The sequence below is a fragment of the Amblyraja radiata genome, chromosome 22, assembly GCF_010909765.2.
Source record: "Amblyraja radiata isolate CabotCenter1 chromosome 22, sAmbRad1.1.pri, whole genome shotgun sequence".
Taxonomy (NCBI): domain Eukaryota; kingdom Metazoa; phylum Chordata; class Chondrichthyes; order Rajiformes; family Rajidae; genus Amblyraja; species Amblyraja radiata.
The window spans coordinates 30,465,820-30,537,908 of record NC_045977.1 but is presented as its reverse complement, the minus strand read 5'-3'; positions in this window follow the sequence as shown (position 1 = coordinate 30,537,908).

Below are 72,089 nucleotides of genomic sequence, written 5' to 3'. Positions count from 1 at the left end.
TTCACCCCGTGACCTGCACGGGTTTTCTTCGGCTGCTCCAGTTTCCTCCCACACTCCAAAGACGTGCGATGTGGCGGGTTAATTGGCTTCAGTAAAATTGTAATTTGTCCCCTCTGTGTGTAGGATAGTGCTAGTGTATGGAGATCGCTGGGTCAGAGTGGACTCGTAGTGCCGAAGGGCATGTTTCCATGCTGTATCTCTAAACTAAACTAAACTAAACTAAACTGACCTCCTTCCCTCCTCTCTCTTTGCAAGGAAAAGTGCAATGCATATAAATAATAATGAACATATGCTGTTATTTCCAATATTGAATGATTGCCAATAAGACCATTTGCTATCCTGTTTGATGCAAACATGTATGGGTTCCTTCATGTCCTCAACCCTTCATTTCTGCCTGAAAAAGGATATAGGAGGAACACAGAGAATAGATGGATAGCCATCATAGAAAGAGAGTTTGATGAAGACAAGTGTGAGGTATTGCACTTTGGGAGGTCAAATGGAAGGGGTAAGTATGCAGTTAGTGATGGACCCTTTACAGCGTTGATGTATGGAGGGATCTTGGGATCTTGGGGTCCACGTCCATAGTTCCCTGAAAGTAGCATCACAAACAGTATACGATACGATATGATACGACAAAACTTCATTCGTCACCGGAGGGAAATTGGTCTGCCGACAGTCACAACACATAAGGTGCACAAAAACTTGAAATTAAAAGTGAAAACAAAAAGAAAAAGCGGCCTTTGTCTGGCTGCCGTGTGCATAGTAGGGATAAACTGATCCCTTTGAGAATGGCAGGAAGTGACTAGTGGGGTACCGCAAGGCTCAGTGCTGGGACCGCAGCTATTTACAATATATATTAATGATTTAGATGAAGGGATTCAAAGTAACATTAGCTAATTTGCAGATGACACAAAGCTGGGTGGCAGTGTGAACTGTGAGGAGGATGCTATGAGGATGCAGGGTGACTTGGGAAGGTAGGGTGAGTGGGCAGATGCATGGCAGATGCAGTTTAATGTGGATAAATGTGAGGTTATCCACTTTAGTGGCAAGAACAGGAAGGCAGATTATTATCTGAATGGTGTCAGGTTAGGAAAAGGGGAAGTACGAGATATTTTTCATCAGTCACTGAAAGTAAGCATGCAGGTACAGCAGGCAGTGAAGAAAGCTGGTGGCATGTTGGCCTTCATAATAAGAGGAGTTGCGTAGAGGAGCAAATAGATCCGTCTGCAGTTGTACAGGGCTATAGTGAGACCACACCTGGAGTATTGTGTGCAGTTTTGGTCATAAATTTGAGGAAGGGCATTCTTGCCATTGAGTGCAGCGTAGGTTCACAAGATTAATTCCCGGGGTGGCGGGACTGTCATATGCTGAGAAAATGGAGCGACTGGCCTTCTATACACTGGAATTTAGAAGGATGAGAGGATATCTTATTGAAACATATAAGATGATTAAGGGATTGGACACACTAGTGGCAGGAAACATGTTCCCGGTGTTGGGGGAGTCCAGAACCAGGGGCCACAGTTTAAGAATATGGGGTAGGCCATTTAGAACGGAGATGAGGAAAAACTTTTTCACATAGAAAGTTGAGGCCAATTCACTAGATGCTTTCAAGAGAGAGTTAGGTAGAACTCTTAAAGATAGTGACATTAAGGGATATGGGGAGAAGGCAGGAATGGGGTACTGATTGTGGATGATCAGCCATGATCACAGTGAATGGTGGTGCTGGCTCGAAGGGCCGAATGGCCTACTCCTGCACCTATTGTCTATTGCCTTCACCGGAACAAATGAACAAACAAACAAACACAGACTTATCCCCTGGGCAGAAGATTCTAAACTAGAGTGCACCCCCCCCCCCCTCCCCCCCCCCCCCCCCACACCGGGTCTCCCTTTGTTCTCCCACCATCCCTCACATCGATCCCCCCATGCCGGGCTGGTCCCCATTGTTCTTCACAGCAGTCCCGCCACGACGGGTCCCCATTGTCTTTCCCTCTCCCCTCACGCTCATCGACCACGAGGCCTCACCGCCACAGAGGCGCACGTTGCCGCTGAAGCTCCCGCCGTCCAAGGCTCCCATCGTCCCCACCGCTGATGCTCCCATTGCTGCCACCTGACTGAGGCTCTTTCGGCCCAGACAGGCCTCGCCGCTCGGCTTCCCCGCTGTTCCCTGGAAGGCCTGTGGGGTGAGTCGGGCCTACCGGGGCGCGTTCCGGTCTTCAGTCGTCGGCGGCGCGTTTGTTCGCCGGGTGGGTCAGGCCCGCGCGCCCCCCAGGACATTCCCGTCGAGCGGGCAGCTCTCCGTGACATTCCCGCAGAGCGCACTTATGGTGAAGAAGGCATATGCTATGCTTGCTGTCATCAGTCGGGGATATAGGAACAAGAGACAACAAGTAAGTCAAAGAAGTTTTATAAAATTTTGGTTAGGCGGTATCTGGACTGAATCTGCATTATGTACGATTTAGGTCTCCTATAGAAAGGATGTGGAGGCTCTGGAGAGGGCACAGAAGAGATTTACCTGAATACTGCCTAGATTAGAGGGTGTTAGTTATAAAGAGAGGTCAGATTGTCTCCTCAAGGTGTTGGAGGCCGAAGAGAGACCTGCTAGAAGTTCATGAGATTATGAGAGACATGGATAGTAAAGCCAATCAGAACCTTTCCCCCAGGATAGAAATATCAAATATTAGCGGGGCATATCTTTAAGGTCTGAGGGGGAAAGGTTAAAGGGTATTGGTTAAAGGTTAAAGGGTAGTGCAAGATTTTTTTTTCGTTTACACATGTGCGCACACACACACACACACACACACACACACACACACACACACACACACACACACACACACACACACACACACACACACACACACACACAGTGGTGGGTGCCTGAAGCACACTAATAGGATGGTGTTGGCGGAGGCAGTTACGATGGGGGCATTTAAGCAGCTTTTAGATAGGTACATGAATATGCATGGGTATATGATCACGTGCGGACAGAAGGGATCAGTTTAATTTACATTGTGTTCGTCACAGACATCATAGGACATTATTGATAACAGGATAGATTACCGAAGCAGCTAATAGGTTATATAGGATTACAAGGTCTTTATATTGAGAGAGTGTAAAAGGCCAGGAAGTCAGCAAAAGCACTTTTACAAAAGTATTGGCTCAGCTGTAGCTGGACTTCTGGGCCTGATCCTGGCCGTGCATTTCTTTCAGCAAGGATGTGGCTCGAGAGGTTACTGAAGTCATTTGCTGCAATGGCTCACCGAAGAGGAATTGTAGTTTTGTGAATGAGCTGCAGAAGCTGGGATTAAGAGGATATTTAATAGACATGCTTAAAATCACAAAGGGTGCAGGCAGCGTAGATAAAATAAAACTTCACGAGTTATTAAAGAGTCACCAGCTAGCCAGTATTGCTTGTTTTTGGAAACGTGCCAGACATACAAGTCACAGTGGCCGAGCTGATAGAGCTGCTGCCTCATAGAAGTAAGCCATGCGGCACGGTGGCGCAGCGGTAGAGTTGCTGCCTCACAGCGCCAGACACCCGGGTTCGATGCTGACCTCGTCTGCTGTCTGTGAGGAGTTTTCACGTTCTCCCTGTGACCACATGGGCCTTCTCCGTGTGTTCCGGTTTCCTCCCGCATCCCAAAGACGTGCGGGTTTCTAGGTTAGAAACAAAGAGATGGTTTATACCAAAGATAGACACACAGTGCTGGAGTAACTCAGTGGGTCAGGCAGCATCTCCGGTGAGAGAGGATGGGGGACATTTCGGGTCGGGACCTTTGTTCAGTTTGTAGGGTAATTGGCTCTGTAAATTGCCCCTAGTGTGTAGGGTGCAGATACAAACGTGGGACAACATAGAACTAGTGTGAATGGGTGATCAATGATCTGTGGACTCGGTGGGCCGAATGGCCTGTTTCCATGCTGTATCTCTAAACTAATCTACAACAAACATCAAACATTTATTGAAGGTACACAAAAATGCTGGAGAAACTCAGCGGGTGCAGCAGCATCTATGGAGCGAAGGAAATAGGCAACGTTTCGGCCCGAAACGTTGCCTATTTCCTTCGCTCCATAGATGCTGCTGCGCCCGCTGAGCTTCTCCAGCATTTTTGTGTACCTTTGATTTTCCAGCATCTGCAGTTCCTATCAAACATTTATTGTTATGCAATGTGTGATTAGGATTTGGAATGCACTGCACTGACAAGTTAGTGGATACCAGTACATATGCTGTGATGGGTCGTGCTGAATGAATGAATGAATGAATGAATGAATGAATGAATGAATGAATGAATGAATGAATGAATGAATGAATGAATGAATGAAAACTTTATTGTCATTCAGATATACACCTAGACACAGTGCACCTTGAACGAAATTTCGTTGCATTTGACTCTCCAATCAGGTAAATAGTAAAAGTAAAAGTGTTAGGTGCGTCCATAAAAATGCCTCATGTGCATGGTTCTGTAAAATAAATATATATAAAAAGTTTTTAAAAAGTGTCGATATTTAAAAAGTTCTAGCCTCGGTTTTGTTGATTGTTCAGTAATCTTATGGCCTGGGGGATGAAGCTGTTGCAGAACCTGGTTGTCCCGCTCTTCATGCTGCGGTACCTCCTCCCAGAGTTAAGCAGTATAAACAGTCCAAATTGTGGGTGTGTGGGGGCTCTGGTAATGCCCTTAGCTCTAATCAGACAGCGCTTGTACCCCATGCCCATGATGGAAGGAAGAGAAGTCCCAATGATTTTTTCCGCTGTCCTCACCACTCTCTGAAGGCACTTCCAGTCCGCAGCTGTACAGTCTGGTATGGCAGACTGACACCTCCAGATATTTAAATAACTTTTTAAACTTTTAGAATTGTTATTATTACATAAATTTTAATATAAAATTTAAAGCAAACGGAGAGAAAGTCAGAGATATAGTTTAATTTAGTTTAGTTTAGAGAAACAGCGAGGAAACAGGCCCACCGCGTCTACGCCGGCCAGCGATCCCCGCACACTAACACTATCACACACTAGGGACAATTTTTCCAATTTTACCAAGCCAATTAGCCTACAAACCTGTATGTCTTTGGAATGTGGGAGGAAACCGGCGCCCCCAGAGAAAACCCACGAGAGTCACAGGGAGAACATCCAAATTCCGTAAAAACAGCACCCGTAGTCAGGATCGAACCCGGGTCTCTGGCCCTGTTATGCCCCTGTCCCACTTAGGAAACCTGAACGGAAACCTCTGGAGACTTTGTACCCCACCCAATGTTTCTGTGCGGTTCCCGGAGGTTGCAGGTGGTTGCCGGGGGTTGCAGGTAGTGGAAGCAGGTAGGGAGACTGACAAAAACCTCAGGGAACCGCACGGAAACCTTGGGGGGTGGGGCGCAAAGTCTCCAAAGGTGTCCGTTCAGGTTTCCTAAGTGGGACAGGGGCATAAGGCTTGTTGTGGCTGCTCAAAGATTGTAAGTTGCATCGATAAGCTTTACTTTACGTTGGTAAGGGCAGAAATGTGTAGCATGAACAATAGTACTGTTAGCAATCTGCCAGCCATCAGGTGCATGAACGCAAAGTACATCATCCAATTGTCTAATGGATTTGATCTCACACAGAAATGATCACTGATATGGTCAGACCCATTTGTATGCAGAACCTGTGCAAAAATAATGCTAAGTAATCCATTTTATAGAAGTCTTTGAGCTCTGGTTACTGCTGCAAAAGACTATCTTATTACAATATGATTCTGATCCAATCAATGTTTGAGAAAAAGAACGGCTACACAATTTCTAACTAAGAGAAAACAGTTAGCCCTGTAAAGACACATCTTATAACCTTTTGGCAGTGGAAGGCACCCAGCAAAAACACATGTAAGAGACATCAATATCCTTAATACCACTCGTGGCCACAGTTCAAAAGGGAAGTCTGAGCAATTAATCCAAAAAACAAACAGTTCTCAAGCAAAAGCATTCTCATATTTCCTTCGAAGATAGACACAAAAAGCTGGAGTAACTCAGCGGGTCAGACAGCAACTCTGGAGAAAAGGAATTTGTGACAATTCGGGTCGAGACTAAAGATGGGTCACCTATTCCTTTTCTCCAGAGATAGTGGCTGACCCGCTGAGTTACTCCAGCTTTTTGTGGGGGAGGACCACAGTCTAGGGTCCTTCTGCTGCTTGACATTGGGGGCCAGAGTTTGGTGGAGACACCCCTCAAACAAGGGAACAACCTTTGGTTTAAACCAGCGTCTGCAGTTCCTTCCGACTCATATTTCCTTCCACTGTTCTGGACGCAGAAATAGCAGATGTAAGAATACCATCTTCATTCGCGGTTCGTAGCATCGCTCACAAACTCAGCCCAAAGGTGAAGTCCTTTCTTTTGATTCAAAACTTCCTATCATATATGTGATCAAATAATTTCCAATCACGTGACATCCTGTGTAGGAAGGAACTGCAGATGCTGGTTTAAATCGAAGGTACGCACAAAATGCTGGAGTAACTCAGCGGGACAGGCAGCATCTCAGGAGAGAAGGAAATGGGTGACGTTTCAGGTCAATACGGTCTTGAGCCGAAATGTCGCCCATTCCTTCTCTCCAGAGATGCTGCCTTCCCCACGTGACATCCTTCCTGGATTTGCGAAGAGAGTCTGGAGAAGGGTCCTTGTCACGGTTTATCCCGAACAGCTCCGTAAGAGAGGCCTCTCGGATTTTTACGGACTGTTCCCAGGGACAGATTCGGAGACGGAAGTCAAGTGCTGCTGGAAGGTCATCAACTCCGGTGAAAGATGCCCTTTGGTCGGCCCGAGCTTTGTTGACCTCCCAGCAGAGCGAGGTGTCCCTCGGGGAATGTTGCCGACTGGCCCGCTCCAGACTGCAGGAGTACGTGCTGAGGTACGCACTGAAGCTCGGTGCAGCCAACGCCAAGGCTCTGTGGGGTAGGACCACAGTCTAGGGTCCTTCCGCTGCTGGACATTGGGGGCCAGAGTGTGGTGGAGATGCCCCTCAAACAACGGAAGGGATATCACCCCTGGGGGCCACATGAGTGGTAAGAATGCTGGGTATAATGATAGTTCTATGAACACGACCTAACACAACGCTAATGAATGTATGTGTAGCCTCTGAAAATGTCATCATCATTTTTGCAGAGTTCTTCTGTATATATTCTGGATTCTTTTAGAGATTACTGCGCGGAAACAGGCCCACCGAGTGTACGCCGACCAGCGATCCCCGCACACTAACACTATCACACACACTCTAGGGACAATTTTTCCAATTTTGATGTTTTAAAAAGTCACAGATCATTATTTGAGGTGTCAGAGGTTATCGGGAGAAGGCGGGTACGGAGGGAGAGATAGATCAGCCATGATTGAATGGCAGAGTAGACTTGATGGGCCGAATGGCCTAAATATGCTCCTATCACTAATGATCTTATGATCTCATGATACGTTGTCCAAAGCTTTAACTAAGCTGTTTGACACATTGACTATCACCACACCATTTTCATATGTTAGTTTCAAATATCACAAAGCGTTAAAAAATAAATAGAGTGTATAATATTACAATTCTAATCTGATTGTAAAGATCTTGCTGCCTTCCACATACACTGCAGTTACTGAGGTGTGTAGGAAGGAACTGCAGATGCTGGTTTACACCGAAGAAAGACCCACAATGCTGGAGTAACTCAGCGGGACAAGGCAGCATCTCTGTTTAGAAGGAATGGCTGACATTTTGGGACGAGGCCCTTCTTCAGACTGAGAGTCAGGTGAGAGGGGGACACAGAGATAAGGCAGGGTAATGCGTGAAGGCGGGACATCAAAAGAGATAGAGTTCAAGGAAAATGCAGAGTCGATCATTGTTAGCTAGGCGAAATGTGTAGGAGGGAACTGCAGATGCTGGTTTATACCGAAGATGGGCACAAAAAGCTGGAGTAATTCAGCCAGACAGGCAGCATCTCTGGAGAGAAGGAATGGGTGACGTTTCGGGACGAGACCCTACTTCAGCTAGGAGAAGGTGACAACAAAGCAAACAGAGATAAAATATAATCAGGGACATTCAGACTGGTCTGAGAACTGTGAAGGAGGAGGGATGGAGCGAGAGAGAAACCCAAGGGTTACTTGAGGTTACCTGAGGTGTTGTATTTCGATACCGTTTCACTTCTGTGTAACAATGTCACTATTAATTGAGTGTACATTTCAGTACATGGATTTAAATTAAAAAGGTGATTTGTCAAAAGGTCCAGGCCAAACCAGAGATATATATTCAGTGCCAAATCTATTTAGAATTGATTTTAATCATAATATTTTCCATTTGACAATGAGCTTAATATTTCAACTGAGTTACATCACTCATTATTCTTTATTGGCTGATGACGTGGCCTCCACAGCTGTCAGTGGCAATGAATCCCACAGCTTCACCACACTCTGGCTCAAGAATATACCCCTTCATCTCCTTTGCAAAGGTACGTCCTGTTATTCTCAGGCTGTGCCCTCTGGTCCTAAACTCTCCCACTAGTGGAAACATCGTCTCCACATCCGCTCTGTTAGTTTAGTTTATTGACACTTGTACCGAGGTACAGTGAAAAGCTTTTTGTTGCATGCTAACCAGTCAGCAGAAAGACAATACGTTATTACAACCGATCCATTTACAGTGTATATAGATACATGATATGGGAATAACATTTAGTGCAAGGTAAAGTCAGCAAAGTCCGGTCAACGATAGTCTGTGGGTCACCAAAGAGGAAGATAGTTGTTCAGCACTGCTCTCTGGTTGTGGCAGCTTTCGTTAACTGGATTTCACAACATATGAATCTCGCATGGCATTGTGAACTTCACCGCCTACTTTCACTCTGAAGAAGGGTCCCGACCTGAAACGTCACCTATCCTTTTTTCTCCATAGATGCTGTTTGACCCGCCGAGTTACTCCAGCACCCTGTGTCAATCTTCGGTATAAACCAGCATCTGCAGTTCTTTGTTTCTACTCAGGAAGTTATTGTTGATTGAGTGCTCCACGTATTCCTGCAATGTCACCTTCAATGGGTAGGATTCAAAGATATTAGTTTAGTACACTTCCATATCTCTAGTTTCTCCCTCCCCTGACTCTCAGTCTGAAGACGGATCTCGGTCGGAAAGTCACCCAGTTCCTTCCCACACAGTTTAGTTTAGAGATACAGCACGAAAACAGGCCCTTCAGCCCATCGTGTCCATGCCGACCTGCTACTCCCGCACATTAACACTATCCTACACACACTAGGGGCAATTTACAATCAGACAAAGCCAATTAGCTTCCAAACCTGTACGTCTTTGGAGTGTGGGAGGGAAACCGAGCTCCTGGAGAAAACCCACGCAGATCACAGAGAGAATGTACAAACTCTGTACAGACAAGCACCCGTAGTCAGGATCGAATCCAGGTCTCTGGCATTGTTATACCCCTGTCCCACTTAGGAAACCTGAACAGAAACCTCTGGAGATTTAGCGCCCCACCCAATGTTTCCGTGCGGTTCCCGGAGGTTTATGTCAAACTACCTACCTGCTTCCACTACCTGCAACCTCCGGCAACCACCTGCAACCTCCTGGAACCGCACGGAAACCTTGGGTGGGGCGCAAAGTCTCCAGAGGTTTCCGTTCAGGTTTCCTAAGTGGGACAGGGGCATAAGGCAGCAACTCTAACGCTGCACCACCGTGCCGCCTCTAAATATCCCCAGGCAGCATCTATGGAGAGAAGGAATTGGTGACGTTTCGGATGGAGACCCTTCTTCAGACTGATGTCAGGGGAGGGGGCAGGACAAAGAAAGAATGTAGGCGGAGACAGTTGGACTAGGGGGGCATGGGCGGGTGTTTGGGTTGGGGAATGGAATGTGGTAAAGGGAGCTGAGTTAACGTGGTCGCCACTGATAAATGCACACAATTTGGACAAATGGCAGTTGAAATTATTTCATGATTTAATGTCATTCCCAAGGTTTCACACATCTTTTCCTTTGGGATAAAGAAAAATTAAATATCATCAGCAATGTGCTCAGTGGTATAGGAATGTGTAATCAATCACAGTACTAACGGCACCGAGAAAGTGCCCGGTCTCATCCAATCTGGTAAATAACTCATAGCTATGAAATCCTCGGGAGATTTTCATTAGGTCAGATAGTGGTCTTCGAGTTCTGTTCTATTTATTTATTGCTCATGTTTATTGCACACACATCGCCGGCCGTAGTCTGAAGAAGGGTCGCAACCCAAAACGTCACCCATTCCTCTGCCCCAGAGATGCTGCCTGACCCGCTGAGTTACTCCGGCACTTTTGTGCCCGCCTTCAGTGACGGCAATGTTGAGGGTCGGTTCCGCTCACCCAGGGAGGTGGTTGAGGCACCAGTGGCTGCCAGCGCCCCTGAACATGGGAGGAGGGGACGTGCAAGGCTCCGATACGATACAATACGATACAATAGACAATAGGTGCAGGAGTAGGCCATTCAGCCCTTCAAGCCAGCACCGCCATTCAATGTGATCAAGTGGTCTACAAGTGCCGCTGCATCAAAAGGGCAGCCAGCATCATCAGAGACCCACACCACCCTCTCATTTCACCCCTGCCATCAGGAAGTAGGTATAGGAGCCTGAAAACTGTTACATCCAGGTGCAGGAGCAGATTCTTCTCTTCCACCATCAGTCTTTGGAGTGTGGGAGGAAACTGGAGATCCCGGAGAAAACCCAGGCAGGTCACAGGGAGAACGTATAGACTCCCTACAGAGCATAGTCAGGAATGAACCTGGGTCTCTGGCACTACAAGGCAGCAACTTGACCTCTGCACCACTGGCTCGACCCACCTTCAATCCAAAGACGTGCAGGTTTGCAGATTAATTGGCTCTGTAATTGTCCCCAGTGTGTAGGATAAAACAGGTGTACGGATGGTTCGTCAGCATGAACTCAGTGGGTTGTTTCTTGGTTCTTGGTTTCTTGGTCCTCCAAAATATTCCAAATGGAATTTAAACTGGAGGTGGTGGAGGGAGGGCTTAAGCCAGAAAGGATTATTGGGAAGAAAGAGCTACTTTAAATTTAGTTGCATCTGGTTGGGCAACTATAGTTGGGTGGAGATTATTCCATGCTTTAATTGTGCGGGGGAAGAACGAATTGCTGTACACATCTGTCTTTGTAGCTGGGATCACAAATTGGATCGGTGTATTTCTAAAGTCTCAAGTAAAGTCTAGTGTATGGGTGATTGATGGTCAGCGTAGACTCGGTGGGCCGAAGGGCCTGTTTTCCACGCTGCATCTCTAACGTCTAAAGTAAAGTCTACACTAGTGCATGGGTGATTGATGGTCGGCACGCTCACTCGGCGGGCCGAAGGGCCAGTGTCCACGTTGTATCTCTAAACTAAACCAAATCATGAAAGAATCCCTGGGGCTGCCCAAAGTTGGTTGTCCAGTGCAAGGAGCTGTCAACAATCACAAGGTGTGGCGCGGCGTGTTCCACAGTCAGCTGAGCGATTCCACTGAAGCTCAGTGCCACCACCTGTGGGGAAGGAGTGCAGTTCAAGGCCTTGCTCACTTTATGCAGAAAACTCTTGGATGGGCGACACGGTGGCGCAGCGGTAGAGTTGTTGCCTTACAGCGCTGGCAGCACCAGAGACCCGGGTTCGATCCCAACTACGGGTGCTACCTGCACGGATTTTGTATGTTATCCCCGCATGGGTTTTCTCTGAGGTCTTCGGTTTCCTCCCACACTCCAAAGACGTACAGGTATGTAGTTAAATTGGCTTGGTATAAATGTAAAAAAATGGTCCCCAGTGGGTATAGTATAGTGTTAATGTACGGGGATCGCTGGTCGGCGCGGACTCTGGGCCGAAGGGCCTGTTTCCGCGCTGTTTCTCTAAACTAAACTAAACCAAACTATCACTCATGAAATGCAAGTGAAAGAAAAATTTATGCCATGCTGATATAATATAAATCTTGCCAGCAAATGGGATGATGTGACTTGTACTTTGACAGTTGACATATGAATGTCTTAAACAAAGTATTTGCACATTTTATGAATATATTTTTTGGAAGAAAAAATGCCACTGACTCATTGCTTTTCTGTAGACACAAAGGTGCCGGTCTGCATATCAATTAAAACGTAAGCTACATTTATCAACAATTTTTTTCCATCAATACTTCTTCAAATTTTATTCAATATTCATCCAAAATGTTTGGATATTTTAACTTGCAATATAATACATGAACTCTAAATCTAAGCAAATGAATGTCTTAATTCATTCGCATGTGTTATCCATCAGGTAAACACGATTAATAAGCTGGCATTTCACGCTAGGGGTGGCGATATGTTGTGCCAGTGCATACCTTCACAAGGAAAGCATTGCTCTGAACTACCTACCCATCTGTTCTACTTCCTAATGATCCCAGGAATGTGTGGGTCAACTTATGATGAACGTTTGTCGGCACTGGGCCTGTACTCACTGGAGTTTAGAAGAATGAGGGGGGGGGGGAGCTAATTGAAATGTACCGAACAGTGAAAAGCTTGGATGTGGAGAGGATGTTTCCACTAGTGGGAGAGTCTAGAACTAGAGGTCATAGCCCCAGACTTAAAGGACGTTTCTTTAGGAAGGAGATGAGAAATAATGTCTTTAATCAGAGGGTGGTGAATCTGTGGAATTCTTTGCCACAGAAGGCTGTGGAGGCCAAGTCCATGGATACTTTTAAGGCAGAGATAGATAGATTCTTGATCAGTACATGTGTCAGGTGTTTTGGGGAGAAGGCAGGAGAATGGGGTTAGAAGGAAGAGATAGATCAGCCATGATTTCTTGGTTTGGATATGTCCAGCTGGGTGTATTGAACAACTCTGACGAAGGTAATAGTCCTTATGTGTTTGTGTCAGGGGTAATCTCTCCACCCCCATCCTTCTCAACCTGCCAGCTGTCTTTGTCCAGCAAATACTCCTGCAAGTGTCCGGTTTTCTTCGCATCCAACCTGGTTATTACCTGGGGGTCGCCTACAATGTATTTTCTAACAGCTCCTGGGTATTCTCCAAGGATATACGCCCCTCCTATTGACTGACAGAGAGTTAGACTACAGACTTTAGGCTATAGACATACAGCCTGGAAACAGGCCCTTCACCCCACCGAGTCTGCGCTGCCCAGCAACCACCCCGTACACTAGCATTATCCTACACACTATGGACAGTTTACAATCTTACCAAAGCCGATTAATCTACAAATCTGTACGTCTTTGGGAAGTGGGAGAAACCCAGAGCACCCGGAAAAAACCCACGCGACCATAGGGAGAATGTACAAATTCCGGATAGACAGCACCAGCAGTCAAGATCGAACCCGGGTCTCTGGCGCTGTAAGGCAGCAACTCTACCGCTGCGCCACTGTGCCACCCTAAACCTCTGAGTGACAACTTAAAGATATTACTAAAAAAAAAACATTAGGAGTAGGAATTGGAAGCAGGAGCAGATCACTAAGGCCCTCAAGCCCGATCATCCGTTCAATACAATCATGGCTGATCTGTCCCGTAACGTCTATTCTCTGCCAGTTCCTCATAGCTCTCATATACCCCATCTTTTGAAAGTTTTACTTATATTTGAATATCCCCGTTGATCCAGCATCCACAACACTCTGGAGTAGAGAAATCAGGAGATCTCACCCTCCGTGTGAGAAAATTCCCACACACTTCAGTTTTAAATGTCCGATCCTTTACATTCGCCAACACAACAACCTGGCTCTCAACACCAGCAAAACCGTTTACATCAACAGGACGATGGCGGAAAGGGTCAAGAACTTCAAATTCCTGGGTGTGCATAGTTCCAAAGTTCTTTCCTGGTCCCAGCACACGGATGCAGTTACAAAGAAAGCACATCAGCGCCTCTACCTCCTGAGAAGATTACGGAGAGTCGGTATGTCAAGGAGGACTCTCTCGAACTTCTACAGGTGCACAGTAGAGAGCATGCTGACCGGTTGCATCGTGGCTTGGTTCAGCAACTTGAGCGTCCAGGAGCGGAAAAGAATGCAGAAAGTTGTGACCGCTGCCCCAGTCCATCATCGGCTCTGACCTCCCCACCATCGAAGGGACCTATCGCAGTTGCTGCCTCAAAAAGGAAGCCAGCACCATCAAAGACCCACACCATCCTGGCCACACACTCATCTCTCCATCGGGAAGAAGATACAGGAGCTTGAAATCTGGAACATCCAGGTTCAAGAACGGCTTCCTCCCCACAGCCATCAGGCTTCTAAATACGACATCAAACAAACTCTGAATAATAACAGTCTATTGCACTTTATCTGTTTATTTATTGTGTACATAAATGGTCTATGGTATATAGACACACTGAACTTTTATTTCCTGTTCTGTATTATGTTTACATATTCTGTTGTGCTGCAGCAAGCAAGAATTACATTGTCCTATCTGGGACACATGACAATAAAACTCTCTTGACTCTCTCCTGATATTCCCATGTTTAAGATTCTCCCTTGCGTACAGATCTCAAAATCTACCCCAAAAATAGGCACAAAATGCTGGAGTAACACGGAGGGTCAGGCAGCATCTCTGGAGAAAAAGAATAGGTGACGTTTCGGGTCGAGACCCTTCTTCAGACTGAGAGTCGGGGAGAGGAAAACTAGAGATATGAAAAGGCACAAAACAAATCAGAGCCGGCACCGAATGCCAAGGAAAAGTGGAGCCCACAATGGTCCATTGTTGGCTGTGGAAGAGGTGATAGCGAAGGGATATATGGATGCGAACAGTGGAACTAGTAGGATGACTAGGGTGGTGGAGGGGTGGAGAGAGAGGGGATGCATGGGTTCCTTGAAATTAGAGAAATCAATATTCATACCGTTGGGTTGTAAGCTGCCCAAGGGAAAATATGAGGTGATGTTTCTCCAATTTTAGATTCAAACATCACCTCATATTTCCCTTGGGCAGCTTACAACCCAACGGTATGAATATTGATTTCTCTAATTTGCGTGTGGCCTCACTCTGACAGTGGAGGAGGCCCAGGACATAAAGGTGTATATATAAAGGACATATCTACCCTATCATGACACTTCAGGATACTTCAGGACTTAATATGTTTCAGTAAGATCATCTGTTATCTTCCTAAACTTCAATGAATACAGATCCAACCTCTCTACCTGTTCATGGCAGGACCGCCATCTAATCCCAGGAACCAGCCTGGCGAGTCTCTGTTGAACTGCCTCCAATATGAGTGTTTCAAGGTTCAAGGTTTCAAGGTCAGTTTATTGTCACATGCACCAGTTAAGATACAGTGAATTTTGTTTGACCTTGCAGCCGTACTAAGTGAAAAGCAAGAAGATTATTATTATTTCGTGTCACCACACAACTGTTTGCCAATAGTGACCAAATTTTAGAGCCACTTCCTTGGCCTCTGCAAGGCCCTTGACAGTGCATGTGTCATGCAGCACGTCACAGCTCAGGAGATGTTCCATAGTCTGGAGGCCCCGTCCGCACTCATAGTCTGCCACATCTTCAGTACACCCCCACTTCAGCGTGTTCGATTTGCTCCTTCCCATGCCTGTACGCAGTCTGTTGAGACTGAGCCAGGTTATCCATGGTTGCTCGGAACCTGGTGGGAGTTTCTCGGAGGGATCGATTGCCACGTGACAAAGCAACGAGACAACACAGCCACATAAAATAAAAGTGAACATAAACGCCCACCACAGCCGCTCCCCACATTCCTCACTGTTCCCGCCTTCAATAAGAAGGCTGAACCACTGCACAGAACACTGGCCCCTCCACCACGCTAAACAAACGTATACAATACCTCCCTATCTCAGAACGCTTCCTCATTTCATCCTCCAAAAGCGCATGTTTATCTTTTACAGGTCCAATAATGGTCCAAGATTAGCCCAGTCACAATCACATGGCCAGTGGTTGCTTTTAACTAACTTCCTTGATCTAATTGGGAAGTCTAAAACTTTTCTGGTCTAGCATTCTTCATGTCACATGTTATCCTTTCATGGTTTTGCGGAACAAATTGGGGCATTTTACTATGTAGAGGTTGCCATCTAACTAGAAGTTGCTGCTGCTCCCAGTTCCAGACAACTCTCAGCTTTTTTTCCTGATGTTTTTTTAATATCTAATTTTACCTACGGCCCATCTAACCTTCCAGATTTTTAAAATATCGCATCCAGTCTAATTCTACTCACTTGCCCTTTTTTTGATTGCCGAGTACATTCAAGATAAAAATCGATCGATTTTTGTAATGCAAAAGAATGAATGAACAGACTGAAATTGAGGATCAGTCAGCATCTTGATTGGGGAAAGCAGCTCATGGTCTTATGAGCTCTCCTGCTGTTAATGTTTTTCTTTTTTTATTGCTTACAAAGTTTATTTGTGTTTGTATTTTTTAACATGTTCAATAAATTAAAAAAAATAAATAAAAAAATGTTCCTACACCGTTGATATTCAGCCCAGTCTAATCCCTGACCCTTTCTCACCACATGCTGAATAATTGAAAGTGTGTACGAAGAATCTGCAGATGCTGGTTTACACCGAAGATAGATACAAAATGCTGGAGTCTGAAGAAGGGTCACGACCCGAAACGTCACCCATTCCTTCTCTCCAGAGATGCTGCCTGTCCCGCTGAGTTACTCCAGCATTTTGTGTCTACCTTCGGTGTCAACCAGCATCTGCAGTTCTTTCCTACACACTCCTTTCTCATCCCCTACTTCATGTCAAGTCAAGAGAGTTTATTGTCATGTGTCCCAGATAGGACAATGAAATTCTTGCTTGCTGCAGCACAACGGAATATTGTAGGCATAAATACAGAACAGATCAGTGTGTCCATATACCATAGAATATATATATACACACATAAATAAACAGATAAAGTACAATAGGCTGTTATAGTTCAGAGTTTGTTTAATAGTCTGATGGCTGTGGGGAAGTAGCTATTCCTGAACCTGGATGTTGCAGATTTCAGGCTCCTGTACCTTCTACCTGATGGCAGCGGAGAGATGAGTGTGTGGCCAGGATGGTGTGGGTCCTTGATGATGTTGGCAGCCTTTTTGAGGCAGCGACTGCGATAGATCCCCTCGATGGTAGGGAGGTCAGAGCCGATGATGGCCTGGGCAGTGTTTACAACCTTTTGCAGCCTTTTCCGCTCCTGGACTCTCAAGTTGCCGAACCAAGCCACGATGCAACCGGTCAGCATGCTCCCTACTGTGGACCTGTAGAAGTCCGAGAGAGTCTATTGTCCTCCTTGACATACAGACTCTCCGCAATCTTCTCAGGAAGTAGAGGTGCTGATGTGCTTTCTTTATAATTGCATCAGTGTTCCGGGTTCAGGAGAGATCTTCAGAAATATGCACGCCCAGGAATTTGAAGTTCTTGACCCTTTCCACCGTCGACCCATTGATATAAACCCCATTCTACCCCTTCCAAAGTCCACAATCAGTTCCTTGGTTTTGCTGGTGGGAGAGCAGGTTATTGTGCTGGTACCATTTGGGCAATCGGTCAATCTCACTTCTATACTCTTGTCCCCATCAGTGATACATCCCACAACAGTGGTGTAGTCGGCGAACTTGCTGATGGAGTTCGCACTATGTCTGGCTACGCTGTCATGAGTATAGAGTGAGTACAGCAGGGGGCTGAGCACGCAGCCTTGAGGTGCTCCCGTGCTGATTGTTATTGAGGATGACACATGTCCACCAATATGGACAGACTGTGGTCTGTAAATGAGGATCCAATTGCAGAGGGATGCACAGAGACCCAGATCTGAGAGCTTGGTAACCAGCCTGGAGGGGATGATGGCATACTCATACTCATCTTCTAAGTCTTTTGCCTCCACCTTTTCATCTTTACCCTCAACTTTATTCTCATCCTCGAAGCTGTCATCCTCACCATCGTTTTTGTAATCTTCCCCGTCCTCATTTGCGTTGTCTTGTCTTCATCCTCCTCTTCTTCATTGCCCTTGGCAATGGTGTTTGCTGCTGAGGGATAGAACGCCAAGTTCAAAAATGCCATGGGAAGGAAATGAATCATCCTGCACAGACACGAAGGTGATTTATTACCAGTTGACTTTGAAGTCAGCATCCCCCGAGGAAATTTATTTTCCAACACGAGAAAGCAACTCTAATTATCCAGTCTTTGCATATCATCATTTCTTTACCTCCTCCTGAGAATGTGCTCTGTCCTCGTGAAAGCAGGGCTTCATTCTGACATTGGATGTAATGGGATAAGGCAGTCTCTGGTACACGGCTTAGGAGTCATTCATCATGTCTGGGCAACAATTGTCACTGCAAACTTTACATCAGAGCCCCGCACCGTCCACAGTAGAGCAAGGTTTTAATAATCATGTCATCCACCTCTTTCAATGCTCTGCTTCCCTTTCCCATTCTGGTTCCCCCCCTCTGACCAGTGACCTCTGTAATGGCAAGGTACCTTACCAATATGGTGGGTTGTTCCCACATACCACTGTGCCAGGCACCAAAGGCATTTCTAACATATAGAGCTTTCATATCTCCAAGCCATGGCGGCACGGTGTAACGATGTTAGTTGCTGCCTTACAGCAACAGAGACCCGGGTTCGATCCTGACTATTAGTGCTGTCTGCGCAGAGTCTGTACGTTCTCCATGCGACCACGTGCGTTTTCGGCGGGTGCTCCGGTTTCCAAAGACGTGCGGATTTTGTCGGTTAGTTGGCTTATGCAAATTGTAAATTGCCCCTAGTGTGTGTAGGGTAGTGCGAGATCACGGGGTGATCGCTGGTCGGCACGGACCCGATGGGCCGAAGTGCCTGTTTCCGCGGTGTATCGCGAAATCTAAAGTGCTGCCTTCCAGGAAACGCAGAAAATCTATCACATGGAAAGAGGCCATTTGGCCCATCGGAACGCTGCGGGTTGGAAAAAACTGAGCTGCAGGAAAAGCAGAATGAATGATGAATCAACAAATAAAGTTTTTAAAAAAATTAAAAAATCAGTGTTTAGCTCAGAATATTTGTGGAGAGCTTCCATTCAGTTGAACACCTGTTCAATTATAGCTTTGTTGATGAGAATGCAACTTCACCTTCCCATTTTATACTGTGTTACACGCACTAAATAAAGTACCTACCATTAAAATGTGCCAGTTGTAAAAATAATTTATCTGCAGATCAGCCATTTAGTTGGTAATGAGAAATCCACTTGACTGAATATCATCAGTTTACTGGAAAACAAATTATATTGTCATGTATCTTACAGGCTCTGACACAATGCTAGATGCTGGCAAAACAATCCAGTTATCTCATTGAAATGAAACTTCAAAATTGTGTATTCCTTTTAAGGTTTACTCTTGGCTGCATTTAAGACAGTTTTATGCAGCCCTTTCAGACTCAGCCCAATACTTTTTTATAACAAGCTGAGGACGAGCAAGCCTTGTTTTAACCGTGGTAGAAAACACAAAACGCTCAGCGGGTCGGGCAGCATCTCTGGAGGATAGACGCAAAATGCTGGAAGAACTCAGCGGGTCAGGCAGCAGCGGTGGTGAAGCCTCACCTGGTCGACCTGCGGTCGGCAGTCGATGAGAGCGTGGGAGGACCACTGTGGGGGAGAGGGGGGGAACAAAGGGAGGAGCAGCCTTATTTTGTAACTTTGTCAGTGGCCACGATCTGTATGCCTTGGGTGTGCAAACAAAGAATTTCACTGCTCCTTGTCACATGTGACAGTAAAGTACTCCATTCCAGCCTCTCTGGAGGATATGGGTAAGCGACGTTTCGGGCCAGGACCCTTCTTCAGAATCCTTGTTTAAACTGTCGTTGGCCTGGATGGGAAGCGGAACGGATATGGAGTCATATCTTAATTAAAACAATATTTGGTTGTATCCAATCATGAGATAATTAACCTGGGAGTCCCAGTAGCTTGTTAATTCTGCAGCTGCTGCAAAGAGAACAGTGAGATCCCACATCTGAGCAATCGTCTCTGTTTTGGAATAGCAACATTTCGCACTGTTGAAAGCCCTAATATTGTCGGAATAAAGGCACTTTAGCGCCGTAGGTGGAGATGCCTTGGAATGTCCACACTAATATATTTGGGGGAAAAAAAACCCATTAATGGTGCAGTAATAACCGAATAAAACTCCAGAAGAGATTTATCACTGGAAAATTAACATTAATGTACTGAAAGCAACACACACTGGTATGAAACATGCACTCAAACACTGGGGAGGTTTATTATAGGACCATTAACAATGATATTCTAAAACAAATGGTAATATTACAGTAATAAACACACCAAAAAACAGTGGCGTTTTTCAATGGAATAGTACAGTAACTGTAATATGCTGAAAGAAACCTTTGTCTTATAGTAATTACTTGGGGGCAGATGCATTACTGAAACATCAACTCTAATGGAATAAAGACTCCTTAAAAATCTACCCTTTGACCAAAATTAAATTACTTCCTCTTCTTCGTAAGATGTCCACATTCCAGATGATAATGATATTTTGAAGCTGATTATTTATATTAAGGTGCCATATGAAAGCTAATTGGTGTTGTCTTTCATTTGTTCATAGGTTATAGGAGCAGAATTAGGCCATTCAGCCCATCAACTCTATTCTGCCATTTAATCATGGCTGATATATCTTTCCCTCTCAACACCATTCTCCTGCCTTCTCCCCGTAACCTCTAACACCCATACTAATCAAGAATCTATCCATTTCCGCCTTAAAAATATTGATTGATAGCCTCCACAGCCTTCTGTGGCAATGACATCCACAGATACACCAACCTCTGACTGTAGAAATTCCTCCTCATCCCCTTTCTAAAGGAACGTACTTTTATTCTGAGGCGATGGCCTCTGGTCCTAGACTCTCCCACCAGTGGAAGCTTCCTCTCCACACCCAATATTTCCAGGCCTTTCACTATTCGTACAGTTTTGGTCTCCTAATCTGAGGAAAGACATTCTTTCCATAGAGGGAGTACAGAGAAGGTTCACCAGACTGATTCCTGGGATGTCAGGACTTTCATATGAAGAAAGACTGGATAGACTCGGCTTGTACTCGCTAGAATTTAGAAGATTGGGGGGGGATCTTATAGAAACTTACAAAATTCTCAATGGGTTGGACAGGCTAGAGGCAGGAAGATTGTTCCCGATGTTGGGGAAGTCCAGAACAAGGGGTCACAGTTTAAGGATAAGGGGGAAATCTTTTAGGACCGAGATGAGAAAAACATTTTTCACACAGAGAGTGGTGAATCTCTGGAATTCTCTGCCACAGAAGGTAGTTGAGGCCAGTTCATTGGCTATATTTAAGAGGGAGTTAGATGTGGCCCTTGTGGTTAAAGGTATCAGGGGGTATGGAGAGAAGGCAGGTACAGGATACTGAGTTGGATGATCAGCCATGATCATATTGAATGGCGGTGCAGGCTCGAAGGGCCGAATGGCCTACTCCTGCACCTATTTTCTATGTTTCTATGTTTAAATGAAGTCCCCCCTCATGCTTCTAAACTCCAGTGAGTACAGGCTTAGAGCCGTCAAATATTCATCACATGTTAAACCAATCACCCCTGAGATCATTCTCATAAACCTCTGGACCCTCTCCAGTGCCAGCACATCCTTTCCTCAGTTATGGGGCCCAAACTGCTCACAATGCTCCAAATGCGGCCTGACCAGTGCCTTATAGAGCCTCAGCATTTCATCCCTTTGTTGGTTGTGAGCCAGAATGAGTCTTAAACAGAGAGGACCTTGTGCCGTATTCCAGCACCAGCTTACACCATCGTACAGAGAATCGTAAATGAGCAGCGCTACTTATGAAGAGGGGGTAAGGAGAGGGCTTTATATTTGATGTGCTTTATTTCCCTTGAATTATGGTGCAACATGATATTACCAGCTGAGTTGATCTGGCTTCACTTCAGATCTGAGAGGCCTCATTAAAAATGTCAGCAGAGATTCAGGGAAAATTCATAATTACATTTTTATTCCAAGGATGACCTTGCTATTCAGTAGCAGCTGCATCTCCCACCTTCCTCACCGCTTCCACAAGACTGATTGCTCACGTTTACAGAACTAATTGAATTGCTGCAGGGTCGTTGGGGACCCGCCCACCACTCACGGCCTTTGAGTCTCGGACAAGAGTGAGTGGACCCCGTGTTGTACACCCCACTCCGTTAGTCACCTATTCTTTAGCCTCCAAGGCCATTTCATTGCAAGGTTCATTTACCAGTCTGGACTCCTCTCCCCACTATTGCTTAATAATAATAATAATAATAATAATAATGGATGGGATTTATATAGCGCCTTTCTAATACTCAAGGCGCTTTACATCGCATTATTCATTCACTCCTCAGTCACACTCGGTGGTGGTAAGCTACTTCTGTAGCCACAGCTGCCCTGGGGCAGACTGACGGAAGCGTGGCTGCCAATCTGCGCCTACGGCCCCTCCGACCACCACCACTCACTCACACACATTCACACACAGGCAAAGGTGGGTGAAGTGTCTTGCCCAAGGACACAACGACAGTATGCACTCCAAGCGGGATTCGAACCGGCTACCTTCCGGTTGCCAGCCGAACACTTAGCCCATTGTGCCATCTGTCGTCCCAATAGATAGGTTCACATTGAACTTTGGATATCATTCAGTGCACAGACGGTTGTGGAGGCCAAGTCAATTGATATTTTTAAGGCGGAGATTGACAGATTCTTGATTAGTAAGGGTGTCAGGGCTCATGGGAAATAGGCAGGGAAATGGGGTTGAGAGAGAAAGACAGATCAGCCATGATTGAATGGCAAAGTAGACTTGATGGGCCAAATGGCCTCATCCTGCTCCTAGAAATTACGAACTAACATTCAGATGAAAAATAAAACATAGAAGATACTCGCCAGTATTCAAAACACAAAAGTTTAGAGTAAGATTTAACTGTATTATGTTAGTTTCATTTATTATTGTCACATGTACCGAGGTACAGTGAAAAGCTTTTTGTTGTGTGCTATCCAGTCAACAAAAAGACTATACATGACTACAATCAAGCCGTCCATTGTGTACAGGTACAGGATAAAGGCTGTAACATCTAGTGCCAAAAATAAAGTCCGAAATGTCACCCATTCCTTCTCTCCAGAGATGCTGCCTGTCCCGCTGAGTTACTCCGGCTTTTTGTGTCTCTCTTTGGTTTAAACCAGCATCTGCAGTTCCTTCCTACACACAAAGTCCGGTAAAGTCCGATTAAAGACAGTTCAAAGGTCACCAATGAGGTAGATAGGACGTCAGGACAGCATTACAGAATGTGAGAGTGTGGCATACGCAGAGATCGAACCCGGCTTTCGGATGCTGCAGTCACGTGACTCGGGAGGGCCCGCTTGTTTCGCGCGGTTTTTCACTTGCGCGTGTTAGTTCAGCGCTGACCACCGTTGTGGGCAGACGTGTCTGAGAACCTGTAAACTGGAAATCGAACTTTTGAATAAAGATCTGTTGGAAACCCCAGTTGTCGTACTTCAGACCGCCAAAAGAGGATGGTTCGGTTGCCTGATAACTGCTGGGAAGACACTGATTAAACTATGGACTAAAATCAATCATGCTCCACTACCACAGCTTCCAGGCAAACACAATGCACGCATCTTTGCATATCGTTCAGTGTACAACCAAGGCTTAATGTTGCTGCTTCTATATTGGACCCGATTCTTGTGTGTTGGAAGCATCATGAGCCAACATAATGGAAATGCTGGCACCCATTAGGCCAGAATGAAAGGATTGCAGAGATCCTGGATGCTTTTAGGACTGATGGAGATGACTGAGAAGGGGATAGCCGAGATAATTTAAGAACCAGGATAGCAACACTAAAACTGACACATGATCCCATTCCACAGGGCTCAGTACTGGGGCCGCTACACTTCACATTGTATACTAATAATTTGGATGAGGGGATTGAAGGCTTTGTGGCCAAGTTTGCAAATGATACGAAAAAAGGTGGAGGGGCAGATAGTGTAGAGAGAGCAGGGTCTCTGCAGAGGGATAGGTTGGGAGAATGGGCAGAGAAGTGGCAGATGGAATATAGTGTAGCAAAGTGTGGAGTCATGTATTTTAGTAGTAGGATTATAAGGCGTACACTATTTTCTAAATGGGGAGAGAATCCAGAAATCGGAGGTCCAAAGGGACTTGGGTGCTGGTGCAGGATTCACAAAAAGTTAATCTGCAAGTCGAATCAGTAGTAAAAAAAACAAACGCCATCCTAGTATTTATTTCAAGAGGGCTTGTATCCAAACGGGGATGTAATGCTGAGGCACTGGTCAGGCCGCATTTGGAGTATTGTGAGCAATTCTGGGCACCATATCTGGGGAAGGATGTGTTGGCTCTGGAGTGGGTCCAGAGGAGGTTTACAAGAATGATCCCAGGAATGAGTGGGTTAACATATGATCGGCATTTGACAGCACTGAGCCTGTCCTCGTTGGTGTTTAGAAGGATGAAGGGGAGACCTCATTGAGACTTACGGAATAGCGAAAGGCCTGGAGATAGTTGATGTGAAGAGGATGTTTCCACTTGGGGAAGAGTCTAGGACCAGAGGCCATAGCCTCAGATTAAAAGGATGTTCCTTTAGAAAAGAGGTGAGGAGGAATTTCTTTAGTCAGACGATGTTGAATCTGTGGCATTCATTGTCACAGAAGGTTGTGGAGGCCAAGTCAATGGATATTTTTAAGGTGGAGATTGACAGAATCATGATCAATACATTGTCAAGGGTTATGGGGAGAAGACAGGAGAATGAGGTTGAGAAGGAAAGATAGATGAGCCATGATTGAATGGCGGAGTAGACTTGATGGGCCAAATGGCCGAATACTGCTCCTAGAACATGAACATGGCTGAGCAGGAAGCCGGTGGGGGAGGATTGAGGATTGAGGATTGAGGATTGATGAACTAGATGGGTACTTGGAGGAGAATTGTAAGACCATGGGAAGGAGTGGAGATCAGGGGTAAGGTTTGACTGGAAAAACAGAAAATGCAGGAAGTAGATTTGGCCGCATCTGCAGGAAGAGAGACTGAGCTAAAATCTCAGGTCGATCTGCTTCTTTTCCCACAGATACAGCCTAACCGGCTGAGAAATTCCATCATTTTCTGTTTTTACTTTAGATTTCCAATATCCACGATTCATTTTGATTTTCACCAGGTTTGATTAGATTGCTCCACACTGAGCCAGCATGGTCTCAATGGACCAAACAACCTTCTTCTATGCCTTAATTGTTATATTATTCTAGGACTTGGTAAAGTTTCAGACATCTATATTACTAAAAGTCTGATCTTGACCGCTTTTGACTCACTGTGCTGTGATTTCCGAGAGAATGCCGCCACCTGCGGCCGTCATTTTTGGCCACCTCGCTCAGAGCCCCTCTCCGCCTTCCTGGCCCAGAGGATTTTTCCCATCGATGAAAAATCAGAGAGATATTAATGGGGTTTTTTTTTAATGCCATTCTCTCTGCTGCCCCTGCTGGAGGGAGGGGGAGGGATTATAAAACCAGGAAGTGGTGTGCCTCACTCAGTCTCTGCAAGATGGAGGAAGCCAGAGGGTCACATCTCTCTGAGCTCTGAATGACACTGAACACATGTCTACTAAACTGTGAGTGCCCTTAATGTGGTTTGAAAATGAAAAATGGTTGGTTTTAAGTAAAAAGGCACTGCCTGCAAATGGTTGTTTGGGGGGTTTGGGTTGAAGTAAAAAGGCACTGCCTGCAAATTGTTGTTTGGTGGGGTTTGGGTTGAAGTTAAAAGGCACTGCCAGCAAATGGTTGTTTGTGGGGTTTGGATTGAAGTGAAAAGGCACTGCCTACAAATGGTTGTTTGGGGGGTTTGGGTTGAAGTGAAACCCCCCCCCCCCCCCCCCCCCCCACTGGCCACCAATATTGGAATTGGTGGAGAGGTGGAATATTGCGTCGAGGGACCAGCCCTCCCGTGTGAACATAGGACCCAACGGGTCCCACTTAGTCTAGTTAACTCTAAAATTTAGGATGACTCCAAACTTACGAGCACAAATCAAGAGAAATAATTAAGAGGCTATTAGACTAGTTTGATTTAGTCCAGTTTAGTTGAGTTAGAGATGCAGCGCGGAAACATCGAGTCCGCGGCCCAGCGAGTCCGCGACGACCAACGACCCCCTGCACATGAACACTATCCCTACACACACTAGGGACAATTTCCAATTATACCAAGCCAATTAGCCTACAAACCTGTACGTCTTTGGAGTGTGGGAGGAAACCGAAGGACCCAAAAAAAACCCACGCAGGTCATGGGGAGAGCGTACAAACTCCATACAGACAGCACCTGTAGTCAGTATCGAACCCGGGTCACTGGCACTGTAAGGCAACAACTATACCGCTACGCCACAGTGCCAGTTGTGTCTCACAGTAACAAAGGGCTGAGAGTCTTTATTGGAGGGGGGGTGGGGGGTTGAGGGAGTTGGCAATTGTAGCCAACAAATTAGCAGTTTGTGGCTGAACAAATCCATGTGTATTATTTCCAAACTGAGTCATATCCAATGCGCTGTGATTCCTGGCCTTAAGGCAACATATTTTGTATTGAATTAGCACCAATCACATATTATCTGTGTATCAGCAATTTCCAATAACTGTAAATTAGTTCACATAAATTGGAAAGGACCCCCTGCAAACTATCGTGGGGCTTATCCAAAGATATACTTTGGGGTTGTCAATTCTGAGGGTTGATAATGTGAAGAGCAATCCACACATTTCGCAAGATCAAATATTTACTGTGATTTTCATTGAACTTGTTACGGTTTTGGATTTTAAAAAGAACTCATTATGTTCTCAGAACCCATTGCGAGCGGAGTGTTGTTTTGACATGTTTTGAGCATCATGTTAAGTACATTTATAATGGGTGGTGGCAGGAAGACGTGAGGTGCATCGGAAGATAGTGAGCAGGCAATTAGTCTGCGGGGCTTGCAGTATGCAAACTTTCCCGTGCCAAAATACAGTATCCAAGATGGGCGGTACTGTGGCACAGCGGTAGAGTTGCTGCCTTACATGTGCTTGCAGCGCCGCAGACCCGGGTTCGATCCTGACTACCGGTGCTATCCGTTGCGGAATTTATACATTCTCCCCGTGACCTGCGTGGGTTTTCTCCGAAATCTTCGACTTCCTCCAGGTTTGTAGGTCAATTAGCATGGTAAATGTAAAAATTGCCCGTGTGTGTGTGTGTAGAATAGTGTTAATATGTGGGGAATGCTGGTCAGTGTGGGCTGAAGAGCCTGTTTCCGTGCTGTATCTCTAAACTAAACTAAAGATATATCTATCCAAGGCTCGATGCCGGAGCAACACAGCATTCCCGCATTAAAACTTCTTACAGCGTGATATCATCCTTTCTATAAAATGCAATCTATAATTCACTCACTAGGATTACAAAGGATTACAAAGGATAAACGGTGCAGGCCATTTGGCCCATCTAGACCGTGCCTGCATTTTTGTCCTGTTTAAGGCTCCTCCTGTTCTTTCTTATCCAAACCAATCAGCCTAATTGCCGATCCTCTCCAGCTTTTCAATGCCTGATTTATGTGTAGCCCATACATACAAATTAACATCTGGGAGAGCAGGAGGATTAATTTGCCAGCTGCTACGGGTTTGCAGGTACCTCCGGTGGTATGTAGGATGGTTCAGTTGCCTGCAACATCTAGAGAGTGGTCCTGAGCTACAACCTACCTAATTGGAGATCCTCGGACGATCTTTAATCAGACTTTACCAGACTTTATCTTGCAATAAACGTTATTCCCTTTATCATGCATCTGTACATTGTGGATGGCTCAATTGTAATCATGTATTGCCTTTCTGCTGACTTGTTAGCAGGCAATAAAAGCTTCTCATTGTACCTCGGTACATGTGACAATAAACTAAACTAAACAACACTAAATTAGAACTAAATAGCTGAAAGATTGAGTTAAGCTCTCTGGTGTAGCTACAAGTTGCCCTTAGTTGCCCTTTTATTTAAACATATTTTCGGGTGGTCACATTTTAAACTTGTGAGCTGTTTGGGTAAAGGGCCTGTGCACACTAATACGACTTCACAGCGACTGTCTTCGACCTTCAAGCTCGAGGGCACTCGCCTGAAAAACCTCGAGCTGGATCGACCGTCAACGATGAAACCGCGAGCTGGATCGACCGTCAACACACACACAAACACATCGCAAAGACGGGGGCCAGGGAAAGTGGGGGAGCGCTGTCTAAAATTCACACCCACGATGAACAGGAAGGTAAAAGACGGCTGGCACAGTTACGGTAAGTCCTTTAGAGAGCGCGGAGAGAGGGGGGGGGGAGGTGCGAGAGGGGGAGAGAAAGGGAGAGAAGGGGTGAGAAGGGGTGAGAAAGGGGGGGGGGGAGAGAAGGAGTGGAGACAGTTTTAAGAAACCAGACAACTTTCAATAACGTTTAGCGGGCATTTAACATTACCAGCTTGCTGAAAAAAACGCCACGACCAAACTGAGGCCTCGAGTACGCGGGGACTACTCTCGAGCATGAAGGAGAGTTACAAAGACCTCCTAGGACTTCATGTTGACCATGCTGTGAGTATGAGTCGAGGGCAAACTCTACTAAACTCGCAAATTAGGTCGCCGCAGTGGGACAGCCCCTTTCCAAACAGCTGTCAAAGATGGAACCCTCTCATTATCTAGGGAGGACCTGTATTCTTTTGCCCTCCTCTGCTTGTCCAGCCCACCCTCCTTAAATACATCTCCATTTCTTGCCATAACTGTAGTAATAAGTTCAACACCCCTCCCACTATAGTTTAGTTTAGAGACATAGCGCGAAAACAGGCCCTTCGGCCCACCATGTCCGCGCCGATTAGCGATCCCCCGTACACTAGCACTATCCTACACAAACTAGGAACAATTTACAATTTTACCATACCAATTGACCTACAAACCTGTACTTCTTTGGAGCTCCCGGAGAAATCCCACGCAAGTCACGGTGAGAACGTACAAACTCAGACAGCATCTGTAGTCAGGATCAAACCCGGGTGTCTGGCGCTGTAAGGCAGCAACTCTACTGCTGCGCTATCGTGCCGCCCTTTTTGAGGAAATAATTGTTTATAACCTCTATTATGGATTTCTGGATAATGATGGCCTTACTTAGGCTCCACTTCCCAGAAGAAAGCATTCTTTTGATCTCTATTTGCTGAAACCCATCATCCTCTCAAAGCCCCCTATGTGCTCATTTTACAGCCTTATATACTAAAGAGAAAAGGATCCAGTCAATTCATCATTTACCGGTATATACAAATAGGCATTTCTGATATCACCCTCAGAAAACTTCTCCACATCCAGCACCACTAGATCATTCCCACAATATAGCAATCAGAATGGTCGCGGGAGTCAAGAGTGTTTTATGCCCTGAATCAGAATAATGACATTTTAATTTGGAGCAGCACAACAGATATGTAGAAATGTGGAGGAAAGAAATGCAGATGCTGGTTTACACCGAAGGTAGACACAAAATTCTGGAATAACTCAGCGTGTCAGGCATCAACTCTGGTGGAGGAAAGGAATAGGTGATATTTCAGTTGAGACCCTTCTTCAGACTGAGAGTCAAGGGGAGAGGGAAACCAGGGGGAAGAAAAGGTACCGAGCAAATCATAGCCGGCACCGATGACCAAGTAAAGGTGGAGCCCACAATGGTCCATTGTTGGCTGTGGAGGAGGTGATAACAAAGGGAAACGAGCAGTGAAACAAGCAGGGTGACTGGAGTGGGGGAGGGTGAGGGAATGCAAGGATTACTTGACATTAGAGAAATCAGTATTCATACCGCTGGGTTGTAAGCTGCCCAAGCGAAATATGAGGTGCTGCTCCTCCAACTTGCGTAAGCCCTCACTCTGACAGTTGTAGAGGCCCAGGACAGAAAGGTCAGTATGGGAATGGGAAGGGGAGCTATGTAGACACAGTGCTCTGTAAAGACCATAATAAGCAACAACAAACAAAATCAGTATATAATAAACAAGCAATCATAATACAAAGTCAGAAACAATGTTCTTCCAAGTCTACATAGTTCGGAGCTTAGTTGGAGGTTATAGTGTTCAATACCCTGATGGTTGTTGGGAAGAAGCTGCTCCTGAACCTGGACGTTACAGTTTTTAGGCACCTATACCTTCTTCCCAATGACAGGAGTGAAATGAGCGTGGTGCTAGGATAGTGTGGGCCTAAGAGAAGTCTAACCAGGGTTTCAAAAAGGTCCTTATTTCTCAATACTAAACCCTTACATTTAATTTGCATGTTTGTACGCTTGCGAACCTGTGGCGTGACTTTTAATGGTTGGAGCATTTGTGCTTTGAGATCCCTTCATTTCTCCCACCCACCTCGACTCCCACCTTTCGAGCCATAACTGATCTAGTTATCCATCCACCAAAATCTATCGCCTTTGCCGTTCGTTCGTTGCTGTAAGTGTATACCCTAAACCTTTCTGAAAATGTGTGTGTTTGGTTGTGGAGGCTAAATTGTTGATGTAACTTGTGACAGGAGTGGTCTCAGCATTGATCCTCTCATCCTCATGGAATATAATCCCCTGTCCTCCCGCTTTCTGTTCTCTGTCCTGAAACCAGCGGTTAATCCATCCTGCCACTTGACCCTTTCCTCTGCATTCGCTGACCTTATTCTTCCCACCATTATGAGAAGTCTTATTGAAGATCTTTGGAAAAAAAACAGATAAATTACATCTACCGTATTACCATTGTCATCTCTCTCTCTCTCTCTCTCTCTCCCTCTCTGGTAGATTCTCAGAAAAATCAATGGTTGCTCCAATAAATATTCCCCATTGAAATCTTTGCTTACTGTTTATTGTATTTTTCTTCCTCATATGTTCTTTTATTCTGTTTAGTTGCAACACAATTATTTTACCAGCCGCCAATGTTGAGCTGACAGGCCTATAATTCCCAGGACATGTTCTATTCCCCTTTTAAAATAATAGGTATTATGTTAGCTATCTGCCAGTCTTCTGCACAAAACCTTATCCTAATGAATTATTAACTATATGCAAGGATATCTCTGTTATCTCTTCATTAGATTCTTTATAAATACGTACACGCCATTCAACTAGACTGGGAATCTTATCGCCTCCGAGTCTGATTAAGTTAATTTACAACTTCCCTACTATTGACCTTCCCTGTACCACTCTCAGTGTAACATTGTCTCACGGCGATTCCTTTTCTAGAACACCCCTCACTTTAATACTCTGTGTAATTCAGCTGATAAATACCATGTGATATAAGAGCATGTTAACGGTTGGATAGCCTGTATATATAACAACCTGATGTCTGAAGAAGGGTCTCGACCCGAAACTTCACCCATTCCTTCTCTCCAGAGATGCTGCCTGTCCCGCTGAGTTACTCCAGCATTTTGTGTCTATCTGCGGTTTAAACCAGCTTCTGCAGTTCCTTCCTATACATAACAACTTGCTGGAGGGAACAATAGACAATAGATAAATAGGTGCAGGAGTAGACCATTCGGCCCTTCGAGCCAGCACCGCCATTCACTGTGATCATGGGTGATCATCCACAATCAGTACCACGTTCCTGCCTTCTCTCCAAATCCCTTTGATTCCGCTATCTTTAAGTGGGCCGAGCAGCACCTGTATGGGGAATGGAGTTGTCGATGTTTTGGGTACAGACCCTGCATCTGCCTTAGCAAATCCACCCCCCCCTCTCGCCCCTTGTCAACCGCCCCCCCCCCCCCCCACCAACCTCCCCGTCCACTGCTCGAGCCACTGAATTCCCTTCAGCAGTTCTTCTTTTGTTCCAAATTCCAGTATCTCAGTCACTTGTGTCTTCGCAGCTTAGCCTGCAGTGAGTCAAGAGTCGTGGGCGACACGGTGGCGTAGTGGCAGAGCTACTGCCTTACAGCGCCAGAGACCCGGGTTCGATCCTGACTCTACAGGTGCTGTCTGTACGGAGTTCATATGTTCTCCCATCTCTGAGTCAAATATCTCCCCATTCTCCCCTCTCTTTCTCCCTCTCCAACCACCCGTATCCTTCCCTCCCACTGTACATTTCACACCTTCTCTGCTTTCCTTATCTGACACCTTTTGTCTCCTTTTCACCTGCTCCTTTACCTATCCATCACTCACCACCCCTCACCTGTGTCCACCTATCCATCAATCACCACCCCTCACCTGTGTCCACCTATCACTTGTCAGGCTTTACCCCACCCTCAACTCTCTTTTTCAGCTTTCTTCCCTTAGTCTGAAGAATAGTCCAGACCCAAAACGTTATCTGTCCATTTCTTCTGCAGATGGTGCCTGACCCACTGAGTTCCTCCAACATTTCGCTCAGGATTCCAGTATCTGTAGGGTCTTGTGTCTCTTTGTATACCACCGTCCCTACAGCAATACCTACAAAACATCTTTTTCTATAACACTCTGTGTATACTGTGTAATTTCCTCACTGTAACAGTCCCTGCAGCTCAACTCTTACTATAGCACTCTGCTAAACTCACCCCAATCCACAGTATCATGTAAGATACTGATTTTGTTTTGTGCAAAATATTACTGGTTATTCACTAAGTCAGTGAGTAGTATTTTTATTGTTTAGTTTTAATCTAGTTTAAAGATACAGAGTGGAAACAGGCCCTTCGGCCCACAAGTCCACACCCACCAACCATCCCCGTACACAAACACAACCTACAAACTTGGGACAATTTACATTTTTACCGAGCCAATTAACCTGCAAAACTGTGCTTCTTTGAAGTGTGGGAGGAAACTGGAGCTCCCTGAGAAAACCCAGGCAGGTTGGGGGGAAAATGTACGAACTCCGTACTGACAGCATCTGTAGTCAGGATCAAACCTGGGTCTCCAAAGATGTACAGGTTTGTAGGATAACTGGCTTGCTTTCATTGTAAATAGGCCCTAGTGTGTGTGGGATAGTGGAAGTATGCAGGGATCACTGGTTGGCATGGACTCGATGGGCTGAAGGTCCTGTTTACGTGCTGTATCTCTAAACCAAACAAAAGAGACATGTTAATCATCGCTTCTTTGATTAGGCAACAGAGTTCTGACCCTTGCTTATTTTTGGCCTTATTCATGTGGTCTAGTCATAACTTCTTTTGACAATTATTACAGATAATCCCATTCTTATGGCATCAATTGAGTCAACTCTCTTATCTGTCTAAAGTTGTTGACTGTAAATTCTCATGTTCCCTTATCTGTATTCTAGATAGCATGGCCAGTTTATCTTACAACTCCAAAGGAAATGGGACTTTCTAAGCCATCAGTAATATTGCTGGTAGAGATCTGATCATAAAAACAATCTGATGAAGCTTTTTAAATGAACTTTTGTTGCCTCAACCATCTTTTGCTCTTTCTTTCATCGTATGATTGCCCTTGTCCACAATACCCTGGTCAGTACAAGATGTAATTAATATTTACATGCAATGAATAACTCAACCTTTGTGACTATACTCCAACCTATTAATCCACAGTCTAACTCTTAGCATATTAATCGTGTTGCATTCTGTAACGGCAGCTTTCACTGTGATAGTCGCTGAGTAACACGTAAACAGAAAATGCTGGAAATACTCAGCAAGTCAGACAGCATCTGTGGGAAGAGAAACAGTCGGCATTTGAGGTTGGATACCCTTCGTAAGAACTGCGTCACACGGGCGGTAGTGTGGCTGAGCGGTCCGAGGCGCTGTATTAAGGCTCCGGTCAACGCGGAGGCGTGATTTTGAATCCCACCACTGCAATTGTGTGTAGATTTATTAAGGGTGGCACGGAGGCGCAGCGGTAGAGTTGCTGCCTTTACAGCGCCAGAGACCCGGGTTTGAACCTGGCTCTGGGTGCTGTCTATATGGAGTTTGCACACTCTCCCTGTGACCGCTTGGGTTTTCCCCGGGTGCTCCGGTTTCCCCCAACGCTCCAAAGACGTACAGGTTTGTAGCTTATTGGCTTGCAAATTGTCCTTAGTGGGATCGTGTAGATATGCAGGGATCGCTGGTCTGCTCGGACTAGGTGGGCCGAAGGGCCTGTTTCCACAGTGTATCACGAAACTAAACTAAACTAAACTGAAATAGAGGCCAAAAGAAGCTTTTAAAGTTCCATGCTGGGGGGCGTGGGGGGGGGGGGGGGGGGGGGGGGGGGGGGTGGTGGGGGGGGGGGGGGTGGGGGGGGGCGTGGGGGGGGGGGGTGGGGGGGGGAGGTGGGGGGGGGGGTTGGAGTCAGATGACTCCAGTAGAGGAATAGTAATATCGTGGGGATAAACTGTAAACCAGATAATTTTGGCAGTGAGTGAATGGGAGCAGTTGGAGAGTGAGGACTGTTGCAGGGGAAAGAATAGTGAGGAATGATAGCCAGTACATAGGGATGTGGATGGTATTAATGTGATGACGGGGAACCGCAGACAATGCCTAAACGTAGAGACATGGAATGCAACAGTGACAACATCCAAGTGTCAGGAACTGCACTGATTGTGTTATAGTGTGCACCCATTGTTGTAACTGTTAACTAAGTAATGAGGCTGTCCCACTGCGGTGACCTAATTTGCGAGTTTAGACGAGTTTGCCCTCGACTCAAACTCACAGCATGGTCGACACGTGGTCCTAAGAGGTCCTATGAGGTCGCTGGAACTCTCCTTCATGCTCGACGGAAGTTCCCGCATACTCGCGGCCTCAGCTAGGTTGTGGAAAATTTATCAGCATGTTGAAAAGTTTTCCGTGAGTAAAATTTAGTCGGCATGGTTCTTTTTAACTGGTAGTGCAGTGGAGTGGGGTCGCTATTTAGTTACAGGCAGTCGAGGGCAGCCGGAGGCAATCTCCTTCGCTGACCGGGCGTTTTGATTGACTCATTGGAGTTTTCAGAACCAAGGAAAACCGACCGGTAGGTAAAATGCCCGCTAAACTTTATTATATACTTCTTAAAAGTGTCTCCACTCCTTCTCCCCCCCCCTTCTCCCCCTCTCTCCCCTTCTCTACCCCACCCTCCGCGCTCTCTAAAGGACTTACTGTACCATCTTTTACCTCCCTCTTCATCGCGGGTGTGAATTTCAGACAGTGCAGTGTGTGTGTGTATGTGCGGTCAGTGATCCAGCTTGCAGTTTCAAGGCGGATGGTCGATCCAACTCGAGGTTTTCCAAGTGAGTGCCCTCGAGCTTGAAGGTCAAAGACACGCTTCTTAACTCGCGGATTAGGTCGCCACAGTGGGACAGCCCCTTTAGACTTGTGGATAAGTTATAGGAGCAGAATTAGGCCATTCAGTCCATCAAATCTACCCAACCATTCAATCATAGCTGATCTATCTTTCCCTCTCAACCCCATTCTCCTGCCTTATCTCCATAACCTCTGAAACTAATCAAGAATCTGCCAAATTGTTCCTTAAAAATACCCAATGACAGTCTCCACAGCCACCTGTGGCAATGAATTCCACAGATTCACCACCCTTTGACAAACAAAGTACCTTCTCACCTCCTTTCTAAAGATATGCTCTTTTATTCTGAGATTATGGCCTCTGGTCCTAGACTCTCCCATTAGTGGAAACATCCTCTCCAATTCCACTCTATGCAGACCTTATCCAGAGTAAACATTGTATTCCGTAAAAAAGGCCGAGTTTGTTACCCAATTAAGTATTTCGGTAATCAAGACCTAGTTTCACTGTTGATCAACTTTCTGCGTCAGATGGGAATGTAAATTTGTACCAAAGTTGTGTTCAGTGAGATCAGCTTCGACTGGTCTCCTGGTTAGCACCAGTTTTAATAAACTTTGAACACTAACTCCTATACATCTGCTCCTGTGGGAGGGTGACAGAACTTCCTCTCGAGTTCTGTGGGCTACGAGGTGACTGTTGAAACCAATGTAGAACCCACACACTCTGCCACAGGTGTGGAAAATGTGTGGCACTGGGCAAATGGGTGGCTAAGTCAGAAGACTTCCATATTCATTGATGCATAGATGTAACTTGCTCAGTACTATCAGCAGTGCTCCACTATTTTAAGTGTTAATGGACGAGAGATGTCTACAGTTCAACAGGATGCATAACACTATCTGACATCCCTTGCCTTGACACTCTCTATATAATGTCCTGTCATCTAAACACTCTTTATATAACAACCCTATGTGCAACACTCTGAATAGCGTTCCTTCACTGTAACACTCTATATATATGAGCCCCGATTGCAATGCTTTAAATAATGTTTCCGCTAAGTAATGGTTTGCTGGAGGAAGGTTCTGATGAAGACAAATTTAGAAAGTTAAAATGAAAGTGCAAGGTAAATGTGTCGGAGAGCAATATTGGTGATGAGCCAAAGTTAGCTAAGAAAGGGCACACAAAGGAATACAGGTTCATCCAGGGGCGGAAAACCCGGAGGGGGCCAGAGGGGACACGTCCCCCCCATCTTTTGAGAAGTGGGCGACATCCCCGCCAGGTTAACCTGCCTGGGCTTGCGGGAAATACGGCCAGCGCGGAGAAGCAGCGCTGGTATCCCGTCAGTCCAGACATGGCTGTTAGTTAACCCGGTGAGACAGGCAGTTGAGCTGCATTTAGCGCTGGATTGAGCCTCCGAAGCCTCGCGCGCGTGTGTGAGCGTGCGCATGCGCGGGCGGCCGCCAAAAAATCGTGTCCCCCGTCCCCTCCATGTTTTGATAGTGAGTTCCGTTCTTGGGTTCACCATCAATTATCCGGCATTTGGTGGTCTCTCTGTCCCCCCCCACCCCTGCGGACAAAATCCCCTCTAGATGTCCCCCCGAATATGAGGCAACTTGGCTGGGCGAGGTGGCCGATCTCAGCCTCATCGCGACTTCCACGCCGATCGGCGGGTCAAATTTGCCCCCTGTGGCCGGGGGTCTGGAACTCCAGCACGGCCAGAGCCGGCAGGATCCGTTCCCATGGCAGACTTACGCGGCCAACTTTGTGGGGACGGTACCTCGGCCGTGACCTCTGCTGGTCCGGCAAAACAGATAATCCAGAAAGACTCTGAAACCAAGGGTGCGGGAAAATCAGTGGTGGACCTCTGTGTGAGTATATTTCCAAACAGTGAGTCAGAGCAGGGAACCAGGCAAAGAAGAAGAAAAATGAAATCTCTCCATCTGTATGCACGGAGTGTTTGCAATATGGAAGATGAATGTGGAGCACAAATCAAAATGAAAAGGTACAAACTGCTGACAATTACACAGACATGCTTACAAAGTGCCTAATTTTAACAATTAAATATTCCAACTAAACTTTAGAAGCGATGGGTAAAATTGAAAACATAGTGGCATGGGCCTGTACTCGCTGGAGTTTAGAAGATTGAGAGGGGACCACATTGAAACATACAGAATAGTGAAAGGCTTGGATAGAGTGGATGCAGAGAGGATGTTCGGAGAGTCTAGACTAGTCATCGCCTCAGAATTAAAGGACGTTCTTTAAGGAAGGAGAGGAGGAGGAATTTCTTTAGTCAGAGGCTGGTGAATCTGTGCAATTCTTTGCCACAAAAGGCTGTGGAGACTACATTATCAAAGTGCTTGCAGAGAGAGAGAGTCAGTGCATAGATCAGCATTACGGTGAGGGGATGGCGGAGAGCTAATGTCAGCGAGTGTATGAGTATGTGTGGATAGTGTGAGGAGTCATACAGAGGGCATTACTGCAAGGAGGGATTTACACTGAGGTGGTTACATAGAAACATAGAAAACATAGTAAAATAGGTGCAGGAGTAGGCTTTTTGGCCCTTCGAGCCAGCACCGCGTTTCAATATGATCATATAAAACCAGTACCCCTTTCCTGCTTTTCCCCCATATCCCTTGATTCCTTTAGCTCAAAAAGCTAAATCTAACTCCCTCTTGAAAGTTATGCACTGAGGGCATGATTCAAATAGTTTCCCTGAGGGGGTTTATAACGTTAGTGTGTAAATTAGATAAACTGAATAGTGTTCCTTCACTGTAACATTCTCTATGTAGGAACCCTGACTGTAACCCTCTGTATAATATTTCCTCTAAGTAATGGTTTGCTGGGGGAAAGTTCTGATGAAGACGGATTTAGAAAGTTAAAATTTAGAACTGGCGGTCTGGCCCAACCCCCCCCCCCCCCCCCCCCCTCCCCTCCCCCCCCTTGCGGATAAAATCCCCCCTGGAAGTCCCCCAGAATATGTGGCATCTCAGCCGGGTGAGATGGCCGATCTCAACCTCATTGCGATGTCCACACCGTTTGGTGGGCCGAATTTGCCCCCTGCAGCCGGGGGTCTGGAACTCCGGCCCGGCCGAAGCCGGCAGGGTCTTGCAGGGATTTTGTGCTGGATCCCAGCTGTTCACAATCTACTTCAATAACCTGGGAGATGGGGATCAAGTGTGTTCTATCCAAGTCTGTTTATGAATCAGAGCCGCATGCCCAGCATGATAGACACAAAAAGCTGGAGTAACTCAACGGGTCGGGCAGCATCTCTGGAGAGAAGGAATAGGTGGCCTTTCGGGTTGAGACCCTTCTTCAAACTGAGAGATGGGGGGGGGGGGGGGGGGGGGAATGAGAGATATAGATGGTGATGTTGAGAGATACAGAACAAGCGAATGAAAGAAATGCAAAAAGCAACAACGATCAAGGAAAGGTGGAGCCCACAATGGTCCATTGTGGGCAGTGGGGCAGGTGATAACGAGTTATACAGACAGTGAAACAAAACCATGAGCTATGGGAAGGATACAGCGAGACTTAAGAGAAATCTGGAGTGAGATTGTCATGACAGGGCCTATAGAATATAATGTCGAAAGTGTCAAGTCTTCGATTGGAGAGATAAACATAGGAAAGCCGAGGATGTTATAAGCGGTGAGAGATCACAACCTCAGAGGGAACTGGCTATTAATGTGTGGGTGGAACAAGCAATTAAGCCAAATGGTACTTTAGTCGTTCCAATGGGCTCCGAGTATATTCACTTATGGACACTCCACAAGGGCTTTAGTGAGACTGCTAGTGCCTGAAATTTCAAGTCAAGTCAAATCAATTTTATTTCTATAGCACATTTAAAAACAACTCTCATTGACCAAAGTGCTTTACATCAGTGCAGGTACTAACGTTCTACAAACAGTGGTACATAGATCTAACAATACATACATAAATATATACATGCAGCGCTTCCTCAGAGGAGCTCAAGAAACGCTTGTTTTAAGTCTAGACTTAAAAGAGTTGATGGAGGGGGCAGTTCTGATGGGAAGAGGGATGCTGTTCCACAGTCTAGGTGCTGCAACCGCAAAAGCGCAGTCGCCCCTGAGCTTATGCCTGGACCGCGGGATGGTCAGTAATCCTAAGTCGGCCGACCTGAAATTTGTGTGCATTTCCCTACTTCAGGAGTATGTACCTGTCTTCAAAGTTAACCTTATGGTTCCAGGAATGGAGGATTGCTCTACAAGGCAAGATTTTGTCTAAACATTTGTAGACGTAGACTCATGGGGTTGAACAGCACAGAAACAAGGTCTTCAGCCCATCATGTCCACGCCAACCCTATTGCCCTCGACATTAATCCATTTGAGTTGAGCTTAGTTTATTGTCACGTGTGCAGTGAGATATGATGAAAAGCTTTTGTTGCGTGCTAACCAGTCAGCGGGAAGACAATGCATGATTACAATCGAGCCATCCACAATTAACAGATCCAGGGAATAACGTGAATAATATTTAATGCAAGATAAAGTCCGATCAAAGATAGTCAGAGGGCCCCCAATGAGGTAGATAGTAGCTCAGGACTGCTCTCTAGTTGTTGGTCGGATTGTTCAGTTGCCTGATAACAGCTGGGAAGAAACAGTCCCTGAGTGTCGAGGTGTGCCTTTTCACATCTCTATACCTTTAGCCCGATGGCGAGAGGGGAAAAGATCCCAAAGGTATAGTTTTGCCTTCATTAGGACCATACCTTCAATGCAATGCCTATTCAATTCACTGTCTAAATGCTACAGAAACGTGGAGATTGTATCTGATTTCACCTCTCCCTCATCAGGCAGTGCACAAATATCAACCACACTCTGTGTAAAAAACGTACCCCTATGATCCCTTTAAAACTTAAGGGATGCCCTAAACTTTAGGCTGGCTCGGTGGTGCAGCGGTAGAGTTGCTGCCTTACAGCACCACAGACCCGGGTTCGATCCTGACTGCGGGTGCTGTCTGTACGGAGTTTACACGTTCTCTCCGTGACCGGGTGGGTTTTTTCCCGGGTGCTCTGGTTTCCTCCCACATTCCCTCAGCGTGTCAGGCAGCATCTCTGAAGAAAATAAATAGGTGACATTTCAGATCGAGACCCTTCTTCGGACTGCTCTGAAGAAGGTTCCCAACCCTAAACGACACCTAATCTTTTTCTCCAGACATGCTGCCCGACCCACAATCAGTCTGAAGGGTTTCGTTGCCTATTTCCTTCCCTCCATAGATGCTGCTACACCCGCTGAGTTTCTCCAGCATTTTTGTGTACCTTCGATTTTCCAGCATCTGCAGTTCCTTCTTAAACATATTATTGTGTCATCTTTTCCCTTTAATGTCCTCTTGGCTGATGTTCCAACTATTCGGTTTGAAGCGTTACCTATATGTCTGGGTATTCAATTCAACAGGACCCTGATCTCAGCTCAATTCATGTTTAAGTGAAGCCCATCCCAGTGAAACAGTCTCTCTTTTCTCCGTACTTGTGGCTGTGCCCCATGAATTGGAACCCGCTTCTCCCACACCAATCCTTGAACGATGCATTTCCACGTCATTGGTATAAATCGAGAAACATGTTCATTACCATGAAGCTTGGAAATACCTTTAAGGGACAATTCAGCCATCCAGAAGCAATTAAAATAAAGCTTTATTCTGTGTACAGCTTCATTTATTGCAGATTGATTGCGCAGGGCTATTATATTCCAATTAATGCTGACAGGTGAAATATTCTGGCTTGTGATTTATGTTAGTCTCAGGGTTAGGACACAAGTCGGGAGGTCTGCCGACTGTATTAGCTCTTACTTCCCTGCTCATTCGATCTTCGACGCCCAGCTACTGCACAGTTGGGATTAAGCACAAAGCTTATCAAAATAGTTAATGAACTGCAATGCTCGCCGTAAGGTTAGTTATTCAATTAGTGAGGAGATTTAGCAAAATACGGTATTAATTAGAAGCCATTGAAAATACTAAAAAAAGAATTGCATTTAAATAGCACCTTTCACGGTCCAGAGTGTTTTCCAGTCAATTAAACACTTTTATAATGATATTGCTTCTATAACATTGGAAACAATCTACACACAACAAGCTCCCAAGGACAATATTGTGGCAATGGTCAACTGATAGTTAGTGATCTTGATTCTTGAATAGATATACGAGGCATATATGTAGGAAGGAACTGCAGATGCTGGTTTTAAACCGGATAGACACTAAATGCTGGAGTAATCAGCAGGACAGGCAGCATCGCAGGAGAAGAGGATGATTCGGGTCGAGAAGGGTCTATTCCTTCTCCTATTAATTTTCCTTTTCCTTTTCTCCAGAATTCCTTTGAGATTCTAGAGATTCCCATTCCTTTTCTCCAGAGACGCTGCCTGACCCACTGAGTTACTCCAGCGTTTGGTCTATGTTCAGTGTAAACCAGAATCTGCAGTTCCTTCCTACACACTGATCATCAAGTACCTGTTTTTATAATAATCCCACCCTGATCTATTTTTATTCTGCACCCTAACCCTTCTTCCCACATTCCACCACTGACCAAGGGGTAATAGACAATGGCCAATTAACCTACCAATTCTTGCCATGGGGTGTGGAATGAAATGAGAGCACCTGAAGGAAACCACAGGAAGAACGTGCAAACTCCATACAGACAGAACCCGAGGTCAGGATTGAGTTTGGTGTGCTGGGGTTTAGTTTAATTTAGAGCTGCAGCGGGGAAACAGACCCTTCGACCCACCAAGTCTGCGCCGACCAGCGATCACCCCACACACTAGGGACAATTTACAATTTTTACCGGACCCAGTTAACCTACAAGCCTACACGTCTTTGGAGTGTGGGAGGAAACCGGAGCACCAGGGGAAACCCCACAAGGTCACGGGGAGTATGTACAAACTCCATACAGACAGCACCCGCAGTCAGGATCGAACCCAGGTCTCTTGCGCTGTAAGGCAGCAACTCTACCGCTGCTCCACCATGCCAGACCTATCATAAAACCTGGGTTTAAAGTCCCCCCCTAACACGTGCACTCTGACAAAATAATGTCCTTATTAATATACAGTGAGTGTCCCCCAGAGACACCAGTGCTGGCAGTGGGACTGAAACCCACAATGAGTTGAGAGTGGAAACACTCAGGCACTGCTCAGACAGAACCAGCAAGGACAGCAAAACACACAGCAGGACACTTGGAACACAATTTAACTTAAAAATCAATCCTGCCACTTGCTCTGCTCTGCCCTGGGGCAAACTTAAATCTTTAACTGAATGTGTAGCCTGGGTTTAGATGGTAACAGTGTCACCGCAGTTAAATATATACTTTAGACTTTAGAGATACAGCGCAGAAACAGGCCCTTCGGCCCACTGAGTCCACGCCGACTAGCCATCACCCGGTATTCCAGTTCTATCCTACACACCAGCGACAATTTTTTAGAAGCCAAATAACCAACAAACCTGCACGTCTTTGGAGTGTGGGAGGAAACCGTGATTAGAACGGGTGTCACGGGTTAAGGGGAGAAGGCAGGAAAGTGGGATTATGAGGCAGAGATCAGCCATGATTGAATGGCAGAGTAGACTCGATGGGCCGAATGGCCTAATTCTACTCCTAAAACTTGTGAACTTGTGAAACCGGAGCACCCAGAGAAAACCCAGGCAGGTCACGGGAAGAACATACAAAGAACATACAAGAACAGGCAACTGAACCAGTGCATTCCGCACTGTACTGGAAGTCGAAGAAAATCTCAGTCTCTCCCTTCTTTGTCCTCCAGCAGTCGGGGGCCTCTAGCCTACCGTTGACCTTACGATCTTACTCCCGTAGCCGGCGGCCAGCCTCCTCGTCGGGGCGATCAAGCTCCTACATCGAGGGCAATCTCAGCCCCCCCGCACCAGGCGATCTACCCCGGGTCGGGGCTAGTGTAACGTTGTGCGGCTTCTGGAGCTTCCCGACGTCAGTCTCCTGTGACAATAAACCGACCTTGAAACCTTGGATTTCTGATCCAAAAGCAAAATACTGCAGATGCCAGGAATCTGAAATAAAGCCAGAAAATGGTTTATGAGCACGTCAGATCTGGCAGCACCTGTGGACAGATAAATAGGTCAACGGCCTTTCATCTGGACTGTGAGAAGATCGAAAATGTTAACTTTGCTTCTCATTCCGCAGCTGGGAGATGAACTACTCGCTAGTTCCAGCGTATTGTTCTGGCTATGGAAATGTCAGCGAATAGTGGGTGCAGCCCAGACCATCACCCAAACTGGCCTCCCTTCCTTTGACTCCATTTACACCTCACGCTGCCTTGGCAAGGCCAGCACCCCAGCCACTCCCTCTTCTTCCCTCTCCCATCAGGCAAAACGTATAGAAATGCGAAAACGCCCATCTCGAGATTCAGGGACAGTTTCTTCCCAGCCGTTATCAGGCAACTGAACCCTCGTACCACCAACTAGAGAGCAGTCCTGAGCTACTATCTACCTCATCGGAGACCCTCAGACTATCTTTAATCGGACTTTACTGGACTTAATCCTGCGCTAAACGTTATTCCCTTGTACAGTATACATATGAATGTATGCACCATGTGTGTATGTGTATATTCTGTGTGTGGTTATATATTCTAAAGATTCCTCATATATATTTTAACCTGTCTGTCTAAGTGTCCGTGATAGAGTAGAATGCAGCTGAGATGTGGAGGGGGGTTTTACTGAGGGGGTCCAGGGCTAGGGGAGAGTGGGAACGGCCCATGATTTGGGGAGGAAGGAGCATGATACCAGTTCTCTTCCCCCTACACCTTTCCACTTCTGCCACTGTGTTCTCTACCCTTCCACCCTTCCACCCTTCCCAGTCTCCTGGCCAGCAGACAAATTGCCTGCGTGTTTTCAATTTGGATGAAGTAAAAGCGCTCGTTTCTAAGCCGAGCAAGTCGGAGGTGAAAAACGCTGAAAGCCGTTAAATGTCACAATCCATTTGGAGACCGGGCATTCACTGGAGCTTATTGGAATCAACCGCGCATCGCTGGAAAACATGGAACCGCAACAGCAAACATTCCTTATAGCAGATATTTTATTCTTGTTTCGTGTCAACTTCAATTATTTTGTGATGTCATTCCACTTAGACAGAGGCTCCAGAGAGACTGCATCGTCGCTAATTGTGATTTCATGTTGTTTTCAAATGTGGCCCTGTATGTTAACTTCTTTATGGATTCTAAAGATTCCTTCCCTCCATTTGGCCATGTTTGTCTACTCATCCATGACAGTGGAGAATGCACATGGGATGTGGACGATGGGCAAGGTGGTTCGCTGAGTGAGAGAGTCAAGTCAAGACAATGTTATTGCCATTAGTACGGTGAGGCTCACATATAATGAAGACCTTCATTACAAGAGCATCGCTTCAGACAACACAACACACAAAAACATAAGATTTTTAGACTTTAGAGGCATAGGGCGGAAATATTTAGCATACACAAAGTCGAGGATATTAGCACGGTGGCGATACAGAGTAATATTGTTTGGACTTTAGAGATGCAGCGTGGAAAAAGGCCCTTCGGACCTCCGGGTCCGTGCAGACCAGAGGTCACTCCGTACACCAGCACTATCCCACACAGTGGGGACAATTTACAATTATACCAAAGCCAACTAACATACAAACCTGTTCGTCTTTGGAGTGGGGGAGGAGACCGAAGCACCCGGAAAAAAACATACGCCGTTACAGGTAGAACGTGCAAACTCCGTTCAGACAGCACCCGTAGTCAGGATCGAACCGGGGTCTCTGGCGCTGTAAGGCAGTAACTCTAGACCGCGCTGCGGTCACCCGGCAGGTGCCGTTTAATAGTGAATCCTGATTTGCCTTTGCCTCAGAGACAAAATATTATTTTGAAATATCAGGATAAAAGACAGATAGTAACAGGTGTAAATTATTCCGTTGTGACTTTTAGACAGTAATAGGTGTAAATTATTCTGCAACGTTTTGACTATTGAATCAATCTTCCCCACAGAAACTGATTATAGTTTTAGGAAATAGGAATGAGGCCATAAGAAATAGAATCAAAGTAAGGCCACTCAGATCCTTATGCCTGTATTGCGATTTATCGGATCATGGCTGATCTTTTACCCTTTCCAACACTCATTTCATATTCCTCGACTTTTTAAATATCAATCTCTGCCTTGAGCTTTCTCGGTGACCAAGCTTACACAACCTTGTGGATGAAGAATTTCAGAGTCATTTCCCTGGGTGAGCAAGTTTATCTTTTTCTTTTTATTTACCTCTTTATCTTGTGACTGCGACACTCCGTTCCAGATACCCTAGAGAGGGAATCATCATCTCTGTCTCAATCCTGTTAGGACAACGTGTTTCTCATTCCCCTATTTGCAGCGTTTGTTCAGTTTGGTTTATTGTCACGTGTACCGAGGTACAGTGAAAAGCTTTTGTTGCGTGCTATCCAGTCAGCGGAAAGACTTCACCGCACCTTGAATGACACACTCAGCTACCCAGGGAATCTATCTGATGAACATCTGCTGTGCTCCCTTCAATTTGGTTGTGTCCATCTTTAGTTGGAGAGAGGGCACCTCTACACAATGTTCCAAATGCGGTCTTAGCAAGGTTCTATTTAATTGCGGAAAATCTTTACCCTGAAGTCCATTTGCACTATATTATCTACCTTGCTAACTATCTACTGTTCTGCAGTTGAGTTGAGTTGAGTTTGGTTTATTGTCATGTGTAGCGAGGTACAGTGAAAAGCTTTTGTTGTTTGCTAACGGAAAGACAAATACATGATTACAATCGAGCCACCCACAGTGTACAGATACATGATAAAGGGAATAATGTGAATAACGTTTAGTGCAAGATAAAGTCCCCAGTAAAGTCCGATCAAAGATAGTCCGAGGGTCTCCAATGAGGTAGATAGTAGTTCAGGAATGCACGCTCGTTGTTAGTAGGATGGTTCAGTTGCCTGATAACAACACATTAACATCCAGTGATTCGGTTGTGTGCAAGAATTGCTGGATGGTGTGGACTTGGTGGGTGGAAGGGACTGTTTCCATGCTGTATCTCTAAAATAAACTAAATTTGTGGAGAAGATGCCCAGGTGCCATTGGACATCACTGTCTTTAAAGCTCTCAATGTTTATAAAATATTCAGCTTTTCTATTTTGTCCCACCAAATGTTCCCACCAGGCCCATGCCCACTTATCTCTTTATTTCCTCCTGAATCATCTTGATTGGGATGTTTGATCAACCATGATTACATTGATCGGCAGAGCAGCCTTGAAGACCGACTCATGTTTCTATTGTCTGTGCTATTGAATGGTCCTTCCATAAGCTAGGGTGTAGAGTCCTGATTCTCCAACCTACCTCATTGTGGACATTGGACATTTTCTCCGGAACAGTTTTGCTACAATGTTATGAACTATATTGTGTTCTCTGTATCTTCCTCTTTGTTCCATCTATTGACGATGGTGTGGGAGATTGCAACCTTCACGTGGTCCGCCCTGTTTCGACAAATGCAATCAACCTGGTGTGCACAATCAAATAAGATCAAATAGAACAAGTTGTCCTACAACTTTAGGCTGTGCACGCCACATGCAAGAAGAAGAAGGCCTATTGACGATAAGAAAATTGAACATAGTGTGCGATGTTTACATATCCTGTTGTGCCGCTGCAAGTAAGAATTTAATTGTTTAATCTGGGAGATTTGACAATAAAACACTCTTGACTCTATTGTACGTGAGTTTGGCTTGATTGTGTTCATGTATTGTACTATCTGATCTCATTTGATGGCACGAAAAAAATAATTGTACTGGTGTTCAGTACACGCAATAATACCCAACATAAGCCTCAATGCTTCTAAAAATAGTTTAGTAGCATCAGTTGATTTGTCACCAACGGTTATCATCAACAATTTGTCCTGTTCCAGCCACATTGATGATATGGCCCAAGTGATTCCAACCACATTGATGATATGGCCCTATCTGCCTCTACTTCCTCAAAAGTCTAAGAAAATTCAACATGTTCCCAGTAACTCTTACCAATTTCTATAGATGCAGCACGGTGATCCAATGATAAAGTTGCTGTCTTACAGCGCCAGAGACCCGGGTTCAATCCTGTCTGTATGGAGTTTGTACGTTCTCCCTGTGACCGCGTGGGTTTTCTCCGGGTGCTCCGGTTTCCTCCCACACTCAAAAGGCATCCAGTTTTGTAGGTTCATTGTCTTTGGTAAAGATTGTAAATCTGGTCGGCGTGGACTCGGTGGGCCGAAGGGCCTGTTTCCGCGCCGTATCTCTAAACTAAACACCATAGAAAGCATCCTAATGCATCCGGATGCATTGCAGCTTAGTATGCCAACTGATTTCCATTGGGTATTTTCTGTAGGATTCACCGCTTTCCAAATATGGAAGCTTCCGGAACAATTAAGAGCTTGCATTGTTAACGAAGACTGTGGTTGAAAGTCACGTTCCTTCCGTAATTTCTAAAACCATCATTAGGGCAAAGCTTGTGTCGGAAGGAACTGCAGATGCTGATTTAAACCGAAGGTAGCACAAAAAGCTGGAGTAACTCAGGCAGCATCTCTGGTGAGAAGGAATGGGTGACGTTTCGGGTCGAGATCATCTTCAGATCTTCGGATCTTGTCCCGATGAGTTACTACTGCATTTTGTGTCTATCATCAGGACAAAGCTTTACAGTTTTAATCATAATCATACTTTATTGGCCAAGTATGTTTTGCAACATACGAGGAATTTGATTTGCCACACAGTCACACCAATAAAAAGCAACAAAACAGACAAAATACATTTTACAATACAATACAATACAATACAATATAATACAATATAATACAATACGGTTTATTTGTCACATTGCACATAAGTGCAAGTGAAATGAATATGTCAGCAGCGGTACAATTATAAAGAACACACACAAAAACACAATAAAAATTTAACATCCACCACAGCATTCATCACTGTGGTGGAAGGCACACAATTTGGCCAGTCCTCCTCCATTTTCCCCCGTGGTCGGGACCTCAACCCTCCGTTTAACATAAACATCCACCACAGTGACTCCTCCACATTCCTCACTGTGATGGAAGGGGGAAAAAAGTTCAATCTCGTCCCTTCTTTGTTCTCCCGCAGCCGGGGGCCTCGAGGTTTCCGTTGACGGGGCGATCTTGGCTCACGTAGCCGGCGGTCGTGCCCTCTGCGTCAGGGAGATCAAGCTTCTGCAATGGAGGGGAATCACAGCTCCCCCGCGCTGAGCGATCTGACCACGGGTTGAGGCTGGACGAAACCTTCTGCGACTTTGGAGCTTCCCGACATCAGACTCTACCCGAGACTGCGAGCTCCTCGATGGTGAAATCCGCAGGCCGCAGTTGGAGCGCTAATACTGCTATCTGGGAGCTAATTAATTTTTACAGCAGTAAACCTCCACAGAGGGGGGATGAACTTTGATGGGCTGTGTGGCATAATTGCATTCTTGCTCAGTTAGTGAGGAGGGAGAGATAAAAGAGAGAATAACCAGCTAGCCTGCCATCAGTCTTAAGGGAAAGGCTGGAATCTATTATTAAGCAGTGGCAAAGGGGAACATAGAACATAAAGGGACTGTGTGGCAACATGAAAGGGAAATCAAATTAGACTAAATTGTTGGAGATTTTTGAGGTTGTAACCAGCCGAATACATAAGGATGAATGGGCCGATGTATTGGGACTTCAAGATCTTTGATAAAGTGCCACAAATCAGATCATGAAACAAAATCAGAGCACATGAAATAAAGCAGAGACTGCTGGAAAAAAACTCAGTGGGTCAGTCAGCGTATGTGGAAAGAGAAACAGTTAATATATCTGGGGCCCCTCTTCAGAATTGGGAAGCAGGGAAACTGGGAAAGAGAGAAAGCGTGGCACAGAGGCTCATCCGTAGAGCTGCTGTCTCACAGCACCAGAAACCCGGGTTCGATCCTGACTGCAGATGTTATCTGTGCGGAGTTTACACGTTCGCCCTGTGACCGCGTGGGTTTTCTCCGGGTGCTTCGGATTCCTCCCACATTTCAAAGACGTGCAGGTTTATAGGTTAATTAGCTTCCGTAAATTGATACGAGTGTTTTGGATGCGAATGTGGGATAACATGGAACTAGTGTACAAGTGATCGATGGCTGGTGTGGACTCAGTGGGCCAAAGGGCCTGTTTCAATGCTGTATCTCTAAACACTAAACTTTAAACTTAACTCTTACAAAAAACTGCTGGAGGAAATCAGCGGGTCAGGCAGTGTCTGTTGGACACATGACTACTCAGTCTGGGACCTTTCTTTAGACTGATGGAATAGAGGGAAAGAGAGGTGATAAAAAACGGTGAGGCGAAAGAAAGGGGCTACTGCAGGCATGAGGAATGGTGTTTGCCTTAAACGTATCTGGACATTTTCTTCCACAGATGCTGCCTGACCCTTTGAGCATTTGCAACTGTTAGTATTTTTTCTCAGGATTCCGAAATCTGCAGTCTCTGTGTCTCCAAAGAGAGAAATGAATTAGTTTTAATCAGCATGGAAGGTAGGGGAAGGGAACTAAGGAAATATATCCGGATGACAGGTCAGTAACCGTATACCTTGGCAGTAACAAAGTCCTTAAAATCAGAATAAGCTTCATTGCCTGAGTAATATGTTGTTAATGTTGTATTGTCTGTAGATAGACATAAAATGCTGGGGTAACTCAGCTGGTCAGACAGCATCTATGGAAAAAAGGAATAGGTGACGTTTTGGGTCGGAACATGGTCTAATGGAGGATCTCGACCCAGCACGTCACCTATCCCTTCTCTCCAGAGATGTTGCCTGTCCCGCTCCTGCATTTTGTGTCTATCTTCGATGTAAACCAGCATCTGCAGGTCCTTCTTACACATGATGTGTCGATTGTGTTATATTGTGTAGTATGGGGCTCATAGGAAAATGATCAGTCGGTCAGACTATGTGAGGAAGGAAAAGAAGAAAAATAAGGACAGCAGAGGAAAATGGCCGAAAGCAAGAGTGAGTGATCTAATGTTGGAGACTTCAGTATTGAATCCTGCAGGCAGCAATGTGCCGAGATCAAAGATAATGAATTGTTCCTTCAGCTTGCATGCAGCTTATTATAGCAGTGCAGGAGGCCACAGCCGGAGAGGAGGGAGTGGGAGTGGGAATCAGTGAGAAGCTCTGGAGTGCGGCCTTTGGTGTCCTCAGCGCAGAGGAGACCCCATTGTGAACAGTGAGTACCGTGCGTCAGATTGGTACAAGTACAAGTGAATCACTGTAGATATCACAAAAAGCTGTAGTAACTCAGCCGGACAGGCAGCATCTCTGGAGAGACGGAATGGGTGACGTTTCAGGTCGACACCCTCCATCAGATGTTCCCATTCCTTCTCTCCAGAGATGCTGCCTGTCCCGCTGAGTTACTCCAGCTTTTGGTGTCTATCTTCGGTTTAAACCAGCATCTGCAGTTTCTTTATGCACAAGTGGATCATTTAGTTTAGTTTAGTTTAGTTTAGTTTAGTTTAGTTTAGTTTAGTTTAGTTTAGTTTAGTTTAGTTTAGTTTAGTTTAGTTTAGTTTAGTTTAGTTTAGTTTAGTTTAGTTTAGTTTAGTTTAGTTTAGTTTAGTTTAGTTTAGTTTAGTTTAGTTTAGTTTAGTTTAGTTTAGTTTAGTATTGATGGGTAGAACTACATTGGGGAAATTGGAGGAGGATCAACCCATTGAATGTTGGAACAGCCCAAAGATCTTCGGGTCCCATACCTGCTCCCATTTGTTATTTTTTCAAGCCCTCACCTAATTCTCGGTATCCTGGCAGCAACCATTCTGATAAACCAGCACACTTGGGACTTTATTTAATTTAGCTTAGTTTATTGTCATGTGTACCGAGGTACCTTGAAAAGCGTTTTTTGCGTGTTAACCAGTCAGCGAAAAGACAATACATAATTCCAATCTAGCCATCCACAGTGTACAGATACATGATAAAGGGAATAATATTAATAATGTTCAGCACAAGATGAAATCCAGTAAAGTCTGATTAAAGATAGTTCGAGTGTCTCCAATGAGGTAGGTAGTAGTTCAGGAACACTCTCTAGTTGTTGGTAGGATAGTTACCTGTCTTACTTGGAAGCAGCAAGTATTTCTCTCTATTGCAGAGAGACCCAACCTCTCTGCAGCCAGTACATATATTTTGAACCGTAGTTACTCTCGTATACAATCTAAGCCTTTGTCACTTAAAATAAAAAAAACATCTCCTCCTTGTTCCCGATTCCCCAATAAATGACAGCCACACCTCTTCATGCCTTTTCCTTCGGGGATGCAATGTGTAAGTGAAATCTGTTTATTGCGTTCATTACCTGTCCCTTTGGACTTTAGAAACTTTGGAAACAGGCCCTTCGGCCCACCGAGTCTGCGCCAAGCAGCGATCTCCCCGCTCATTAGCATTATCTTTTACACTATTAACCAAAGCCAATTAACCTGCAAGCCTGTACGTCTTTGGAGTGTGGGAGGAAACCCACGCGGTCACGGGGAGAATGTACAAACTCCATACAGACAGCACCCGTGGTCAGGATCGAACCCGGGCCTCTGGTGCTGTAAGGCAGCAACTCTACCGCTGCGCCACCGTGCCGCCCCCTGATGTATGTCCAGATTCTCTGCTGATTAAAGGATACATGTTGATGGAGAGTAGTCTTCAGTCTGTGCATGTGCCCCCCCAGTGCAACCTCATAGGTTTAATTTCTCCAAGCCCTCAGCACGCAAGTGATGACGTTGGTCCTCTTGATGGTCTTGTTAGTTTAGTAAATCAATGCTATTCCTTCATGCTAGTGTAGATGAGGCCTGCAGCCTCCTTTCACTATAGTGTTATGTATCTTGTATTGGTTGTACTTGCTACAGATTGCCCTGTTCTCCAGCATTATTTGATTTATGATTTTTCTTCCCGGGATCAATAAAGGGAAAAAAAAAGTATCACTAAAAAGGCATCGTATAATTTTAATACGACTAAAATTGAATACAACACAGAGCTGTGGCAGAAACAAGAGCATCATAAAGATGGAAAAGCTTTTGCCTTTATTCATTTTATTGAACGACGGAGTAAATGTCTTGCTTGGAACAGCGACTCCCCATCTTACCTATGCTCGCTTTCCCTTCTAGCCACGAGGAACTGCAGATGCTGGTGTACAAAGAAAGATACAAAGTGCTGGAGTAACTCAGCAGGTCAGGCAGCATCTCTGGACAACATGGATAGGTTATCCAAAGATGCTCTGAGTCGTTGAGTTACTCCAGCACGTTATGTCTCTTTCCCTTACTTTCTAACTCAATAAAATCTAAAGAAAGAATCAACTGGAGTCATGACGTCAAATCATATTAATGTCAGCTGCCTCATATGTTGATGTCACATGGTTGACCCCATGGCAACCATCAGTGGCGCAGCGGTAGAGTTGCTGCCTTACTCGGTTTGTACTCACTAGAATTTAGAAGATTGAGGGGGGATCTTATAGAAACTTACAAAATTCTTAAGGGGTTGGACAGGCTAGATGCAGGAAGATTGTTCCCGATGTTGGGGAAGTCCAAAACAAGGGGTCACAGTTTAAGGATAAGGGGGAAATCTTTTAGGACCGAGATGAGGAAAACGTTTTTCTCACAGAAAGTGGTGAATCTCTGGAATTCTCTGCCACAGAAGGTAGTTGAGGCCAGTTCATTGGCTATATTTAAGAGGGAGTTAGATGTGGCCCTTGTGGCTAAAGGGATCAGGGGGTATGGAGAGAAGGCAAGTACAGGATACTGAGTTGGATGATCAGCCATGATCATATTGAATGGCGGTGCAGGCTCGAAGGGCCGAATGGCCTACTCCTGCACCTATTTTCTATGTTTCTATGTTTCTATGTTACAGTGCCAGGGACCCGGGTACCATCCTGACTACGGGAGTTGTCTGTACGGAGTTTGTACCTTCTCCCCGTAACTGCGAGGGTTTTTTCCGGGTGCCTCAATTTCCTCCCACTATCCAAAGACATGTGAGTTTGTTGGCTAATTGGCTTCTGCAAATTGGCCTTAGTGTGTAGGATAGAATTCGTGTATGTGTGATCGCAGGTCAAGTTCAAGTTCAAGTTCAAGTGAGTTTATTGTCATGTGTCCCTGTATAGGACAATGAAATTCTTGCTTTGCTGAAGCACACAGAAAATAGTAGGCATTTACTACAAAACAGATAAATGTGTCCATAGACCATGATATAAATATATACACACATGAATAAATAAACTGATAGTGCAAATAACAGAAAGTGGTTGCTAATAATCAGAGTTTTGTCCGAGCCAGGTTTAATAGCCTGATGGCTGAGGGGAAGTAGCTATTCCTGAACCTGGTTGTTGCAGTCTTCAGGCTCCTGTACCTTCTACCTGAAGGTAGCAGGGAGATGAGTGTGTGGCCAGGATGGTGTGGGTCTTTGATGATACTGCCAGCCTTTTTGAGGCAGCGACTGCGATAAATCCCCTCGATGGAAGGAAGGTCAGAGCCGATGATGGACTGGGCAGTGTTTACTACTTTTTGTAGTCTTTTCCTCTCCAGGGCGCTCAAATTGCCGAACCAAGCCACAATGCAACCGGTCAGCATGCTCTCGACTGTGCACCTGTAGAAGTTAGAGAGAGTCTTCCTTGACAATCCGACTCTCCGTAATCTTCTCAGGAAGTAGAGGCGCTGATGTGCTTTTTTGATGATTGCATTAGTGTTCTCGGACCAGGAAAGATCTTCAGAGATGTGCACGCCCAGGAATTTGAAGCTCTTGACCCTTTCAACCATCGACCCATTGATATAAATGGGGCTGTGGGTCCCCCTCCTACTCCTTCCAAAGTCCACAGTCAGTTCCTTGGTTTTGCTGGTGTTGAGGGCCAGGTTATTGCGCTGGCACCATATGGACAGTTGCTCGATCTCTCTTCTGTACTCTGACTCATCCCCATCAGTGATATGCCCCACAATAGTGGTGTCGTCAGCGAACTTGATGATGGAGTTCGCACTGTGGTTCGCTACGCAGTCATGGGTATAGAGTGAGTACAGCAGGGGGCTGAGCACGCAGCCTTGAGGTGCTCCCGTGCTGATTGTTATTGAGGCTGACACATTTCCACCAATACGAACAGACTGTGGTCTGTGGACGAGGAAGTCAAGGATCCAGTTGCAGAGGGATGCGCAGAGACCCAGTTCTGCGAGTTTGGTAACCAGTTTGGAGGGGATGATTGTGTTAAATGCCGAGCTGTAATCAATGAATAACAGCCTGACATATGAGTTTTTGTTGTCCAAGTGGTCCAGTGCGGAGTGGAGGGTCAGCGAGATCGCATCCACCGTTGATCTGTTGTGGCGGTACGCGAACTGCAGTGGGTCCAGGTTTTTGTCGATGTAGGAGTTGATTTGCTCCATGATCAACCTCTCAAAGCACTTCATCACCACCGGCGTTAGTGCCACTGGTCGATAGTCATTGAGGCATGTCACCTTACTCTTCTTGGGCACCGGTATAATTGATGCCCTTTTAAAGCAGGTGGGGACCTCAGACCTCAGAAGTGAGAGGTTGAAAATGTCCATAAAAACTCCCGCCAGTTGGTCCGCACAGGTTTTTAGAACACGACCGGATATACCATCAGGACCAGGTGCTTTTCGGGGGTTCACCCCTCTGAAGGATTTCCTGACATCGGCCTCTGTGACTGAGACTGAAATGCCATCGCAGCGAATGGGGGATCGGGAAGGCACATCAGTATTCTCCCTGTCAAAGCGTGCGTAAAACGCATTGAGCTCGTCAGGGAGTGATGTTACACCGGCATTCGAGCTGCCTCCTGGTTTTGCCTTGTAGGAGGTGATTGCATTCAGACCCTGCCACAGCTGCCGAACATCTGTCTCGTCCTCCAGTTTGGAGCAGAAGTCCCTTTTGGCCTTTTTGATGGCCTTACCAAGGTCGTATCTGGTCTTCATGTAGGCCACTCTATCATTGGAGGTGAATGGCCTGTGGTCAGCGCGGACATCGGTGGGTCGAAGGGCCTGTTTCCACACTATGTCTCCAAAATAAACAAGTAAACTAAGTGTGGTCCTGACAATGCAAATAGCTGCCAACCTTTGCCAAATTAATATCACGGCCTTTGTTTTAGGCCATGGATTTAGGGTAATGAGGCATCTTGGAACAAACAGAGCTGAATGTTTTGCCTGCCTGCAACTTTATGTTATATTACACGCTAAGGTGGGATCTGCATAATGTACCTAACTAATCTTAAACTGCTCATTTCTAACTTTGTATTACGTCTCAGTGCATCTCCAGCTAAAACTCTCATCCCTGACCTTGTTGCCACTTTCCTTTATTGCTCTGGATGCCTTCCGGAGGTTGTGCTGAGAAGCCGAGGTCGGAGCGTTGTGGGTCGGAGGTGGAGCCTCGCAGGTCGATGAAGCCCCCGGCCGACGGAGCTTGGGCCAGCGCATACAATGGCGCCAACTGACGGACGAGGACGAACATGTGGAAGCGAGGACGCCACTGCCGGGGGAAGGAACAATGGAGGACCCAGCGTGGGGGGGGGGGGGGGACCACCGTGACTGAGGGGTAGAGGGGGGAGAACAAAAGGGGACCTGGCGCGGTGGTACTTTGAAGCTTTGTCAGCGCCCTATGTGTGTGATTATTTGCATACCTTGGGTATTCAAGCAAAGAATTTCAATGGGACTTGTCACATGTGACAATAAAGTATTCATTCATACATTCATTCATTCATTCATTCATTCATTCATTCATTCATTCATTCATTCCTCGCACTCCTGCCCACCTTTACTCTTTCCAGAAATAATCAAAGCCCCTCTCTTTTCTTTGCTTGTTTTACTATCGAAACATCTCCTACAATCAGTCTTAAGAAGCGTTCCGGCCCAAAACATTGCCTGCCCATGTTCTCTGGGGGTGTTGCCCAACCCGCTGAATTACTCCAGCATTCTGTGGGGGGTTTTGTGTAAACTAGTATCTGCGGTTGATTCCTTGTGTCTAATTTTGCTTTAACTTGCTCAGAGTCAAATCTTTGATCTAACTCTCCCGAGAAGCAGCTTCAGGAATTATAACGAGGCCTTGATAAAGTAAATCAATATTTTCCAATCTCTTCAATCATTTTGTTTCACCAATGCCTACAAGATTCAATTTCGGCATCGGAAAGGGAGACACGACATTTTGGGTTTGGACCATTCTTCAGACTGACGTCTGTCTTAGTTAGACACAAAATGCTGGAGTAACACTCGGCAGGACAGGCAGCATCTCTGGAGAGAAGCTGGCATCTCAGGAGAAAAGGAGCAGGTGACGTTTCGGGTGGAGACCCTTCTTCAGACAGGTTCTATGTTCCTCTGTATGCATGTCCGGTCTTGCCACAAAGTGATCTATAATTAAGGGCGGCACAGTGGTGTAGTAATAGTTGCTGCCTTACAGCACGGGTTCGGGTTCGATCCCAACCACGAATGCTGTTTGTACGGAATTTGTACGATCTCCCCGTGACCTGCATGGGTTTTCTCCGGGATCTCCGGTTACCTCCCGCGCTCCAAAGATGTGCAGGTTTGTGGGCTAATTGGCTTCGGTGATATTGCAAATTGTCCCTAGTGTGTGTAGGATAATGTAAGAGTGCGGGGATCGCTGGGCGGCGTGGACTTGGTGGGCCGATGGGCCTGTGTCCGCACTGAATCTCTAAACTAAACTACACTAAACATTAGGGGGAACGTGGGAAACAGGGACCAGGCCAGTTTAAAGAGAGCGTGGGGCGCAAGATTCTGGGCTAGTGAATTTACAAGGCATGTGGGGGTGGGACCCCCAGTGAGTTTAAAGGGATTGCTGGAAACTGGGCCCTTTGTCACGGCAACAGGGCCACACTGAGTCCGATGCTGAACTATCAGAATTCCCAAACAGATGGATACTGAATTATCGGAGTTTTCTGTGGCAAATTCCTCACCCTTTTATACATGGCATGACTCCAAAATCAGAGTGACTCCAAATCAGCCTATAGTACTTAGTACGGAGAACATAGAGCAGGACAGCACAGAAACAGGCCCTTCAGCCCACAGTATCCATGCTGAACATAATACCAAGTTAAACTAACCTCATCTGCACAAGATCCATATCCTTCCATTTCTTGTACATCCATGTGCCTATGTAAAAGCCTGTTTAGTTTAGACATACAGTATGGAAACAGGCCCTTCGGCCCATTGAGTCCACCAGTGTTCCCCAGCATACACCAGCACTATCCTACACACACTAGGGATAATTTACAGTTTTACCAAGTCAATTAGCCTACAAACTTTGGTGTGTGGGAGGAAACTGGAGCACCCGGAGAAAATCCGCGCAGGTCACGGGGAGAACGTACAAACTCGTACACAGGATCGAACTTGAGTCTCTGGTGCTGTAAGGCAGCAGCTCTACTGCTGCACCACCATGCCACCCTGATAAGTACTACTATTGTAGCTGCCTTCACCACCACCCCATGGCTGCGTGTTTCAGCCACTCTTCATCCTGTGTGTAAAAAGCTAGCCATGTACACCTCTGTTAAAATCTGCCCCTCTCACCTTAAAGCTGCTCCTTTTAGTCCTTGACACTTCCACCTAGTCTCTGAGACTCCACGACAAGAAATTCTCATAAAGATGTTCATCATTATGGATGAGTTAAGACTTCATAGAACAAAGCCAAAGAGATGAGAGTGTTTTCTCTTTGGAGATTATTACGTGGTTACTGTGGAGCCTTGCTGAGCTCATCAATTGGATCAAATACTGTGAGTGCTCCCGCCGGGTTTTGATCCTTCAGCTCCGCAGGAGGTTTGCGGCTCATCGGATACTTCCCAAACAAATATAAGCAATGCCCCTCAAATCCCTTGTCTTGGCATTTAATAGTTAGATTAAACGAGAACTTACCAGTTTGAAGTTTGATCTGTATTTTATGAGGAGTTACGATGAGGGATTACGTGAAGAACCCCGCCACGACGCATGCGTGTCATTCTTCAAAGCAGCGGTGTGAAATCACAGATAACTGTAATGACTAAACATAGTAAGATTAGAGAAGAGATACCAGTTAAGTATATGATCAAGGGTGGGAGCGGAGGGCACGTAATCCCTCATCGTAACTCCTCATAAAATACAGATCAAACTTCAAACTGGTAAGTTCTCGTTTAATCTTACTATTGTACTTCGGAGTCACGTGAGTGACTACGTGAAGATTTTAAAGCTCTGTGATTTCATGCCGTGGAAACGAGTCCATGCATCACGTCTGCCTTGTTGACTGTAGGAGGAATTGTGTTAACATAATTTGGACATGAATTCGACATTGAAATCATAAAATTTATTAACACAAATTTATAACCCCTTTTTATGGGTTTAAATTAATTTACAGAACTTGAAATTGTTTCTGCAAACGTTCCAGGTTTCATTACTGGTTTATTGTAAAATAATTGGAATGTTTCCCCCCCCAGGCCATCCTGCTGCCTTGAGGATTTGGTCCATTGGTACATCCAACTGTATCGCTGCCGATGTAGCTGCAGCCCTGGTGGAATGAGATTTTAAAATATTAGTATCCACCCCAGCCTGTGTTAGCACCTGTTTCAGCCATCTTTAGATGGTCTGGACCGTCACTCTTTTGTGTGGTTGCTAGTGGCTGACCAAAAAGTGCCTTCTCATTGCCTCTTAGGATTTTCGTTTTCTCCATGTATAACGACAGATGTCTTACTATACACAGACGGTCATCTGTTGTGTATGACCTAAATTGTATATTGAGGCCTGCTGATCCCTGTCTGTTCTGCTTACTAACTCATAGATATGAACGTAATATTTTCTGTTGAGGAAGTCATGTTGTCCAGTCTTAGTTTATGCAGTGACTGTACCGTCTGTGCCGTGACCAATGCCATTAGCATGACTGTTTTTAATGTTAGTCTGTGTAGGGACAGAGCTGTTGCTGGAGACCAATTCCTGAGCATCTTCAGGATAATACTTACATCCCATATTTGGGAGTACCTGGTTCTTGGGGGATTAGTATTAAAATTCCCCTCATAAGTTTTGTTACCAGTGGGTGAGTCCCAACAGAGTAACGCTCTGTCCCCTGCCATAGGTAAGTCGATAGGGCACTTCTGGCACAGTTGATGGCACTGTGACTGAGCCCCTCATCATAGTGGAGGCCTGCCAGATATTCCAGAACAGACGGGATGTTCATGTCTCTGTAGGTGATGTTGTTTTTATGGCAGTGCATCGCCCACTTCCTGATATAGACCAGATACTGTTTTTTGGTTGACTGTCTTTGGGCCGCCGAGATCATGTTCACTGTTCAGTCCGTCAGTCCCAGTTGTAGTAGAGGTGTTTTTAAAACTCTACCAATTAATAAGTTCAAATGTTTATGGCATGGGTGGCTATCCCTTGTTACGGGATGTAGCAATAAATCTGGTCTATGTGGGATGGTGATACATGGTTCTAATACCATGTTTAATACCACTGGGAACCATGGTTGAGTAGGCCAATCGGGTACTACCAATACCAGACGCAGAGTCTTGTTGTATTTTCCTTAATACCCGACTGATGAGGCAGGAAGGAGGGAATGCGTAAATAAACAATTTCCCCCCCAATGCAGCGAAAATGCATCTGTCGCCGCTGCCCCAGGGTCTGGTTCCCATGAAACTTAATTAGATAACTGGTGGTTAAGTCTGGATGCGAATAGATCGATATCTGGTGTTCCATATTTTGCTGTAATATCAGCAAATACTTTTTTATTCAACATCCATTCGGTGTTTTCATTAATTTTGCGTGACCTGGTGTCTGCCACTAAATTTAGTCTTCCTGGTAGGTAAGTGGCTGATATCCAAATATCTCTCTGGATACACCATTGCCAAATTGTATTAGCCAGATTGTCACATGATGTCGATTTGTTTCCACCCATATGGTTAATGTATGCTACCACGGTGGTATTGTCTATCTGTAGTCTAACATGCTGGTGATATGATCCAGTACAATATGACTTTAGGCCATGGAATGCACCCAACATTTCCAGGTAGTTTATGCCCAGTGTGAGTAATAATGATGCCTCCTGAGCAGTCCATCTATCTCCACAGCTGGTGATGGTATTGGTGGCTCCCCACCCAAGTGCACTGGCATCAGTTTGTAGTACCATGGAAGGGTTACTGACAATGATTGGATTGGAACAAAGCCAGATGTTATCTATCCACCATTTTATTCCATTTTAGCTTGATTGGTAGTTTCATAGGTCTGTCAAAGTGACCTGCATTAATTTAGAGTGCTTGTATTTTTGCTCTCTGTAAGTTTTGGTAATGTAGAGGTCTAAATTGTGTGGCTGGAAAGGCAGCCACCATTTGCCAATTACTTTTGCTACCAATCTGATGGATGGTTTGCTGATGTCAATGAGGTTATGCAAGCCTCTATTAAATCTCTAGCCTTTCCCTTAGGCAGAGTCACCGACATGTGAACTGAGTCAATGGTGAAACCCCCAAATAGTCCATAGTAGTGGAAGGCGTTAGTTTAGATTTAACTGGATGGATAATAAATCCCAATTTTTCAAATAACTGTTTTGTGGGTGTTACAGTTTGTTTGGCCAATTCCAAAGTTTTGCCCACAATGAGTATGTCATCTAAATATGCCATGACCATGTGTTTACGTTTACGTAGAAACGCTAGGGCTGGTTTCAAAATATTTGTGAATAGCCTGGGGCTGATGACCCATTTGGCAGTGCTTATACTGCCAGAGTTGCCCATTCAGTTGAATTTTAAGTAACATCTGTGGTCACCTCGTATAGGCACTGAATAGTAAGCATCTTTTAAATCGATGCTGGCCATGAAGTAACCTTTGGAAATTAATTGTTTAGCAGTAACAAAGGTATCCATTTTGTCAGATCTATGGTGATGCGACAACCACCATCTTTTTGTTTTTGATAAATATATTGGACACGAATTCTAATGGTTCGTGTTGAGTTTTCTCAATTACACCTTTTATGTAAAGCCGCTCCAGTTCAGCTAGCGCTTTTGATTTTTCTTTATCAGAAGGCACGAACATTTGGTTCGGTATATGTTGAACTGGAGGGCTGTACTTGTGTATAAACTCTATTGTATATCCCTGGATACTGCTTAAGATGTAAGTATTGGTTGTTAACATGCTCCATGCATTCAGAAAAGAGTGTAGTCTCCCCCCAACCTCCATGCTCCCTGTATTTTGTAGGGAACCAGACCCACCTACGTCCATAGTTACCAGTGGCAGGTTTACTTCTTTTTGTAGGTTCTTCGCTGCTGTTGTTGCGCTGGTGTCTGGATTTTCGGTTTGGTTGGCGTTGGAGGCCCCCGCATCTTCCAAGAAGGCCGGCCTGGGCCATGGCCTAAAAGACTCATGTTTTGAATACCGGGCCTTCGAGTTTTCACCAGTTCTGCTGGTGGGTGCGTAGGGGTGCTGTCTTTGGCTATAGTGTTTGTTGGAGTCCATTTTATTAGTCCAGTAGGTTCTCTTGTTCCTGCACCCCTTGCACACTTGTCTTTCCTTCTGCGGACCCCTCTTCCAGGTCAGCCCAGAACTGACCCGCAGTGTTCCCCTCTGATGAGGTAGAAGCACTGTGCAGCCCTTCAAGAGGTACTGCTGTGGGTTTATCATAGGGCCCACAGTGACCTGACTCCATCTCCCGGAGTCTGTCACATTGGAGCAAATGCTCCACACACCGCTCCATCCGGCTCCAGCGCTCTCGGTCGCTGGCCGCCCGCGGTTGTTCAAAGTCGGACTCCTCTGAGTCCACGACCTTGTTTGTTTTTGTGTCTAGCCTTTCCGCCCGGCTGCGTGGTTCTGGCCGGTGCGGAGGCGACATCGGGCACAGCTGATCAGACTATCGGTGATCCGAGTGCCGCTAGCTGCTGCTGGCTGCCCGCTGCTCCGCGGTCCTCCCTCACCAGCTTTGTCCTTGCTGCCCTGTCGTGGAGTGGATCTGGCCGGTGCGGAGGCGACATCGGGCACTGCTGATCCCATCTAGCCCACCAGCTTTGTCGCAGCCCGTTGGTTTCTCCACCTGTAATTAGCATGGTAAAAACACAAAAAAGACCGCAGCTCTTACCTGCAGGTCCAGGTTAAAATTGTCGCTACGGGGGAACGTCATTCCACCCCGTCTCCTGCCGTTTTCGACTTGTCCAAAAAGTCGACGACCCCATTTGAATACTCTCCCGCCCGGCCGTGGTGTTCTGGCCGGCGCGGGACCAAAAGTCGGCACAGCTGATCCCTTACGGGGCTTGTGCCTTCAGCTGCTGCTGGCTCCCGCAACTTCGCGGTCCTCCCCAGCCAGCTTTACTCGCAGCACTTGTGGACACTATTTTGTCCAGCTTCCCCCCCTGTGTAAAAACAGCGCGGGGACAAAAACTACCGCAGAGTAAATCACTTACCTGCAGGTCGCGGTTTCAAACTTACCGCTGCGGGGGAACGCTCCCCCCCGCCTGTCGTTTCGCAAGCGTGAAGCGATATGACACGCATGCGTCGTGGCGGGGTTCTTCACGTAGTCACTCACGTGACTCCGAAGTAAAATCCAAGCCTTGCAGGAGAAAGCACATCATCTAGAGAGGGTTTCCCTCTCCCCCGACTCTTAGTCTGAATAAGGGTCTCGACCCGAAACGTCACCTATTCATTCCTACAGTGGGCGGCATGGTGGTGTAGTGGTAGAGTTGCTGCCTTACAGCACCAGAGACCCAAGTTCGATCCTGACTACGTGTACTGTCTGTACGGAGTTCGAACGTTCTCCCTGCAATGGCATGAGGTTTGCCCGGGTGCTCCGGTTTCCTCCCATATCCCAAAGACGTACAGGTTTGCAGGTCGATTGGCCCCGGTAAAGATTGTAAATCGTCCCTCGTGTGTGGGATAGCTTTAGTGTAAATTTCAGATCACTGATCGATCGGCACAATCTTGGTTGGGCCGAAGGACCTGTTTCCAAGCCGTATCTCTAACCTAAACTAAACTAAGATGCATAAGGTTCACCTGCATCTCCTCCAACCTCATCTATTGCATCCGCTGCTCTAGATGTCAGCTGATCTACATCGGTGAGACCAAGCGGAGGCTGGGCTATCGTTTCGCCGAACACCTCCGCTCGGTCCGCAATAACCAACCTGACCTCCCGGTGGCTCAGCACTTCAACTCCCCCTCCCATTCCCCATCTGACCTCTCTGTCCTGGGTCTCCTCCATGGCCAGAGTGAGCAACACCAGAAATTGGACGAACAGCACCTCATATTCCGCTTGGGGAGTCTGGATCCTGCGGGCATGAACATTGAATTCTCCCAATTTTGTTAGCCCTTGCTGTCTCCTCCCCATCCTCAGCCCTCGGGCTCCTCCTCCTCCTTTTTCCTTTCTTCTCCCCGCCACCCCCTATCAGTCTGAAGAAGGGTTTCGGCCCGAAACGTTGCCTATTTCCTTCGCTCCATAGATGCTGCTGCACCCGCTGAGTTTCTCCAGCATTTTTGTGTACCTTCGATTTTCCAGCATCTGCAGTTCCTTTTTAAACCAAGATGCTGCCTGACCCGCTGAGTTACTCCAGCATTTTGTGACTATCACAAAATTTGTGATTATCCAAGTTCTGTTTACAAGCAATGGAGGATTTCTGCCTGAACCAACCTTACAGACAGGGATTTCACAGCCCTGTCATCCTCTGTGCAATGGAGGATTCCTGCCTGAACCAACCTTACAGACAGGGATTTCACAGCCCTGTCATCCTCTGTGGAGAAGACATGCCCCATCTCCTCAGACTGATATTCAATCACCAGTGCTCGGTTTTTGATCTCTAGTGGGGAAATGGATTCCACCTACTTGCATTCTTCAATTCAACCATAATGGATCCAGTTAATATAAAATCTGATGCAGAACTCACACATCTCTCTATTGAAGTCCCTTTTCTCTTTCAAGAACTATAGTTTCAGGAATATACCTGTCTATAAAATCAGCATTTTTTTTAAACCAGCTGCTCAATTTCTTACATTTGCAATACTCCTGCTTGCTCTGCCAATAATGTCCCTCGGTGCTATATAGTGACAGACCTGTCCGTACCGATAGTGTACCCTAGAGTTATATAGTGACAGATGAATCCTTACCAGAACTCCACCACACTATTATACACTGAAAGACCTGTTCCCATCAGTATTGTACATCAGTGTTAAACAGTGATAAACCTGTCCCCATCAGTACTGCACCACAGTGTTGTACAGTAACAGACCTGTCCCCATCAGTATGGTACTTCAATGTTAAACAGCGTCCAACATGTCATAGAGTCATACAGTCCCTTTGACCCAACCTGTCCACACCGACCTACATGCCTCATCTAAACCCTACCTATTTGCCTGCACTTGTTCTATATCCCTCTCAACCTCTCCTCTCCATGCACCTTTTAAATATTGTTATTATTCCTGTCTCAACTACCTCCTCTGGCAACTCATTCCTTTAACCACAACCCTCTGAGCGGAAAATGTTGCCCCTCAAGTTCCTATTAAATCTTTTCCCTCTCAACGTAAAGCTATATTCTTGATTCCCCTACCTAGAGCAAAAGACTGTACATTCACCCTATCAATTCCCCCAATAAATGTATACACTTCCATTAGATCGCCCCTTAGCCTCCTGTGCTCTAAGAAATAAAGTCCTAGCTTGCTCAATCTCTCCCTATAGCACTATAGTCCTGAAAACATGCTCATAAATCATCCCTGCACTCTTTCCAGCTTCATGACATCCTTCCGAGAGCAGGGTGAACAAAACTGAACACAATATCCCGAATGCGGCCTCACTAATGCATTGTGCAACTGTAACATAATGTTCCAACTTCTGGCCGATACTGGCCAAGGAACCTTCTTTATCACCTGTGACGCCACTATCGGGGAACTGTGTATCTGTAATCCTGGATCCCACTCCTCTCCAACACTCCCCTGCGCCCCACCAATCACTGAGGAGGCCTTGCCCTGGTTTGACTTCCGAAAATGCAAAAATCTGCATTGAACTGCATCAACCATTCCTCAGCCCACTTGCCCAGCCGATCAAGACCCTGCTGTAATTTTTGATGACCATCTTCACTGTTTACGATAACACCTACTTTAGTGCCATCTGCAAACTTACTAATCATGCCTTGCACATCCTACATCGTTGATGTAAACCACAAGAGACAACGGGCCCAGCATCGATCTCTGAGGCACACCACTAGTCACAATGGTCTGAAAAACAATCTTCCACCACCACCCTCTGCTTCCTTCCATGAAGCCATTTCTCTATCCAATGGACCAGTCTCCCTGGATCCCAGGCAATCTGATCTTTCAGAGCAGCCAACCATGCGGGACTTTATCAAAGACCTTTCTGGTCCATATAGACAACGTCTATCGCCTTGTCCTCATCAACCTTCCTGATTACTTCTTCTACAAACCTCAAGTGTACTTAGTGCTACACAGTGACAGACCAGCCCCCATCAGAACTTTCCCCCAGTATTGTACAATGACAGATATGTCTCCATTCGTATTTAACCCCAGTGTTATGTTGTGCCAGACCCATTCCTGTCAGTACTGCATATAATGGCAAGAGTTATCCCCACCAGTTCTGTACTCCAGTATTATACCGTGACAGACCCATCCCTACCAGTTGTGAATTCAAGTGTTACACCGTGATAAATGTCTTCCAGTGTAATACAATGTCAGATAGACACCAAATGCTGGAGTAACTCAGCGGGCAGGCAGCATCTCTGGAGAGAAGGAATGGGTGACGTTTCAGGTCGAGACCCTTCTTCAGACTGCAATGCTACACAATTCAGACCTGCCCCCACCAGTACTGTTGCTCAGTGTTATACAGAGGCTGACCTGCCCCCACCAGTACTGTTGCTCAGTGTTATACAGAGGCTGACCTGTCCGCACCAGTACTGTACCTCAGTTATACAGTGACAGACCTGTCCTCACCAGTACTGTCACTCAGTGTTATATAGTGGCTGACCCATGCCCTCCTACACTGTACTGGGAGTATTGAATAAAACATATGGAAGATTTCAACTCTCCCAGCCAACATTCACCCCAATCAACACAAATACCAACCAGATCAACGTTTCTCTTAACAATGCCATTTTGTTGCATTTAAATCAATAGCTCCATAATAGATCGTCAAATGTTTCTCCTTTGTTGTAGTTGTAGTGTTCTGAGATGTCCAAATAACAATAACCATCATGTTCGTGCTGTTCGACCGTGGTCTTGCAATATCTGCAGAAGCGCCTTCTTTCCTTTGGCACGTCTGAAAAACACCACACACACGCGTGCATCAGCACACACATGCATAAATACACATGTGTACAAATGCATGGGTGAACATATGCACAGACACACATGCACTCACACACGTGTGCATATATCCACATTCACCTTCACATGCACACACATGCTCATCCAGAGAGACTCATCACATAAACCCATGCAAGTGGCTATGCGCACAACACGAGAGCACATGTGCATACACATGCACACTCAAGAACACAAGTATACAGTGTGTAGGAAAGAACTGCAGACGCTGGTTCATATCCAAGATAGACAGAAAATGCTGGAGTAACTCAGCGGGACAGGCAGGATCTCTGGGGAGAAGGAATGGGCGACGTTTCGGGTCAACAACTATGCACTTGTATAATCTGCATTTGTGCACACATACGCTTCCACATACATACATGTGCACACACATAAACACAGGTGTGCACTCAAATGCAACCACACATAGGAGAGAGAGAGAGAGGTAGAGTGCACACAAAAGGAACTCGGGTTAAATTTGGAGTCAGCATTTCCAACCCATTTAAATTCAGCTTTGCTCAATAAGTGGAGATTAGTCTGCACGTGATCTATCAGAAGTGGAGAACAGTCGAATGAATGATTGCCAGAGATATGCCACATGTTTGAAGCAATTCAAAAAATAAGATAGATTCTCATAAATATCCCTTCACAGGAGCAGTGCTAAATGGCAAACGCGAGTGTTTCTTTAACTGTTGTCTCTCGCCAGACATCATGAGATAAGGCTGTGGAGTTTGCTGCAGGAAGATAATGATTGCCTTTCGAAGGTAAATACCGTTTGTGGTAGATTTTGTCAGGAGAATTAGTCCCATTCATCTATCTATCATTTACTACTCTGTGACAGGACGTTGAATGCTGTGCTTTCAGCATAGCTGCTTAATAAGATGATGCATAAAATAGATTTGGGAAAGAAATACAGAGATTAAAAAAAAGTTTGAAATATTTATTGTGAATGTTCCAAGCTGTCAAGCAGTGACGTTCTTTATATTTTGCTTTGGAAGATGGATGGTGAGCCAGTGTGGCACCTCAGTTTTCTAGTCAATCAGTCGGCATCTGACTGGTATTCATAACCTTGCGCTGCCCTTCCTATGATAGTACATCCACACGCTTCTTTGTGGAAGGTAGGCCATTGTCACGCACTGACATCCGGCTTAGAGGGTCTGCTCCGAGTGTGATTTCTTTAAACCTACCGAGGAAACATAGAAACATAGAAATTAGGTGCAGGAGTAGGCCATTCGGCCCTTCGAGCCTGCACCGCCATTCAATATGATCATGGCTGATCATCCAACTCAGTATCCTGTACCTGCCTTCTCTCCATACCCCCTGATCCCTTTAGCCACAAGGGCCACATCTAACTCCCTCTTAAATATAGCCAATGAACTGGCCTCAACTACCTTCTGCGGCAGAGAATTCCAGAGATTCACCACTCACTGTGTGAAAAATGTTTTTCTCATCTCGGTCCTAAAAGATTTCCCCCTTATCCTTAAACTGTGACCCCTTGTTCTGGACTTCCCCAACATCGGGAACAATCTTCCTGCATCTAGCCTGTCCAACCCCTTAAGAATTTTGTACGTTTCTATAAGATCCCCCCACAATCTTCTAAATTCTAGTGAGTACAAGCCGAGTCTATCCAGTCTTTCTTCATATGAAAGTCCTGACATCCCAGGAATCAGTCTGGTGAACCTTCTCTGTACTCCCTCTATGGCAAGAATGTCTTTTCTCAGATTAGAAGACCAAAACTGTACGCAATACTCCAGGTGTGGTCTCACCAAGACCCTGTACAACTGCAGTAGAACCTCCCTGCTACTATACTCAAATCCTTTTGCTATGAAGGATTTGTGGGGCCGAGCCTGTAGGGCAGTGGGACAGCACCGTGTGGAGGACAGATGGAAAAAGACACATGTGGTCTTACCCATCACCAACAACTGCGGCGCTGCAATCAGGCTCAGCATCTATGGACCACAGGGAGGATGATGGTGCAGCAGGTAGAGCTGCTTCCTCACTGCGCCAGAGACCCGGGTTTGATCCTAACCTCAGGTGCTGTCTGTGTGGAGTTTGCACGTTCTCCCTGTGACCATGTCGGTTTCCCTGCCGGTGCTCCAGTTCCCTCCCACACCCCAAAGACGTGCGGGTTTGTAAGTTAATTGGCCTCTGTAAATTGTCCCTCAAGTGTGGGAATATTTTACACAAAGGGTGGTGGGGTGTATGGAATGAGCTGCCAGAGGAGGTAGTTGAGGAAGGTACTATCACAACATTTAAGAAACATTTAGACAGGTACATGGATAGGATAGGTTTAGAGGGATATGGGCCAAATGCAGGCAGGGGGACTTGTGTAGATGTTGATGTTGGTCGGCGTGGGCAAGTTGGGTCGAAGTGCCCGTTTCCACACTGTATGACAACATGACTCTATGTGTGGATGAGAAAGTGGGATAGCAGAGAACTAGTGTTAACAGGTGATCGATGGTCTGCATGGAATCGGTGGGCCGAACGGCCTGTTTCCGCACTGTATCTCTAAACTAAAGCGTCAAGTGAAAGTACTGTCATCATCCCTTGGATTGAGAATTTCCAGGATATAGACCCAGTGATGACGAAGGGCTCGCGATACAACCTGGAGATCCACCTTCCTGATGATGGAAACCGTGGTTAAGGCAGTGAGTTACATGCATCAGTCTACGCGTTTAACTCTAGAAACAAGGAACTGCAGATGCTGGTTCACAAAATAAGATACAAAGTGCAGGCAGAACTCAGCAGGTCAGGCAGCATCTCCGGAGAACATAATCCATAGCTTTGTTGACGTTTTGGGTCGGGACGCTTCTTCGGATGGATTGCTGTGGGGAATGAAGAAAGCTGGGAGATAGGAGAGGCAGGCCAAAGCCTGGCAAGTGATAGGTGGATACAGGTGAGAGGGAGGTATTGATGGGCAGATGTTTGGACAAAGGCCAGAGATGGAAAGACAAAAGGTGTGAGATAATGATAGAAGAATTGCAAATTGTAAAGCCAGAGTAAGAAATGGAGGTGGAAGAGAAGGGAGAGGGGAGAAATGGGTGTGTTGGGGTGGGACACAGGTAAAGGGGGGGGGGGGGCAAGAAGAGTGGGGGATGGAGAGAAGAGGTGGGTGGTTTTGGTCAGATATTAAAAACTGGAGTATTCAATGTTCATGCCATTGGGTTATAAGTTACCTAAGTGGAATATGAGGTGCTGTTCCTTCAGTTTGCATGTGGCCTTACTCTGGCAATGGAGGAGGCCCAGGACAGAAAGGTCAGCATGGGAATGGGAAGAGGAGTTAAAATGTTGCCTAGCACCTGCGCTTAGTCTGTCAAGGCCTAGATCGCCTGGTTGGTAACCATTCAACTCCTCTTCTCATCTGTCCACATACAAACTGGGCAGAAGTTTGTGTCTTTAAAATACACCTCATATTGCACTTGGATATCTTACAACCCATCAGTATAATAATAATAATGATGGATGGGATTTATATAGCGCATTTCTAATACTCAAGGCGCTTTACATCGCATTATTCATTCACTCCTCAGTCACACTCGGTGGTGGTAAGCTACTTCTGTAGCCACAGCTGCCCTGGGGCAGACTGACGGAAGCGTGGCTGCCAATCTGCGCCTACGGCCCCTCCGACCACCACCAATCACTCACACACATTTACACACATTCACACACAGGCAAAGGTGGGTGAAGTGTCTTGCCCAAGGACACAACGACAGTATGTACTCCAAGCGGGATTCGAACCGGCTACCTTCCGGTTGCCAGCCGAACACTTAGCCCATTGTGCCATCTGTCGTCCCACACACAGTATAGACATTGAATTCTCCAATTTTCAAAAACTAACCAAGCAACGCACCTCCCCCTCCCCTATTTCCCCACTCACACCCCTCCTCCGTCCTCCTTTCCTTGTGCCCCCCCTGGACTCACTCCCATTTCTCCCCTCCCTCCCCCTCCACCTACATTCCTCCCTCTGGCTTCACAATTCACAACTCTTCTAGCCTTACTTCACACCTTATGCCTTTTCATCTCAGGCCTTTGTACAAACATCTGCCTATCAAAAAAAAACCCTCACCTGTATCCACCCTTCACTTGCCTGGTTTTGTCCTGCCCCCTCCTGTCTTCCAGCTTCCTTACCTCCCCCCATAACCACCACCCCCCAACCCCCACCCACCACAACCACAATCAGTCTAAAGAAGTGTCCCGATGTGAAACATCACATATTCCTGTTCTCCGCAGATGCTGCCTGACCTGCAGAGTTACTCCAGCACTTTGTGTCTTTTTATGTATGTAATTGTATTGGGAGTTACTGTTAGAGGAGCTTAGGTTAATTTTTTCTTAACCTTTTTGATGCTGAAGATTAATTGGTTACCTCCCTAAACTGATATGAACCTCTTTGATTTTCCCAGCGATTCGTGACTATTTTTCCACTGCTAAATTTCTGCATATCTGCTTAAAATTAAAGAAAAGTACATGCACTGTTAATTACCCTTTGGTGCAAACCAGCATCTGCAGTTCCTTCCAACACAATAGATAAAGCTTTTTGTGTCGGAAGGAACTTGGATGATCAGCCATGATCATATTGAATGGCGGTGCAGGCCCGAAGGGCCGAATGGCCTACTCCTGCACCTATTTTCTATGTTTCTATGTTCTATGAACTACTGCAGATGCTGGTTTAAATAGAAGATAGACACAAAAACCTGTAGTAACTCAGCGGGTCAAACACATCTCTGGTGAATAGGAATAGGTGACGTTTTGGGTCGAGACCCTTCTTCAGACTGGCTTCTTGGTTTGTTAAAAGTTAACATTGCAGATAAAATGTTTGTCATGTAGAGAATGTAACAATTTATTTGGTAAAAAATTTAAGCATCTCTGTGGTGGATTTGGGGGGGGTGTTACCTGTTAATATCTTGGTGGGGTGGGGGAGGGGCATGGTGGCTCAGCGGCAGAGTTGCTGCCTTACAGCGCCAGAGACCTGGGTACGTGTGCTGTCTGTACGGAGTTTGTATGTTCTCCCCGTGACCTATGTGGGTGTTCTCTGAGATCAGTTTCCAAAGACATACAGGTTTGTAGATTAATTGGCTTGGTATAAATGTTAATTGTCCCTAGTGTGTGGTGTGTGTAGGATAGTGCAAGTGTGTGGGGATCGCTGGTCAGTGCGGACTTTGTGGGCCGAAGGGCCTGTTTCCGCGCTGTATCTCTAAACTAAACTAAACTAAACTAATATAAAAAAGGTAGAAGCAGAATTTGGTTCTTTATTTATTTTCCTCAAACCTGCTGAGTGCACATGTTTGTGAATGTAGCCCAGGCAAACATCAACCAAAATGGCATCTACCAAAGAACAGGACTGTGATTCCAGAAACGAACCCAAAATGCTTGGAGGAGAATAATTATCAACTGCATATGCTCAATTTTTGTATGTGCTGCCACGTGAATTACACACATTACAACAGGGAGAGATCTTTACCTTTTTTGCACAATTTCCATTCCTGAATTAAACCGCAGGTATCACCGCATCATTTTTATAAAAAAATATAATTAAAGTCATAATTAAAAAATCAAGTTCTCGCTATTATTCCATATTTAAGCATTACTGATAATGAAGTTGAAGAAATCTGATTGAATCCTCATTTCCTAATGAGATTTCTATGCCCGCTCTATCAACGTTTGCTCTTTACATTCAAGAATGTTAGCCAAGGACATACAGAGCGTCTTTTCAAAGACAAGTCTGTTTTGATATTTGGCTTCCACAAAGGGTTCTGACTGCATGTTCTCTGAGCTCTGGATCCGCTGGAAAACAGGTACATTCAGGCTTAGAAACTGTAACTTCACCCCCTCCTCACTTGACAAGTCCAACAACTTGCCTCTTTATTATCACACAAACCTGGAGTAACTCAGCGAGACAGGC